The sequence below is a fragment of the Polypterus senegalus genome, chromosome 3 (assembly GCF_016835505.1).
Source record: "Polypterus senegalus isolate Bchr_013 chromosome 3, ASM1683550v1, whole genome shotgun sequence".
NCBI classification, from domain to species: Eukaryota; Metazoa; Chordata; class Cladistia; order Polypteriformes; family Polypteridae; genus Polypterus; species Polypterus senegalus.
Window position 1 is genome coordinate 16,410,266 of NC_053156.1, and position 72,089 is coordinate 16,482,354.

Genomic DNA, 72,089 nt, shown 5'->3' on the forward strand with positions numbered 1-72,089 from the left:
AGGAAGATCATGGTGGAAAACGATATTCTGTTAACACGATCCCGGTCCACGTTAAAAAGCGTTAAAATGCACTTTATAATAGATAGATGCATGTGGAAGGCAGTATAATAAAAGATAGATATTTATGAAATACATATACAGTACTAGAATTTTTAGGTGCTTGTTCTAAAAATAGGACGTTTCGTATATATATATATATATATATATATATATATATATATATATATATATATATATATATATATATATATATATATATATACAGGTATACTGTATATATTTATTCGGTTTGAAATATTAGTTATACAGCTTATGGAAGGCACTACAGTATAGTAATAAAGCTTGCTTAGTAGCAGTTGCGTCCAGTTTTCGTGATTTATCACTTGGATCATCCTAAGGCATTGCTGCGTTTTTTTAGGACACCTCCTCTCCTGTATTTTTTTTTTATTATCTTTGAAGTTACTCGAGCTCGATGTTTTCCGCCTTCTCATTGGTAATTTGAAACGCATTCCTTCTCTGAAGATGAAAGTTTTTTGGAGATCCAGTAAAAGAATAAATGAGTCTCGTGATAAAACAGTTGCCTCTACACGCAGGTGTTTTAAACGATTCGTTATCTGCTTGCAAAAAGTGAGATAACCCAAATATGTATCTGCTCGGGAAGTCATATGATGTAAAATATCCATGGGTAATTTTTTTCAAATTATTATTTTGTTTTGGGTATTACCATTATTAACACATACAGCCATGTAAAGGTCAGACATGTGTTGTGCAGCTCTGGAATGTCTAAACTGCCATCTCTCTCTTTTTCGAGTCTGTTTTTCCATAGCTTCCACTGAGAAATGCACCAAAGTTAAGAGCCGCTAGTTTGGCTTCCTGCATGGCAGCGAAGAGCTCAAGGTGGTCACCTTTTACATTCCCACATTTTCACTTTTGAGTAGCGGACGGTTTTACCTTAAGTGCGTCTTCCACCCTGGGCGGGAAGCCAGTATCCACACTCGGTGGTGCTGACACGCGCTCTCCGCTTCCAAAATGCTACACTGAACCTCATCCTGCTGATGGACTGGCGTCTTGCCTACAGCGATTATTCTTGACTTGCGCTAGATTATTCCTGGATTCAAGAGCGGCATTTGGGGGTGACAAGTGGGGTAACCGGCCGAGGCCCCGCTTTTGAGGTTCCACGTGTCCTGTTCCAGCGGATTTGTCACGTTATATTCTCCAATTACATTTTTATAAAGTCCGCGTGTTAGTTTGCAAAAAAAATTGCTGAATACTGTAATGAGAAAGTCCGGTGTATGTTAACATTAGTTTTATTAAATTCGCGCGCAAGTCTATACAGTCCACACATACCGGTAACAGCGTTTGACTTAACCGGCGCCGCGTGGGGTTCGCCAGCCTCTGCCTGGTTTGGCTCCAGCTTCCCTGCGGTCCTGCCCTGGATATGACTTATAGATCGATGTGAAAGGTACTACTAATGCACCGATTTGATAAGCGCTACCAAACATTTTATCCACAGCTTTATTGAAAGCTACCTGTTGATTAAAAATTTATTTTGACAAGAAAATTACATAAATCGAACTTATACAACCAATGGCATTCATAGTCAAACTAGAAAAAAAAACACAAAGTAAAAAAAAAAAGAAAGCAGGAACAAACAAATAAATAAAAAGGACAAAACCTAACACAACAGAAAGTTTTTACAAATAAGCTACAGTTAGCGTTTTTGCATGTCATTTGATACAAGCATCTGTTATTTGTGGGTTGCGAGATGAAAGTCAACAACACGTTCTGTATACATCTTCTTATATAATACGCTACCGTGCCAGTCCGTTTGTCTGTCCAGGATTTTAAATCACCTGTAGCTCGCAAACCGTTCGACCTGAAATTTAGTACACATATATAACATGACGTCTGCTATCCGCTTTCGGGGTGATGATTGACCTCCAAAGTTATTCCTCTTTTTATTTTTTTATTTTATTGTAGAATCAGGGCGTCACGGTGGCGCAGTTGGTAGCACTGCTGCCTCGCAGTTAGGAGACCCGGGTTCGCTGCATATTCTCCCCGTGTCTGCGTGGGTTTCTTTCGGGTTTCCTCCCACAGTCCAAAGACATGCATGTTAGGTGCATTGGCGATTCTAAAATTTCCCTAGTGTGTGTGCGCTGTGGTGGGCTGGCAGCCTGTCCGGGTTTTTTTTCCTGTGTTGGCTGGGATTGGCTGAAGCGGACGCCCGTGACCCTGTAGTTAGGATATAGCGGGTTGGATGATGCATGGATGGATAATTAATTGTAGAATCAACTTTCGGCACGTTCAGCGCATGCGTACGGGCGCCGTTCTCATTCCCTACCACCTTTGCCGTCATTTCCCATTCCTCTTTATAATTTAAATAATTCTTGAGGCAGAGTGAAGACTTAAGTGCCAGTTTAAGTGAAAAATTAAAGAAAAGTACTAAGTAATTGCAACACAAACATTGGCTTAATCGGTTTTAACGCGAAAAGATGCAGACAAAAGAGGAGCTGCCCAGTGAGGAATGACAAGTCCAACAGGTAAATGTTACGGCCATCCTCGTCTATTCCAAGCAACAGAAAATCCAAACAATCGGACTATGGCGCGGGATTAAAACGAAAAGCGCAATAAATAAATAGCCGATGTAGGCTTAGGGATTACTTTGTTTGCCAAAGTCACAAGATCAGAGCTCCGTCCTGCGATGTTCTCCCATCTCTACACAGGTTCTCTGGAGCTTAGCCGGAGTGACTGTTGGGTTTTTGGGTCACCATGTCTTACTAAGGTCCTTCTTCCACAATTGCTTAGTTGCAGGTGGTCAGATCTAGGAAGAGTCCTGCATGGTTGTTCCAAACTTCATGATTATGGAGGTCGCTGTGCTTTTGGAAACCTTCAACCTTTTAGCCTTCCGCAGATGAGCACTGACACATGTGTTCTGCAGGCAAGTTCATCGTCCTCACGGCTTGGTTTATGCTCCACTGGCGGAACTTCGATGGAGGGCTGTGCGCCTTTCCTAATCAGTCCAGTCAATTGAACCGACCAGAGGGGGACTCTAAACATCTCGAGGACGATCTATAGGTTGGGATGCACCTGAGACAAACGTCAAGTGTCATAGCTAAGACTCTAATTACTTGTGTCAATGGCAAATTTCACTTGTTTAGTTTTAATAATTTTTTAAAATTCTTCTAAACTCCTGTCATTCTGGGGTTATTGAATTTTGCTTTATATGGTAGAAAATGAGTTTAAATATTTTTTGCACAAGACTGCAATGGAGCAAAATGTGAAAATAGTGAAGGGGTGTGAAGATTTTTTAAATGCACTGTCAATATTTTGACTAAAGATTTTCACTGTTGTTTACTTGATTTTGGTATTAACTGTGCTCACTAAGAACGAGGTTACATTGAATGAGAAGACTTCTTGATTGATGACAGTCTTCTTCTTTCATTACTTTAATGTATTTTATCCAAGGGATCATAGTGCAAATATTTTTTGATTTCATTTTAATTATTATTTTTGCAAGTTGAGTAAACTTCCTAAAACATTTTCTTTTACTTTCCCGGGAGAAGTTCAACAAAGTGGGATATTTTATTAGTTCACTTAAGTCATTTTCTAATTGTGTAACCACTTCAATAACAAAGGAAAAATGCCAGATATCTTTCATGTTCATTTTACACGTGGTTTTCAAATAAGTCTGATGAAATCTGTTGTAATCTGTTTCCAGTGAGTTTAAAATAAACCCAAAAAAAAAAAAAAGTTACGCGATTATTATTAATAGTCAATCATTCTCCAACCCTTTAATAGTGTATTGTGTAATATCGTAAAGATTGCATCCCCAGCTCGTTACAATATGTTGAGGTATCGAACGTCGTTCTTTGTGCACTTCTCCGGGATTCTGCCAAGTTTGTTATTATCAGTGCGTACCATATCGAGGAGCCGTTCATGTAAAAGACGCAGGTTGAGTACCAGTTAATAACTGGAGACGCCAAGCGCATGCGTATTACTAGCTGCGACAATGGGCCGACGCTATTTCGGCTTCTGCCCTGCCAAGCTTTGAGAAGTAAAAGCCAAACCAATAGTCTTCTAACGATGATGTGTTTTGTATTACCTTAATCGAACCGGCATTGTTAATTATGACTTTCCCCGTTGCTCTTCTAACCAGCGATGCATTTTCGTTCAGTCTGCTAGAAACATCAATTCCCAGCAACCCATTGGCCTGTGCGCGGTGCCTTGTGGGAGATACGTCATTTGCGCAGTCACTGGCTGCGACCACGTGCGTCAGCGTGTTGCCGGAACAAAGCCAGTCAGTTAGTTGATGAACCTGGTAAGAAAAATTCGTTTACTTTTTTTTATGGCGTAAAAGCGCAGCCGTTACAAAATGCCATTTAAATATAGTAAGTACAGTTTATTTGGGAACACATTCATGCATATATTTCGTTGTCATTTTTATCTTTCATAAAACGACAAACGCACGCACAAACATACCCAATGAGGAAGGCTTGCTTGCTTACTTACTTACTTTTTGTTATCTATAATGCTTTGTACAAAAATGAGAGGGAAAGTAAATAATGTTTTTTTTTTTTTGATGGCTAATTTAACTTTTTCCTTTATTTCTTTATGTATTTAAAGTGAATGAAGGCACGTGCATTACGTAAAGAAAGGAAGAAAAACATCAGGAGAAATCTAAAGTGCCGTTGCCTTGTTTTCTTTTTGTTTCCATAGTGCGCTTATTGGCAAATGAAGGGACTCGTTTAGGTTCATAAAGCTCATCCAGCCTGGGAATGGAAATGTGAGGCTTGTTTTTTACATTCGGGGGCAGTGTAGTCTAGCAGTTAAGTTCAAGGACTGTAAATCACTGTTTAAGATTCAGTGCCCGGCATCGGCCCCCATTTTAACTAGATACTACATGCCGTTAATCACTCGGTCGTTAAATTACTGTATACTCTACACTTGCAGGTACCTGCGATTTATACGTTTTTGAATGAACGCCGTAGCGAAATAGATGTCATTTGAAATGTTTGTTTAAAACTCGACATGCATTGAGGCAAATCCTCGTTTTCATTGCGTCCCATTATTAATACAAAAGTGAGTAACAAATATAACCATAATGGTAAAGTAAATAAAGGACATTAAAGTATTATATCAGCAAAAACAATTACAGCCTAAAGGTAAGTGATTTTAAGTACAAAATGTAAATTGTCCAATTAATGTGAAACAGATGAGCAATAAAGTTATCTTGAAGATTGTTCCAGGTTACCAGTGCAGAAAGATTAATCCGATTATGAGGTCCTTTTTAATACAGTCTTGTTTATTGTGCAGCCGGAAACTTGCAACATGTTGCACTTTATTTGGACACGCGAGTAAGGATGTCACTCCGCGCTGTACATGTGACAGACAATGCAACAACTATAACTTGCCAATAGTAATTCAAAAGGCAGTGACGTCAACTCGATTTAAAATTGGTGGAAAAATGGTCCCAACAATACTCTTCATACTTTTAAACCAAGTCAATATGTTATTTCTCACTTACAGTGGGTATAGAGAAGAATCACCGCTTTGAAATATTACCTGTTTTTTTTTTTTTGCTTAAATGAAAACACACACAAAAATAATTTCTTCCCCGCTTTACTTATTCAATGCCTCCGATAACATCCAAGTGAACGATATCACAGCTACAGTTCACACAAATGATAAATCAAAAACAAGACCTACTGAGATAAATAAAGGATCAGCCTCCCCCCAATGTCATTTTGTTGACCCCCCATTTGCTTTAATGATAGCCTCGAGTCTGTTGAGATTCTTCTCTATCAGCTTTGCACACCTAGATTGAGCCCACTCAATATTTACCCCCAACTGTTCTTTACAGTTTAACTGTTCAAGTTTGGTCACATTGGACGGTGAGTGTTGGTGGTCTGCTATCTTCAGATCTTTCCACAGATTTTCACTGTGATTTAGGTCTGGGCTCTGACTGGCCACACCAAGACATTCACTTTTTTGTCCTTTATTGACTGTGTGGTCCATTTTGCTGTGTGCTGCGGGTCGTTGCTGTGTTGAAAGGTGAACATTCTGCCCATCTTCAACTTTTTGACATAGGGTAGCAGGTTTTCCTCAAGAATTTGACAGGATTTTGCCCCATCCATTTTCCCTTCTACCCTAACGAAAGCCCCAGGCTTCCCACGACAGGATGCTGCACCCTCCATGCTTTACTGTCGGTATGATGTGTTGTGGATGGTGAGCTGCATTGGTGGACCGTTTGGTGTTGAGGCCAAAGAGTTTGATTTTGGTCTCCTCTGACCAGAAGACCTTTTTTTTTTTTTCCACTTGTCATCAGAATCTTCAAGGTGCATTCTGGGAAAGCTCAAACGAGCCTTAATGTGGCCTTTCATGAGAAGTGTGAGCCACCATTGTCACATGCACACAATGACCACTCTTTGCCACAAAATCCTGCAACTCCTTCAAAGTGGCCATTGGCCTCTTGGTAGCCTCTCCTACCAGTTTCCTCCTTGCTCTTTGTTTTGATTTGGGAAAATGGTTCAAGGGATTAGAACATAAGTAGGCAAAGAATCAGAGAGAAGAGGTCCGTTACTTAAATAAAATTTACTTATTCAATTATAACATATAAATACATATGAATGGGTTATAGAAATAAATATATATGCTTAAAGAGACAAACTTATACTTACAATAACATACATACATACAGTAGCATACATCAAAAGACCCAGAGCCATCATCCTAGACCAGTAGACTGAGGGAGCCCGCATGTCAGTCTCGTCAGAGGATCAACCCCGTGTGCCTTTTATCAGATACCGGGCGGTTGCGCCTTTCCCCACGGTTGAGCATCCAAAGAAACTGAGGGCAGAACCTTCCCTTATATACTAATTAGGTGTCTTTGCCCAAAAGCGGCCTACGTGGAAGCAGTGTATGCAGAAGTGATCAGTTTCTCACACCCCCTCCTTCCACGGGACACGGCGCTATGTTTTTCTTCTACTCGGCCTTGAGACTAGTGCTTGATACCAGAAGACACAGTAATATGCTTACATGTGAAAAAAGCTTCTCGAAGTGAAAAACAACTCCTTACATAGCCATGGCTGTATCTTTAGAACATTCCCGGCTGTTTCTCCCAAAACATTAGTAATGCAGCTGGGTTTTGCGCTGAGCGACCAACGCCCATCTGCTCTCTTGATCCCCCCCTCTCTTTAGAAAAATCCTTCCATTACACTCTTCCATCCAGTTTGGAGGGTCCTAGTAGTGCCAAACACCTCTTTATGATGGACTTTACTGGGCTCCTTGGGATTGATAACGCCTTTGAGATTTTTTTGTCTCCATCTCCTGCCTTATGTCTGTCCACAACTCTATCCCTGAGATCTTTTGACAGTGACTTGCCACCCATAGTCAGTTGTGTGCTGTCAGTTGCACCACCAAGCAAGGGAATGAAGGCTCCAGGAACAGCTTCACTAATCACACTCATTACAACTGAGCACAGGTGGGAGGAAGCCAGTAACCGCGATGGAAACCGCAATTTATACCTGATTGAGTTTTTGGTGCGGGGGATCCTTTATTAATCTCAGGATTTCTTGTTTTTTATTTTTTTTTTTAATTCTTCTGAACTGTAGCTGTGATATCTTTCACTTGGATGTTTGCATTGAGTAAGTAAAGCTGGAAAAAAATATTGGTTTGTGTGTTTTCATTTAAGGCTGTAAAGCAAAAAAAAAAAAGGGAATATTTCAAAGTGGGGGGGATTCTTTTCTATACCCACTCTACACACTCACCGTAAAATAAGTACTGTTTCTGTAAGAAAACAACTTTTGCTGTAGTTTGCTTACCAAATGACTCCCATTAGATTTAACAACAACATTTATTTATATAGCACATTTTCATACAAACAGTAGCTCAAAGTGCTTTACATATTAAAGAATAGAAAAATGAAAGACAATTTTAAAATAAAATAAATCAACATTAACATCGAATAAGAGTAAGGTTCAATGGCCAGGGGGGACAGAAAACACAAACAAAAACTCCAGACGGCTGGAGAAAAAAATAAAATCTGCAGGGATTCCAGACCACGAGACCGCCCAGTCCCCTCTGGGCATTCTACCTAACATAAATGAAACAGTCCTCTTTGGATTTAGGATTCTCACGGAAGGGCTTGATGATGATGATGGTCACGTAGACTTCTTCCTTTTAATCTGTCCATCATTGTTTGAGCATCATGAAGCTTTGAGTAGGTGGTGGTGGCGCAGGCACCGGAAAAAGAAACAGAAAAGAGAGTAGGGGTCAGTACTGATTTTAGAGCCACCATGAATAGTTATTTTGAGGAAATTGAACATATAGAGTATCAGGATTAAGTTAAATTACAATTAAAAATGAAGTTATAAAAAGGCCATGTTAAAGTAATGTGTTCTCAGCAGTGTTTTAAAGTGCTCTACTGTATCAGCCTGGTGAATTCCTATTGGCAGGCTATTCCAGATTTTAGGTGCATAACAGCAGAAGGCTGCCCACCTCACCACTTCTTTTAAGTTTAGCTTTTGGAATTCTAAGGAGACACTCATTTGAGGATCTGAGGTTACGATTTGGAATATAAGATGTCAGACACTCCAATATATAAGATGGAGCTGATTATTTAAGGCTTTATAAACCATAAGCAGAATTTTAAAGTCAATCCTGAATGACACAGGTAACCAGTGTAGTGACATTAAAACTGGAGAGATGTGTTGGATTTTCTTTTCCTAGTTAGGATTCTAGCAGCTGAATTCTGCACTCGTTGCAAGTGATTTATGTCTTTTTTGGGTGGTCCTGAGAGGAGTGCGTTACAGTAATCTAGTCGACTGAAAACAAACGCGTGAACTAATTTCTCAGCATCTTTCAGTGATATAAGAGGTCTAACTTTACTTATGTTTCTTAAGTGAAAAATGCTGTCCTAGTGATCTGATTAATATGTGATTTAAAATTCAGATTACAGTCAACAATCACCCTAAGCTTTTTACCTCCGTCTTGACTTTTAATCCTAATGTATCCAGTTTATTTCTAATAGCCTCATTGTATCCATTATTGCTGATCACCAAAATTTCAGTTTTCTCTTTATTTAACTTGAGAAAATTACTATTCATCCATTCTGAGATACTAGTCAGACATTGTGTTAGTGAATCAAGAGAGTCGGGGTCATCAGGTGCTATTGATAAGTACAGCTGTGTATCATCAGCATAGCTGTGGTAGCTCACGTTGTGCCCTGAGATAATCTGACCTAACGGAAGCATGTAGATTGAGAAGAGCAGCGGACCAGGATAGAGTCTTGTGGAACACCATATTGGATATCATGTGTCTTTGAGTTGTAATTCCCACAACTAACAAAAACTTTTCTCCCTGTCAGGTAGGATTCAAACCAATTTAAGACCCTGCCAGAGAGGCCCACCCATTGACTAAGGCGATTTCTAAGAATGTTGTGATTAATGGTGTCAAATGCAGCACTCAGATCTAAGAGGATGAGAACAGATAAATGGCCTCTGTCTGCATTTACCCGCAAGTCATTTACTACTTTAACGAGTGCAGTTTCTGTGCTGTGATTTGTTCTAAAACCAGACTGAAATTTATCAAGAATAGCAGGTTTATTTAGGTGGTCAATAAACTGCATAATGACTGCCTTCTCCAGAACTTTACTTAAGAAAGGCAGGTTAGAGATGGGTCTAAAATTTTCAAGAGCTGAGGGGTCGAGATTATGTTTCTTAAGTAGGGGTTTAACTACCTTAAAGGTGCATTTCCCTTTAAGCCATATACAAAGACTCTTATGCTCTGTCGGAATATTAATGCCGCGCCCATTAACGTTGAAAATATTCAGATTATCATAATTAATAAGTTCAGTCTTGTATCGGCATGGTGGCGCAGTGGGTAGCACTGCTGCCTCGCAGTTAGGAGACCCGGGTTCGCTTCCTGGGTCCTCAATGTGTAGAGTATGCATGTTCTCCCCGTGTCTGCGTGGGTTTCCTCCCACAGTCTGTAGAAGGAAAATTTTTTATTAGCATGAGAGGATAGCAAATTAACATATAGAGCCATAAAAGTAGTTAAAAGCTTCTAAAACATTAGATTAAGCATAAATTAGAATATTAAAGCAAATAAGATAGGTCTAGCAAATGGTTAACTAAAAAATCAGTTATATTGCATTATTTTTTAGGCTTACATTAAAATTTCCAAAGTAAGAAAGGAACAGCAAAATTGATACACCGAGACTAGCTTTGGACAGGATAAGAGTTTGAGAACACCTGTGATTCAAGGCTAGGAAGAGATAAAGATGGCTCTGAAAGGCGTATCAAGAACCAGCTGGGTTGCTGAATCAGCAGAAAGGCTTTTGCTATAAGCAGGGTCACGCTGACCTAATGCGTGAAGAGAAAATCTTAGGCATTAGCAAAAATATTATAAGAATATATTAGCAATTAACTTTAGTGTAGAAATTATGACAAATCAAGCATGCCAAGCAATGATCAAATGAAAGCACATACTATACTTCTTTTTAATTAAAGCTTAAGCTTCAGGTCACTACTGTAAAAAGTTTGGAAGACGTAAGAGAGGAAAACCCATATATGGAATTGAAGCCTTGGCCAGTTAGAGAAAAATGGGAACAGCATAGAAAGATTATAAATTCCATAAGGGGGCCAGTAATAGGAAAAGTAAGGAGATAATAAGGGTTCCCATGGAAACTCAAAATCTGGTTAGACGGAAGTTAAAGGGAGTCAGAGGAGGTGGGCAAACACGCTCATTAGAGCGAGGTCAGAAAAGATAGGAAATTACATAGAAAAGCCCAAAAATGGTGAAGAGGAAGCCTTCCACCCAGTCTTAGACCAATCAAAATAAGCCAAACAGACACCAAGAGGAACAATGGACAGTAAACGAGGTGCAGAATGAGCCAAAATGATAAGAAATTGTTATAAAAACTTCAATTGCTGTAATGATCGGGGCTCAGTCTCATTCGGCCGAATTGGGTTGAGTCCGTGTGGTTGATTTATTGCAATAAAGCCTTAAAACTCTGTCTGTCTATCTCGAGTCCTAATAGCCTTTATTTTTAGGTAAAAAGCCTTCTGATGATGAATTTTTCGCCACGACAAGTCCTAAGACACGCAGGTTAGGTGCATTGGCAAGTCTAAATTGTCCATAGTGTGTGTGTGTGCGCGCCCTGTGGTGGGTTGGCGCCCTGTGCTGGCAGGGATTGGCTCCAGCAGACCCCCGTGACCCTGTGTTCGGATATAGTGGTTTGGATAATGGATGGTCTTGTATCAACATCTAAAATTAACTTTTGAGTTTAAATTGCAACTTGCAGGGCAACAAAATAACATTGTAGGTTGCTGCAACAATTGAGATGACAACAGGCAAATCAGCCCATCATATTCATCAAGGTGTGATGCCTGGGGTTGCACGCAGCTGACGTTTCCTCCTTGAACCCGGGGCATTGATAGTCAAGAACCGAGGCTGGACTGGGGCAAATGAGGACACACAAACAGCAAAGATCGGCGCAGAAGTGCCGAGTGTCCAACAATGAGTAAATAGTGCAATTTCATTTTCTTCCTATATAAAGACTAGGCAAAGCCCCCTGCTTGCTTTGCTCGCCAACCCCTGTGTTTGGTTAATCGGATATACAGTTTTAGTTTTTTTTCTTTGGAATTGTTTCAGTTTCATTATTTGCACTTTTACAACAACAACATTTATTTCTATAGCACATTTTCATACAAGCAGTAGCTCAAAGTGCTTTACATAATAAAGAATCTATACTAATAAAAGGCAAAGCCCTCACTCACTCACTGACTCACTGACTCACTCACTGACTCATCACTAATTCTCCAACTTCCCGTGTGGGTGGAAGGCTGAAATTTGGCAGGTTCATTCCTTACAGCTTCCTTACAAAAGTTGGGCAGGTTTTATATCGAAATTCTACGCGTAATGGTCATAACTGGAAGCAGTTTTTCTCCATTTACTGTAATGGAGATGAGCTTCAACGCCGTGGGGGCGGAGTTTAGTGTGACATCATCACGCCTCCCACGTAATCACGCAGCACATAGAAAATCAGGAAGACCTCCAAAAAGCGCTGAAGAAAACAAGCATTATATAATTGAGAGGGCAGCGAAACAATAAGAAGCGAGCGAGTGACATATACAACCATATTGATGAGTTCTGCTACTTGAAACAAAGCACGATGTAAACCTACACTTTAAATTAAGTTCATAGACAGGCTGCCGCTGGCGTTTGTAATTTAGTGCCTGCCCATATAAGGCCGTCCGTCAGCGGCAATCCAATAGCAAACTGCCACGGGTAAATATTCACGGGTGAAGGACTGTGCTTATGGAGAGGAAGATGAGATGGTCAGGGTGGTGTTTGACACAAACTCAGCGAAACTGCGAGAGAAAGTTTTAAGTGCCAGGACTAAGGTAACATTAAATACAGCCATGGACATAGCACGAGATGGCACCAGCACAGCTGGGAAACTTGATGCATGTACACCGAGTGGCTCACGTGAACTGGCGCAGTGCACAGATAAAAGCAACAGTTCCAAAGAGCTGAACAAAAACCGAATTACACAATTGAAAAGGCAGCAAAAAATATGAAGCATCTGATAAGCATATTCATAAATGCAGCTACTGCGGAAACAAAGCACACGGTGAAAAAGTAAATGTCCCGTAAAGGAAGACAGTGTAAAAAAAAAAACCCGTGCATGCAGTGTGTCAGGTCTCAGATAAAGAAGAAGACGAGCTGTTTATTGATGCAGTAAGAAACGAATCGATGAATGAAACCTGTCATCTTTACAACGATTGACAAACACGGAATGTAACTTGAACACAACACATCCTACAAATACGAACCTGATTGAAAGAAATAATGATAATCAAATCCTTGATGACAGCAACACTCAGTAACACTCACAAAACAAATACTGTATATTGACAGTCATGTTACGTTATTTTTAAAATGTTCCCTTTTCTTTTCTACCTTTTTAACACACTACTTCTCGCTGCGATACGCGGGTATATATATATGTATATATATATATCCCGCTCTACATACTCGAATAATGGATACTTTATTCGCCATCAATGATTGTTTTGGTAAAGCCATACTCAGTGTATTCATTAGATGAACTGTAAAAAAGTAAGAGCGAGGGGAGGATGACTCATTGAGGCATGCAGGCTGTAGTCTTGCGTCAACTCTATCTGAATTGCGATCACATTTGAAAAATATATCTTTTCAAGTTCTATTTAGTCCATATGTGTCAAACTCAAGGGCCGGGCCACATCCGCCCGGCGTGTAATTATATCCGCCCGAGATCATTTTATATACTGTATTATTGTTATTAAAGCCCGGGTATATGAAGCGCTGGTAACACAATAAACTACAGATCCCATAATGCAGCGCTTCAGCTGCCTTGCGTAACTTACGCGTTAATCAAGTCTACCTTATGATGCTGCAAGTTATTGCGAAGCTAGAGTTATTGCGCACTGAGTTTGCACGGCGCTTTGGTGACTTTGAAGAACAAAAAAAGTCCGTCTACATGCGGCTCGAACCTTGTGCATGTTTGGTAGCACATATCTGTGTGAGAAGCTCTTCTCAGTGATAAAGACTAACAAAACAGCACACAGGAGTCGCCTCACTGATGAGCACCTGCAATCCATCCTGAGAATCTCCACAACACAGAACCTCACAGCAAACAGAAACGAACTTGTGGCCAAAAAGATGCCAGGCGTCCAGCTCTAAAATGACATATGAGCAAAGACAACTGAATGATTTGATTTGTTATTGCACGTAAGAGCGGAGTCAACCGTTTAACAAACAGCGTATTGCACTGATACGAAATAGCTGTGTGTGTATGTATGTAGATATGTATGTATATGTATATATATGCTTATATATGTGTGTGTATGTATGTATGTGTGTGTATATATGTAGATATATATATGTATGTATATATGTGTATATGTATAGATATGTATATATATATATGTTTATGTGTGTGTGTGTGTAAATATATATATATATATATATATATATATATGACAACAACACTCAACACTCACAACAGTGACAAAACAATTACATTGACAATCAGGTTACGTTGTTTTCAAAATGTTTCCTTTTCTTTTCATTGCTTCTTTAACACACTACTTCTCACATGAAGCCTGGTATTTTCTATACTATATAAAAGAAAAAGGCAACTTTCCTTTCTTTACACCTTTTTTCCTTTTATCCCAAACCAAAGCCTTTCTCTCTTAACACTGCAGAGGACACAAACCTAATTTTCTTTAAATGCTGGTAAGGCACATTACCAGAGGCACAAATTTGAATGTTCACATAGAAAATGTAATTTCAATGTACCTGTACTTCTTAAAACGTTAATGTTTTACTGTTTAATAACTTATAGACTATAATTTATTATTTTTCCCTTGCACTCAGTGACCAAAGCTATACACACACATATAGACACATACAAACATATACACAAGTATATGTATGTGTATATATATACACACACACACACACACATACATACATACACACATGTATATAATTTGTGTGTGTGTATGTATGTATGTATGTATGTATGTGTGTGTGTGTGTGTGTGTGTGTGTGTGTATATATATGACAGCAGCAATCCAAGCTGTGAGAAAACACTAAAAAGGAGGCGTGTCAGACGTTGTGTTACATTTTCTGATGCAGCTACCGAAAACAACTTCGTGACGCTGCCGCCAAATACACAAAACAATTACTTTGACAATCATGTTACATTATTTTTAAAATGTTTCCTTTTCTTTCTCTTTCCTTCTTTAACACACTACTTCTCCGCTGCCAAGCGCGGGTATATATATATATAGATAGATAGAGAAATATATATATAGATAGATATGAGAACAACACTCATATCAGTGACAAAACAATTACATTAACAATCATGTTACGTTAGTTTTAAAATTTTTCCTTTTCTTTTTGTACCTTCTTTAACACACTACTTCTCCGCTGCGAAGCGCGGGTATTCTGCTATATATATATAGATAGATAGAGATATATATAGATAGATAGAGATATATATATAGATAGATAGATATATATATAGATAGATATGAGTACAACATAGATAGATAGATAGATAGATATGAGAACAACACTCATATCAATGACAAAACAATTACATTAACAATCATGTTACGTTAGTTTTAAAATTTTTCCTTTTCTTTTTCGTACCTTCTTTAAAACACTACTTCTCCGCTGCGAAGCGCGGGTATTCTGCTAGTAGAAAAATAAAAGACACAATAAGAAAACAAAATAAATCAACATTAATTAACATCGAATAAGAGTAAGGTTCAATGGCCAGGGGGGACAGAAAAAACAAAAAAACTCCAGACGGCTGGAGAAAAAATAAAATCTGTAGGGATTCCAGACCACGAGACTGCCCAGTCCCTTCTGTCCACCTTACTTTAAAGCTTCATTAAAAACAATATTTTTTGGAGACACATTGTGACAATGCGCTGTATGACTGCCCTTGAGTGATTATTGCTTCTGTTTCTATAATAAGTAATCCGACTTTTCCTAATGTTTGTCCCTGTAATGTATTGATTGTCATAGCAAAAGCTCTTCTCACAGTAAACTGTTAACATTTTAATACAAATGGCATATCACCATTTCCTTTGGTGTGTAATGTTATTCGCGGAATATATGCATTATCTTTCGTTTTGCCTGTGAAATTTTGCATCGCTTCTCCGTGATCATAAATATACACCTGACCGAATTGTGTGTTCTTTGAAATTCAACTTGTCGTTTCTTTAACTGTTGCGGGACCGCAGATTCTCATAGCGTATGGTCCATTATTGTGTGAATCCACGTTTTGTGCATTGCATGATGCGAATGACTTTGTTGTCTACTCTTTGCCTTTTATTTCTGACCTCGATTTGTCCTGCTCTTTTTGTTTTCCCCAATTACACCTGGTTCTGATGATTAATCACCTTTTGTTTTGCGGTAATGTATCTTTTCTTTGATACTGTAGCAACTGACATGAAGTGCCACAAAAGTTTTACTTGAACAATCGCTGACTTCGTAGCCCCAAACACGGCTTTCTAGCACCCTCTCCAATCCCTCATTCCCCGGTGTCTTGCCCCCCCCTTACCACATCAATCAATACAGTAATCCCTTGCTATATTGCACTTCGACTTTCGCGGCTTCACTCTGTCGCGGGTTTTACATGTAAGCGTATCTAAATATATAACACAGATTTTTCACTGCTTCGTGGGTTCTGCAGACAATGGGTCTTTTTACTTCCTGTACACGCTTCCTCAGTTGGTTTGCCCAGTTGATTTCATACAAGGGGCGCTATTGGCGGATGGCTGAGAAACTACCCAATCGGAGCATGCAGTTAAGTTCCTGTGTGCTGATTGGCTCAACGACGGAGCGGTGAATTTGATTCCGCTGTATTAACCAGGAAGTCTCGTCTCGCTCATTCAGCATCAACGTGTTTCGCTGTGTAAAGAGTTTATCTTTGTGCATAGTCAAGCCTTCGTTATGGCTCCAAAACGATCTGCTCCTGCTACTGTTTCAGGAGCCGCGCCCAGGCACCAACGGAAAATGCTAACGATTGCCGAAAAGGTAAAAGTTTTGGATATGTTGAAAGTAAGGAAATGGTTACATCGCTGCAGGACGCCATTACAGCATCAATGAGTCCACGATTCTTTTTATTTAAAAAGGAGGAAAAGAATATAAGATCTACGGCCGCAGTGTCCTTTAACCAGGGTGGCAAAACGAGTTGTAAGTGGATGTAATAAGGCTGTAGTCTGGATGGAATCTGCTTTAGGGATTTGGATTGAAGACTGTCGGAAGAAGAACAACGGCGGTGCTACTCAGTCGCCTGAAGAGGCTCCTTTAGAAGAGCTGTGACGCTCTCCTTTGTTATGCAGTAAAATTAAACTCATCGTTATCGGACAAGTCGTCGTGTCATTGTTGGTGAGTACCCATAATTAATTTTCTACGTACTTAGTACATGTACGTACATTTATTGTAACTGTACACACATTTTATACAATTTTTCTTGCATTGTAGGTATTTATTGCCGGTGGCCTGTCTATCTTAATGGCTGTTAACATATGTGATATCGGAGACGTATCTTTAAAATAACATTTTGGTTTTATGTACAGCATTTACATGTTTCTAGATTTTTCACTTATTTTTATATTACCTAATCAATTACAATATGTTTAAAGCTGTATTACGTATTAAATAAAACTCCTCAATGATATATGATACGTACTGTATGTTTGTGAGTAATATATAAACAGTGTGTTTACATACATAATTTCAACGAATCTTGCCTAATAAGTAAGAGAATATAAAGGGTTTATGCTGTATAACTGTGCGGGGAATATTTATAAACCGTGTGGGAGAGTTTATAAGGGCTTAAATATATACAAATAACCATACAAACATAAGGTTTCTACTACGCGGATTTTCACCTTTTGCGGGGGGTTCTGGAACGCAACCCCCGCGATCGAGGAGGGATTACTGTACGCCGTTATCAGTCTTCCGTGCTGTACTCCACCCTCCGTCAATCGGACCGAACAGTCACTTAAAACCAAAAAAGGCCGCAACCTGGCTGGGACGCTGCAGTACTTTCTAATTTTACTGGTTTCATAATCTCTTATTTGCCTTTTTTTTTCTTCTCTCCAACGCCTTTGGGTTTCTATTCTCCGTATTGTCCTGATATGCTTTATATGTGTTGAGAGCACAGTATGTGTGTACACTATGTGCTTTTACACGACTGACTCTTTTTTGATGCATGTGCTCTTGCATGATATCATTTGTGACTAAGGTGTGTCTTGCAAGAATCTCATGTTCCACGTCCCCCCCGCGAGACGGCCCTGGCACCGTCTCTTGGCACCATGTCTCATGTTTACAGTCCCCGCAAGACGCTCCGTGGCAAGTCCCTTTTGTCTCGCGGGTCTTTTAAATGTCTTTCGAGAACTTCCGAGAAAATCGCGTATCGTCGCCTTGCTTTTGCATTCCAGGATTTCTTTTTATAGTAGAGAGATATAAATATGTGATAAAAAACTGTGTTGAAGTCGAGGTTAAAGTCCCAATAAATACAATCCATAAACGGGTCAAGAGTTAAACACACTCAGGGTCAGTCCATTAAAAGAATCACGAGCCTCAGTGCATCCTTCTAAAACTAAGTCTCCGCTGCTCACCCTTATGGTCTATGGTCAATCTTCACTGGCTTGTATCCATACCACCATCTCCTGTTGTCCATAGGGGTCTTGTGAGCCCAGCTTACCTCTGCCATTTTCGTCCCTCAGCATCCATGGGACCTCTCGGGAGTGGTTGGCTGATCCTACGCCACCTCGTTGCTCAGCAGGAGCAACCTTTCCTCTTGTAGCAGGGCTTTCTTTCCTGACCGCCACATATCTTCTCTACCATGATCCTGAAATTCTCCTCTTGTCTCTCGTGCGATTTCACCTCAGACATTTTTTTTTCTTCTTCATCCGTTTTCCCCGTTCTTATTCTTTCCCAGGCTCTTTATACTATATAGGTGGGTGCTGGTGCCTTGATGATGACCCACAGAGCGCTAATGAGGAAACCAGCTGAACTGATCACCTTAGAACAATCAAGATGAGAATAGGCCATTCAGCCCAACACAACTTGCCAGTCCTATCCACTTATTTCTTCCTGTTTTTTTCTTGGTAGATAATTAGATAATGGTCATAATTTACTCTACTTCCATCCATCCATCTATTATCCAACCCGGTGAATCCGAACACAGGGTCATGGGGGTCTGCTGGAGCCAATCCCAGCCAACACAGGGCACAAGGCAGGAACCAATCCTGGGCAGGGTGCCAACCCACCGCAGGACACACAAACACACCCACGGGCCAATTTAGAATTGCCAATCCACCTAACCTGCATGTCTTTGGACTGTGGGAGGAAACCGGAGCGCCCGGAGGAAACCCACGCAGACACGGGAGAACATGCAAACTCCACGCAGGGAGGACCCGGGAAGCGAACCCAGGTCTCCTAACTGCGAGGCAGCAGCGCTACCACTGCGCCACTGTGCCGCCCCAATTTACTCTACTTTCCCCTTTTTATATTATTAATAGATAGCCATTGTCAGAATGCCTCAAATCTCACAGACTTACTTACTGTTTATCAGGTATTGTACTCTACAACTTCTCCCCACCTTCCCTTCTACATCTATATCCTCAGGCAATTAGGTGTAGTAAAAGACAAGCAGGAGTTAAGTTATAATTTAAATAATGTATTATTGATAATATTCATAAATAATAACAATAAGCAAAGTACATTTGAAAATTCAGCCACCACACTACCTGAGAAATGCTGATATGTACAGTACAGGCCAAAAGTTTGGACACACCTCCTCATTCAATGTGTTTTCTTTATTTTCATGACCATTTCCAGCACTCCATCACTCTCCTTCTTGGTCAAATAGCCCTTACACAGTCTGGAGGTGTGTTTGGGCTCATTGTCCTGTTGAAAAATAAATGATCGTCCAGCTAACCGGACTTCTGCACAACACAACTGCTGGTCCCAACCCCATTGATAAGGCAAGAAATTCCACTAAATAACCCTAAAACCATTTCAGGTGACTACCTGTTGAAGCTCATCGAGAGAATGCCAAGAGTGTGCAAAGTAGTAATCAGAGCAAAGGGTGGCTATTTTGAAGAAACTAGAATATAAAACATGTTTTCAGTTATTTCACCTTTTTTTGTTAAATACATAACTCCACATGTGTTCATTCATAGTTTTGATGCCTTCAGTGAGAATCTACCAATGTAAATGGTCATGAAAATAAAGAAAACACATTGAATGAGGAGGTGTGGCCAAACTTTTGGCCTGTACTGTAGTTTCAGGCAGCACACATACTTGTCAGTTACTTAAAATGTCTCTAGTTAAGTCATCACTGTTGGTCAGCTTTCTTCAGAACAGGCCGCATGCCCGTCTCAATATGGCTGCCTAGCTGTGCTCTTCACTGTCTTTTCCTTTTCAGTTCATGGTGTGTGTGATGGTCTTTCATCAGTTGATCAGAGAGAGAGGGAGGGTGAGGTAAAGCAAGCAAATGTATAGATGTTCTGTCCAACCCCTACAGCCAATAGGGCGTCTTGGCACTTAAAAGCTACAATTCCAAACAGCCATACTTCAGACCAGTGGGGCACAGAATACCTTCACACCTGCCACCCAATCCATGTGTTAAGGTAAAGCTTTGCAGTTAGGCAGCCTGGCTTTCCTGAGGGGGTTGACTGAGAGACTTCAGTAGAGAAATATTAGCCAAACGTATTTGAGGCACGGCCCCCAACCCTGTCGTAAAATTACAAAGAGACTTATTCCTAAAAGGGGGGAAGCAGTTCTTAAACCATCAAACCATTGCTGTTATTATCAATAATGTAACACTAATATTATATTGCTTTGCCTAAGTTACAAATAAAGACGTACAAAATATTTATCAACTTGTGATGTGAAAATTTGCATACAACACTTCCAAAACAACATCAAGTGGAGTGTTGAAAGTCCCTAAAGTCCTACTGTCCACCACACTACTTGGTCGCTTATTCCAAGTGTCTGTTGTTCTTTGTGTAAAGAAAAACTTCTTAATGTTTGTGTGAAATTTCCCCTTCACAAGTTTCCAGCTGTGTCCCCGTGTTCTTGATGAACTCATTTTAAAGTCACCGTCTGGTCCACTGGACTATTTCCCTTCATCATTTTAAACACGTCAGTCAGGTCTCCTCTTCATCACTGTAAAGGCTCAGCTCTTTTAATCTTTCCTCATAACTCACCCCCTGTAGCCCTCAATCAGCCTTGTCACTCTTCTCTGGACCTTCTCCATTGCTGCAGTGTCTTTATGGAGTCATAAACTGCACACAGGACTCCAGATGAGGCTTCACCAGTATGTTATAAAGGCTGAGCAGAACCTCCTGTGACTTGTACTCCACACGTTAAGGCACTATATAACCTGACATTCTGTGAGCCTTCTTCATGGCTTCTGTACACCATCAGGACATTGATAACTTAGAGTCCACTAGGACCCCTCAATCCTTCTCATAAGGTGGACTCTCGATTTTCAGACCTCCCATTGTGTAATCAGACCTCACATTTTTACTTCCTATGTGTAATTCTTTACATTTACTGACATTAAATTTCATCTGCCACAAATCTGCCCAAGCCTGTCTGCTGCCCAAGTTCTTCTGTGATGATATAACGGATTCCAAATTATCTGCTAATCAACCTATCTTGGTATCATCTGCAAACTTAACCAGCTTGTTACAGTAAAACCTTGAATTGCGAGTAGCTTGGTCTGCAAGTGTTTTGCAAGACGAGCTAAAATTTTGAATACACTTTAACTTGATAAACAAGTGAGGTCTGCCAAGAGTCACATGATCATAACTGAGCCGATGGTGCTTCTCTCTCTCTCTCTCGCTCTCTCTTGCTGCAGGACTGTAGGTAATCATCTCCCATTATCGATCTCAGTCGGCGCACCTCACTCATATAGTCAACATCTGTACAAGCTGTAAAAAGGCTCTGTGTGGGCGCTAACCCGACACAGACTGACACCGTGAGGCACACGTAAAATAAACTTTTTATTTTTCTTCCCCGTGACCCCCACAGGCACAACACTTTCCCAAGTACAGCAAGCAAAACACCAACACGCACAGTCCTCCTCCTTTGCGCCCAACTCCAATTCCCATGGAGCCCTGCGGGAAACCAAGGCACTGCTCCAACCCAGGGGTGCGGTCATCTAGCGTCCAGGGGGAGGTATTGCACCGTCCATGGCTGCTCCCCCTGAACGTGTAATGAAGGGGCATCCCGGCTGGGTCCGCCACAGAATGTATATTGTTTACTATAACATTGTGTCCGTGTGTGTGTGTTGTAACTTGTGAGTCCCTGTTTTGCACCCCAAAACATGTGGCTGAGTCTCAGTACTTTAGCAACAGCAGCTTTATTCAGCTGGAAACAGGAACAGCGCGGTTATTTATTGTAGCAGGGCCTGCCACTCTGCTATACACAGACACATCAGTCAGGCAGGGTCGTGACCAGGTTAGTGGCCAAGTAATACTGTGCCCTGCTTTTATGTTCCTTATATCACCCATCAACGGCAGGCGCTTATAGCATGTCCCATGTCGCTTTTGGAAGTGCTTAAGCGATTGTGTGATGCAGTGTGGAGAAAACAGCCCAAATTGTAGCAATCAGGCACACAGCAACACAGCTTTGAGTGTGTGGCCGTTTCTCATGAAAAACAGGATGATAACGGATTGCCACCAACCAATTTCCAAGAATGACGAGGGACCTTAAAAGGAAAGTGTTTTCAGGATGTAGAGGAAGCACTGAAGGCCATCACCTTTGCAAGAGTTTGAGAATAATTGGGAACAATGGAAAAAGTGGTGGGACCATGGGTATTGTGTCTCAGGGAGAGTATCTTGAGGGTGATTACATTTTGGAAATGTTCTGAGAAATTATCTATCGGGTCCCCCCTCGTGTATGTGCCCTTAACATGTTCCTAAATCATATGCCCGTGTTCTTGTTGCAGATGTTATTTTAAAGTGACAGCTGGAATCTGCTCTTTTAATTTGTTTGATGTTTTTTTTTTTTTCTTTTTTCAAACTCTGGTGCAATCTCCTCAAAAGTCCAGTTCATGTAGGTATACGTGAACATGCCAGTCACCCTCAGGTGCAGACCAAAATTAACCAGACTGCGATACCTTTGGAAAGGTTTTTCTTGGTGTGGCACTATGTGAGCCTTAAAGCGGTATGAATGAGGTATGAATGAGATACGAGACAAGACTGATATGACTACATGAAATACTGTGCCTTATGGGTGAAACGGTACATGCTGTGGCAGTCACACAGAGCGTCGTCTTCTTCTTCTTCTTTCGGCTGCTCCCGTTAGGGTTTGCCACAGCAGATCATCTTTTTCCATATCTTCCTGTCCTCTGCATCTTGCTCTGTTACACCCATCACCTGCATGTCCTCTCTCACCACATCCATAAACCTTCTCTTGGGTCTTCCTCTTCTCCTCTTTCCTGGCAGCTTTTTCCTTAATATCCTTCTCCCAGTATATCCACGGCCACACTTCACACATACTGTTTTTTTTTTTCATTTTTATTACTATTTAATTTAATATTGTTTCTTTGTATCAGTATACTGCTGCTGGATTATGTGAATTTCCCCTTGGGATTAATAAAGTATCTATCTATCTATCTATCTATCTATCTATCTATCTATCTATCTATCTATCTATCTATCTATCTATCTATCTATCTATCTATCTATCTATCTATCTATCTATCTATTATATAGTGCCTTTCATTTCTATCTATCTATCTATCTATCTATCTATCTATCTATCTATCTATCTATCTATTATATAGTGCCTTTCATTTCTATCTATCTATCTATCTATCTATCTATCTATCTATCTATCTATCTATCTATCTATCTATCTATCTATCTATCTATCTATCTATCTATCTATCTATCTATCTATCTATCTATCTATCTATCTATCTATCTATCTATCTATCTACTGACATTTGCCCTGCATTTCTCTTCTTATCCAGTATGTTCTGTTAACCTGTCCGTGTTACACTTTGTATTGTAAATATTCCTTCTGTTGTAAGCGACTATAATAAACATCCCATACTAATCATACTGAGTCCTCTCACAAGTCACTACCATATATACTCACGTTTAAGTTCTCCCGCAGATAAGTCGGGGCTTGATTTAACCGTATAATTTCCGTTATTTGTATATTGTCGGTCATATAAGTTGAATGCGGAAAACACGCGCTATTGGTCCAAGATATTACGATATGCTAACACCCACCTGAGAGAGTAACCACGGAGCACACTGTAATACAGCGACGTTTGCTCTGATTTGTGTTTTTTGTATCTCACACCCTCATCCCTTATCTACGATGGAGCGCTCGATCAGAAAAAAATATGAAGCTGGTTTTAAATTAAAAGTCGTTGAAGTGGCGAAAGGAATTGGTAACTGTGCTGCTGCAACAAAATTCGATGTGTCTGAGAAACTGCTGCGAGATTGGAGAAAGAAAGAAGATGTAAAAAATAAAGAAGTGTAAGTGTCATATTTTTACACGGGTGTATAAGTTGGGGTCTGATTTTTATGATCGATTTTTGAGGTTTCAAGACCCGACTTATACGTGAGTATAGACAGTACTTATTAAAATAATCTCTTTTCTTACTGTAAAGTGTGCCATTCTTCTGTCCCACATCATCATTTCATTAACGCTTTTATTCCTGCAAAATTTTTGCAAGCACGATTTTTTTCTAGATCAACAATAATTCAAGAAGAAATCCTCGCCACTTGATTCCCTGAGATTAATAGTTTGTAATGCCTGTAAATACAAGCAGACAAAAGAAAAAAAGCTTTGGGGACCCCAAAATATATTGTATGAACACGGAGTAGTCCAAAACGGGGCTGGAAAAAAAAATGAAAAAGGGTACAGCCTGGCTTTTATAGGTAGGGGAAAGGAAGAGGCGGGTCCACATGGGAGCAACAGCGGAAGTGATGTCAATAGAGGTGGGCGTGGTCTGGAGAGGAATGAGGAAGTTGGTTAGGGCTTAGCTCGTCTTGCCTTTCAGTGATCTGTAGAGGAAGGAGAAGAGGCGTTAGTACGCAGCGTCCACCCCTGACCCACCGTTCTACGCCCAGTGAAGCCCACTTACTGCCTCCCGAGTGCACGTGTGTGACAAGCAGTAACAACAACAAAAAAACAAGTGACGTATGAAAATGGTCAGTAGCCTTCACTGGAGGATCTTAATGAAACAGGTAACCATGTTTGTAAAGGCTAAGCAAGTCAGTTTTTGGTCAAGTGCAATATATGGTTTAATAGAGGTGGAAACATTATTATTATGATGATGATGATGATGGAATTAACTGCTTTGCAGAGTTTGACCCATTTTGAATAAAAGCTAGACATTATTCATAAATAACAATCAAACATGTTTTTTCTTACTGAACATGTATACTTCCTTCTTACCTCCTTAAAAGTAAGCAAGCGTGTTTGGTGCCCTAGTCTGTCTTTATCAAGAATTGAGGCTTTATATCTTACTGTGGACAAGAGAGGAACGGTCAGCCACACAGCAGTGACTCCATCTGTCCTGTATTCAAAAATTCTTAAAAGGTACATGCAGATTGAGCACGGAAATCAAAGTGTAATAAATATCACTTAGTAGAAGATCATTCACAAGTGACTGTTCAATAAAATTTATACAATTTCTCTTAGCCATCACTCAGATATATTTTTTTCTAACAAGCGTTATTGAGGAGCGATCAATAAAACCAAGGTCAAAGACACTTGAGGCCATTTTTTTCCCCTCTGTTTGGATAAAATGCATCATTCAAGGTTGATTCTGTTGGATAACTTAAGTTGGGCATGGCGTGGTCAGCAATCAGTGGAGAGAAATTAAGATTACCACAGACTTATTTCAAGTAATGAGATATATTACTGATTATCCACCAGATTAGATAAAGTCACCCAACACAAGCCATCTCTGAGTTACTATACTGAGTCTGCAGATCAACCATGTTAATCAACTTTAGAGGGTGAGCTCAGGGCAGCCTGTATATTTCCACCAGCACAATTGGGTTATTTTGCCTTAAATTCACTTTTCAGAGTCAGAAATTCAGGGTATTCTTTCACTGTAATGACATAAAGGATTGTAGAGGATGTGACCCTTAGCTATTAGATGCGGCACTGCCAGCTCTTTAGGTGACACAGTGGCTCTTGTGGTCTCCGTGTGCTTTACTTAGAGGTGAGTGTTGCATTGTTCTTTATTGTAGATTTTTATTTAATGTTCCTCGTATGTCAGATTTTTGATGTGAGCACTTTGTGTATGGCGATGTGAGTCAGGGTTACCAACAGCCAGTGGTAGACACAAAACTGGATAATTACAGTAATACACAGTATTGAACACTTTATTTATTCTTCTGATACTTTTATCCAAATTCAGATATAAATTGCAAGTTGTTTCCATGTTAAGGAAAGTACTTTAAACAGAGTTCAGTGTGTGGCATTGGCTTCTTAGAAAGCTGGCACCGAATTCATCCATTTATCCATCCATCCCATGCTCAAGGTGCTTTACAAAGTCTTAGAAAAAAATAGTAGGGTATATGTAACACTGAATAAAAATGTTTTCCTGAATAGAACAAAAACGGTTAACAAAGCATTAAATAGAATAAAGGACAATAAACCAGAGTAAAATACTAAATTCAATACTAAAAGAAAAACCTAACAAATAGCCTAATTTGTGATATAACAGACACAGAAATTATCCTGAGCACCTGGACAGAGAGGTAAACTGAAATGAAGGGCAGAATGTTAAGTTAAATTAAAAGCCTTCCTACATAGATGAGTTTTAAGTAGTTTTTTTAAAAGGATGAATGAAGTCCATCCATCCATCCATCCATTTTCTAACCCGCTGAATCCGAACACAGGGTCACGGGGGTCTGCTAGAGCCAATCCCAGCCAACACAGGGCACAAGGCAGGAACCAATCCTGGGCAGGGTGCCAACCCACTGCAGGACACACACAAACACACCAAGCACACACTATGGCCAATTTAGAATCGCCAATCCACCTAACCTGCATGTCTTTGGATTGTGGGAGGAAACCGGAGCGCCGGAGGAAACCCACGCAGATACGGGGAGAACATGCAAACTCCATGCAGGGAGGACCCGGGAAGTGAACCTGGGGGTCTCCTAACTGGGAGGCAGCAGCGCTACCACTGCGCCATCGTGCCGCCCCTATGAATGAAGTCAGATTATCTAATTAATTTCGGGAGTTCATTCCAAAGTCTGGGTACTATGGAGCTGAAGGCCCTGTCACCCATGGAGTGCAAGTTAATGAGAGGCTCAACAAGATTACCAGAATCAGAGGACCTTAGTAGGCAAACAGGAGCATAGGGATTTAGAAGGTCACTGATGTAGTCCGGTGCAAGGCCATTTAAAGCTTTGTAGGTTATTGATAGATGGATATGAAAGGCACTATATAATTCTATCTATCCATCACATTATCTATCTGTTTATCTATTCAATTGACCCCGTGCCAACCACTGGCTCAGTGGGTAATTACATTCACTAGAGCCATTACATCTCCCCAATCAGAGCCATTGCAGGGGCTGCTGGGAGTTGAAGTTTTCTCTCCCCAGTAGCGCCGCTACAAGTTTTTCTTTGACAAGTGTGGCTTTTGTTTTTTTGGCTAAATATCAGTGGAGGTGTCTACTGCTTTTCAAGTTAAATTAGCAGAAATAACTGTTTGGAAGACTGGCTGAGAACTCTGTCTACTAAAACTTATACTTTTTGATGGTTTTAGTAGTTTATATAAGTTGTAATATTTTAGAAATGCCTGAATATTATTTTTGTGCCCCGCCCCATCTTTTCATTTCCTCCCACAGAGCCTGAAATCCCGTATTTCGTTATATTTAATGGAAGCACCATCCTCATTTCGAAAAAAGAATTTCAAACCGTGACTACAAGGTTTTTTTTTGCTATCGGATACAGGCCCCTTTCTTATGTGGAACTGAATCCTGTTTCAATTCCGATCTGTATTGTCCGTTCAAGGGTGTGCCTTGATTATGTTAATTTTGTACAACATATAAAGAGATAAAGGAGATGGGTGTGATGACAACACAGATCTTAAAATATTGTTATTTATCACAATCAAATGTTCACCAGCTGTTGGGATTTATCAAAGCATGTTAGGAAGACTGTGCCAGCACTTTGGATTCCTCTTGTGTATCCCTATTATTTTCTGAAATGGAGGTGGAGGGATCCTGTCCGAAAATGCTGAGGCATGTAATGCCGTAGGCCTTCTGTGCTGACTCATATTTAGGAAGCAAGTACAGCGTTTGTAGTATAGAAGAGCTTCAGCCGAAAAGCAAAAAATGTATAGTATGGCCTTACCTGAGTCACTACATTGCAACACATCTGCACAGCGTCCGTGTCACTTTAGCCTGAACGTGTGCCTAACTGTTAATTCTGAAAATACATTTTGATTTAGTTTTAGTCTTATTTTGCTGAGCTAAATTGTATTGTAGTTTTACTCACAATTTAGTCCTTTAATTATTGTTTGTTTTAGTCAACAAAAAAGTAACTGAGTCAAAACAGTCAAAATCAAGTGGATATCTTATATGCAGAGAATATGCTGTACCTCTACGCTATTCGACTAACATGTACACTTATGTACAGAAGCGTATTAGGGCAATGGACAGGAGAAAAAAAAATACAGACTCGGTGAAGAACAAAAAGTGTTTGCTGAGAACATTTCCACTTTATTCTCGACATTTCCCTTTTAATCTCGACATTTATTTAAAGTCGAAATTTCCACTTTAATCTCGACATTTCCTCTTTAATCTTGACAATTCCTCTTTAATCTCGCCATTTATGTCGAGATTCAAGTCGACATTTCCACTTTATTCTCGACATTTCCACATTAATCTCAACCTTTCCAATTTTAATCTTGCAATTTATATCGAGATTAAAGTCGACATTTCCACTTTATTCTCAACATTTCCACTTTAAAACCTTGTTTTTTCTCTCTGTAATTTAACTTTGCCATGTCATAAATTTAAAATTAATGTTTAATTTACTAGATTTTCTCAAACCCCGTCTACACTGAACATACACCTGGGAACAACCCAGCCCAATCCCACCCGCTGCAAGGCAGCAGCACAACCTCCTCATCCCCGTGCCCCCCTGTGTTTAATACACGCTCTAATGCATTTCATCATGAAAGTGATATGAAGTGTTTATCTTAGTATTCTAAATGTTCAGAGAGCAGGAATATCATAAAGTGGAAGAAGAGGAAGTCGGTTTAAGAAGCACATAGTGAGTAACAACTGGGTTGGGGAACACTTACTACGAAGCATTTAATGTGCTACATTAACATTAGTTTTGACGGGATTTGAGAAAATCTTGTAAATTAAACATTGATTTTAAGACGAAGTTTACGATGTTCTACTTTAATGACAAAAATAAACTACAAGAATAAAGTCAACATGTCGACATTATTCTCGACCTAAGCGTCAAGATTAAAGTGGAATTGTCGTGAATAAAGTCAGCATGTTGACTTTAATCTCGACGTACACTTTTTTTCCTTCTCTGTGGCCCTACTGTGCATTCGTACTAATGAGCCAAACAACATGTAGTGATTATTGAACATAAAAGAAATAGGTGTAGAAAGGATTTACTTCAAAAGATCTTGGTCAGATAATGGCACCTCTGGCCTATCATCTCAGTTTTCTGTCCTTCAACATGCCTTAGTTAAGCTGTTATAAGATTTTTATGAAATCTTTATGTTTTTAGACCTCCCTGAGTCTGAAAATAGCATTTATGGAATTGTGTCTGTGTGTATCTGTGTGTGTGTGTAAACACGATAACTTGAGTACACTTTCTCATAGGGAAACTATTGTAATTGTCCAAAAATTTGATTTTGATGAAATCTCGACGTTTAAGACCTCCCTGAGTCCGATTTACTTTCTCGTAGGGAAAGTATTCCAATCATCTAAAAATTCGATTTCGAGATTTTGATGAATCTTGACGTTTTAGACCTTCCTGCCTCCGAAAATACAATTTTTGGAATGATGTCTGTGTGTGTGTGTAAACATGATAACTTCAGTACGCTTTCATTTAGATCAACCAAATTCTGCATACAAGTATTCAGTACAAAACGTTGATTTCTGTCAACTTTAGCGGAAGTGGAACTTTATCTTTTATTCATGCAGCAGCAGAGTCTGATTTATTCAGCTTTACTTTTATAATAATTGTTCAATATATTATTAATTTGACTCTCTAAGAAGACAAAGAAAAACTCCCCCAAAAAAACACTATTGTAGGGAGAAAATGGAAGAAACCTCAGGAAAGGCAGTTCAAAGAGAGACCGCTTTCCAGATGGGTTGGGGGTGCAGTGCTTGTCAAAAAAAATGGGGGTCAATACAACACGATACGCAGAACAGAACACGAGTCATCCTCAATACAATATAATAGTGCAATAGAAATATCACAAATACAGAGCAGAATTCAATGATAGATGATATCCCATAATACGATTTGGATTTGTTCAGAGAGTCCTGGAGACCTCGACCATCAAGCTGCCTCCCCCTATTGACCATTCCACTGCTGAGTCTGTGCTGGGCCAGCCAATCTGATGAAAGAACCCCTCTACCTGACGATTCCTGCGATCCTCCTTTATAGATGACTTTACCTTAGAGAGACAAAATATCTTGACAGGTGGGCAGTGGCATCAAGTGCCACATTTGTGTACCGAGAAGAGAAACAGAATAGGTGAGAAGGGTTAGTAACAAATTATAGCTATGATATTACTTATGTTTTAGTGCTAATGACTAACAACAGAGATGCAGTCTGCACAGTTAATCAGCAGCTCTAGTCAGGGTGTGCTAAACTGAAGTAGTGAGTCTTCAGCTGAGATTTGAAATCTGAGACTGAAGGGGCGTCTCTTATAGTAGCAGGCAGACCAGTCCACTGTTTAGGGGGTCCTGTAACTAAAGGCTCGACCTCCCACTGTTATTTTATTAATCCTCACAATCTTAAGTAGACCGGCATCTTGAGATCTTAATGTGCGCTCTGGTCTGTAAGTCATGATAAGTTCAGACAAGTAAGCCAGACCTCTGCCATTTAACACTAGAATTACCAGAGCCTACGAAAAAACTCGTAAATCCGCCCCACCTTAAATCGGTTCTTAAAACTGTTCTCACCTCTCCGCCAGCGTCTTTTGTTAATCTAAATGTGCTGATAAAAGAAAAGCTGCAAGTAGCCGGCTATTCCATCCCCCCACCGACTTAGAACGTGCACAAACTTCTCCCAGCTCATGCCTTGATTGATTATCTGGGAGTGAAATGGAGTTTTAGAGTGGAAATAATAGATCGTTGTTGAACACACGCATTTCATGTCTGTTCCGTTTCTACAGTAATCTGTGTAAACACATTGTTAAAACAGAAACGTTTTTTATATTCTACTTTGCTGCCTGATTTTTATCAGCACATTTACACTCACCTAAAGGATTATTAGGAACACCTGTTCAATTTCTCATTAATGCAATTATCTAATCAACCAATCACGTGGCAGTTGCTTCAATGCATTTAGGGTTGTGGTCCTGGTCAAGACAATCTCCTGAACTCCAAGCTGAATGTCAGAATGGGAAAGAAAGGTGATTTAAGCAATTTTGAGCGTGGCATGGATGTTGGTGCCAGACGGGCCGGTCTGAGTATTTCACAATCTGCTCAGTTACTGGGATTTTCACGCACAACCATTTCTAGGGTTTACAAAGAATGGTGTGAAAAGGGAAAAACATCCAGTATGCGGCAGTCCTGTGGGCGAAAATGTCTTGTTGATGCTAGAGGTCAGAGGAGAATGGGCGACTGATTCAAGCTGATAGAAGAGCAACTTTGACTGAAATAACCACTCGTTACAACCGAGGTATGCAGCAAAGCATTTGTGAAGCCACAACACGCACAACCTTGAGGCGGATGGGCTACAACAGCAGAAGACCCCACCGGGTACCACTCATCTCCACTACAAATAGGAAAAAGAGGCTACAATTTGCACAAGCTCACCAAAATTGGACAGTTGAAGACTGGAAAAATGTTGCCTGGTCTGATGAGTCTCGATTTCTGTTGAGACATTCAAATGGTAGAATTAGTCAGAATTTGGCGTAAACAGAATGAGAACATGGATCCATCATGCCTTGTTACCACTGTGCAGGCTGGTGGTGGTGGTGTAATGGTGTGGGGGATGTTTTCTTGGCACACTTTAGGCCCCTTAGTGCCAATTGGGCATCGTTTAAATGCCACGAGCTACCTGAGCATTGTTTCTGACCATGTCCATCCCTTCATGACCACCATGTACCCATCCTCTGATGGCTACTTCCAGCAGGATAATGCACCATGTCACAAAGCTCGAATCATTTCAAATTGGTTTCTTGAACATGGCAATGAGTTCACTGTGCTAAAATGGCCCCCACAGTCACCAGATCTCAACCCAATATAGCATCTTTGGGATGTGGTGGAACGGGAGCTTCGTGCCCTGGATGTGCATCCCACAAATCTCCATCAACTGCAAGATGCTATCCTATCAATATGGGCCAACATTTGTAAAGAATGCTTTCAGCACCTTGTTGAATCAATGCCACGTAGAATGAAGGCAGTTCTGAAGGCGAAAGGGGGTCAAACACCGTATTAGTATGGTGCTCCTAATAATCCTTTAGGTGAGTGTAGATGACAAAAGACGCTGGTGGAGAGCTGTGATCAATTTTAAGAAGCGATTTAAGGTGGGACGGATTTACAAGTTTTTTCGTAGGCTCTGGTAATTCTAGTGTTAAGGCTTTATATGATAAAAGGAGGATTTTGAAAACTTCCCTAAACTTAACCGAGAGTGAGTGTAAGGATTTAAGAACTGGAGTTATGTGTTCATATTTTCTTGTTCTTGTAATAATTCTTGCAGCAGCATTTTGGATTTACTGGCAGCTCTTTAAAGAACAGTTTGAACATCCAGTGAACACCGCATTGCAGTAGTCAGTCCTACTAGAATTAAATGCATGGATTAATTTCTCTGAATCCTGCTTATTTAGAAATATGCTATTTGAAATTGGAAAACATCAAATTTTCACTTATAGGATCTGTTCCAAACTTTTTAAAATCCTGGTAGGATCTAATCAATAACATTTTAGATTAAGCGTTTATATTGGGGAGAACGACTCCTTTCTCTCTTTACTACTCTCAAACGTTTTACTCTGGCTGTTGGCCTTCCTCTATTTGTAACTGGTGGAGGTTAATTTGTATTTAGTTTTGTTAAGTTTGACCTGATTATATGCTTTAAATAAATTCAATTAAACATCCATTAAATAAATAAATTGTCACCTTCTTTACGCCCATTGTTTAGCCAAACCTTTTTTGATTATGAACGACGTGAAATGCACGCTGAAGAGTGGCTCATGATATCTGTCCTGCACGGGATGTGGCGTCTGCAATGTACTTTTATTTTTTGACTTTGCTGTCCCTTCAACTTAAAGGGAAAAACCTGGGGGTTGGTGACAGAATTGGCACTCCAGCCACCATAATAAAACCTGACACTGGTTCCATTCCATCTGAACTAGTGTGGTGCTGAGGTGTCACCTGTTGCTTGGCTGCACTCAGGTCCTAATGTGGGATCCTGAGTTGGTTTGTCATGTGGTGGATGCGACAATGCGCTGTATCAGTACCTGCTTCTAACCTTTCTCTCTCTCTCTCTCTCTCTTGTCTCTTTGCAGATAAATGTTGAATAGGGCAATGGAGGCTGCTGAGGAAGCAGAGCTGTGGCCCACCGATGGCTTAACCAGAACGAACTTGCAACTGCCCCCTGAAGCTGATGCACTTCTGCAAGGCAAAAGTCCAGCTGCCCGCTTCCTTCAAGCGGAGTTGGGCCTAAATAGGCGGCTGCAGGAAATGACGTTTTGTGACCCAGTGAAGTACATTTATAACCCGTTGGTATACGCCTGGGACCTCCACCTGTGCTACGTTAACAAGTATTGCCAGGCGCACAAGACTGTGCTTTTCCTGGGGATGAATCCTGGACCTTTTGGAATGGCACAAACCGGGGTGAGTGGCATTGGAAACATTCCCTGTTCTTTTTCTTTACCTCATAATGAGTTCTGTTATCTCTTTCTACAGGGAGATTCACTCTAGAGAGGCCCCAAATATTCTGTAGTAATTCTCGTTAGGATTAAGCAGTCTGAACCCAAAAAATCCGCCTTCTACCTTAAGTGTAATCGATTGCATTACATGCAAGGCTAGAAGTGGTTTCCGTTTCCTGCCAGACATATTTTGACACGGTGCTCCACGTTCCTGAACATGCTTGCAAGCGTCTCGGTTGGGGGAATAGCAGCAGTTTCACATTGGATGTTTTCCTTCAGATCTTCCACAGTGCGAGGTTTGCTCCGATAAGACTTCTCCTTTGAGCAGACCCCAAATGAAGAACTCTAGTGGTGTCAGATCTGGCGACTGTGGTGGCCAAAGCCTCTGTTGCCGAAGAAGGACTCAGTTTCTGCCATGCTCCTTGCCCATGTGTGACATGTTGCTCCATCCTGCTGGAAGTCACCTTCCGTTAACTCACGATCACCCCGTTGATTCTGACATCACTTAAATGAATTGGTGACCTGATAAGTTGGCCTCAGGTGTACTGTACACCTTCATACTGATGAGGTGACTGAGTAAAGGGGTACGGGCAGTTGGTTACCCAGAAGTTGCAAACGGAGGTTAAAGGTCACAGCGGCTGTCTAGCGCCTACCTCATCACTCTGATGGCCTGTTGGAAGCTCCATATACTAAGCACATTGCACGTTATTTCATTCAGATTGTTTTGTCCTAGCGAGAGTTACTACAGAATATTCGGGGTCTGTTTTGAGTGAATCTCCTACTGAGGAGTCGTCTTTTGCCCAAAGCTGGTTCTGTCCTTCTGAGCTGCCCGCCAGCACCCACCTCCCTGACCATCAAGTGAGGTCAGAGGTCAAAAGATCAGCTAAACAAATGAGTCAATAAATGGGGCTTTAATTTGTCCCCAGCGTTGCATTCATCTGGTGTCTAATTGGCAGATCTGTCGATGGCTCGAGGTGAACTATTAATGTGACATTTGGAGGGGAGTTCAAAGCGCGAGTTTGTTTTGTGAGAGGTTATGGCTACCGATCACGGAAGCCAAGGCTGAACATTATTTTTTTCTTCCTTGAAAATGAATAATGCAGCTAGCAACGGAGGGTTTTATTCAATTAAGTTGTGCTTAGAACACCACCTTTGCAAGAAGCTTGTAATTATATGCATTTGGAGGGAGAACACATTGAGGAAAAAGAAATGCCAGTAAATGAATAAAACGAACGTTCACCTCTGTGCGTTTATTATTTCTTTTCACTTTCACTTTGCCTTCAAAAATTAATAAGAGTTTATTTCCTTCACATACAAATACAGTGCTACCAGTCAATTCAAAATATTAATAAACATGAAACCTGAATGTTTTGCAAAAGAAATGTGAGTGTGAACATCATCAGGGGAATACATATGTGTGCACAATTATTAGGCAACTACTTGTGTGCAGAATTATTATGCAACTAAAGGAAAAATGAAAAATTTCCCATCTCACTTGTTTGTTTTCATCTGTTACAGTGAGAATAATAAACAACTCAAAATTTACAAATAAACATTTAAAAAAAAAAAAACCTGACCAATATAGCCACCTTCTTTTCAGTAACAATCATAAGCCTTCCATTCATGGAGTCTGACAGTTTCTTGATCTTGACTATCAACTTTTTGTGGAGCAGTGACTACAGCCTCCCAGACAGTTCAGAGAGATGTATTGTTTTCCTTCCCTGTAAATCTCCTGTTTAAGAAGGGCCCACAAGTTCTCAATGGGGTTTAGGCAAAATCAACCAGAATGTTCAAGCAAATTATAGAAAAAAAGCCGATCTAAATCAGTTTAGTAGTTCTCTCGTGAAAAGCAGAGAGACATCCAGCCAAAAATATATTGGATTTTTTTATATATTCAACTACAAAGACGCATCTAACATGAACTTCCTAGGTGTCTTGGAACACATCCTATTAACCGAAAAAGTACCAACAGAAAATGCACAAGAAATAAGGTGCAACATCGCCAGCCAGCTACGCACAGGACAACCGACCAAAGATATTTTGACAAGTCAACTAAAAACTCTACGATTGCTATAGAATGACAACAGCATCATCATCACACCAGCCGACAAAGGAGGCGCAACTGTCGTCTTAGACAAAGAACAATATACCACAGCAATGGAATGCTTTCTGACACTAACACTTATCAACAGCTGAGTAATGACCCAACGAAAACTACACTTAATAGAATAAACACTACTCAGCCCAAACTTCGGTATAACAACCACCTGGATGCACAGAATTATTACAAAATTAAAATCCAACGATGCTATCTGCTAATTCGCCACAGTGTACAAAGCACCCTTTCCTCCACTATACTCATTAAATAATCACAAATAACAATAATAAACAATCCTCCACTCCCAGACGCGTTGCCACCCTTCCACCCAGCTCAGCTCACCGTCTGGGAGCTCCCATAGTCCTTTTATCCTTCCTGACCCGGAAGTGTTCCCAATCCCCAGTCCACGTGATTCTCTATCACTTCCGGGCCAGGTACGAGTCCTTCTTCTCACCCCGGAAGCACGTCGCACTTCCGGGTTATAGGGCACAAATAAGTCTTTGGTCCTCCCTGCAGCTCCCTCTTGCGGTCCCTGTGGTATCCAGCAGGGTCTTGTATAAAAACTACATAGTCCATGACTCCCTGCTGGTCTTCGGGGCACCTCCATACTGCAGGAAGGGCTCCATCTGGTGGCCTGGGGGTATTGGCCGGGATGACAAGCCGGCCATATACCACAATATACAGTGTATATATATATATATATATATATATATATATATATATATATATATATATATATATATATATATATATGATATGATATCTATACTAATAAAAGGCAAAGCCCTCACTCACTCACTCACTCATTCACTCACTCATTCACTCACTCACTCACTCACTGACTCATCACTAATTCTCCAACTTCCCGTGTAGGTAGAAGGCTGAAATTTGGCAGGCTCATTCCTTACAGCTTACTTACAAAAGTTGGACAGGTTTCATTTCGAAATTCTACGCCTAATGGTCATAACTGGAAGGTATTTTTCTCCATTAACTGTAATGGAGTAGAGCTGCAAAGACGTAGGGGGCGGAGTTTCGTGTGACATCATCACGCCTCCCACGTAATCACGTGAACTGACTGTCAACGCAGTACATAGAAAACCAGGAAGACCTACAAAAAGCGCTTAAGAAAACATGCATTATATAATTGAGAAGGCAGCGAAACAATAAGAAGCGAGCGAGTGGCATATACTACCATATTCATGAGTGCTGCTACCTCGGAAAGAAAGCAAGGTGTAAACCTAAACTTTAAATTAAGTTCATAGACAGGCTACGCTGGCGTTTCACATGCCCACAGGTAATGCGGGATACAAGTTTAATGAGAGGACGAGGATATAAACGAGAGTTTTGATCACTTTGTAACTAAGTTAAAATTGTAGGTGAAGGGGTGTGCTTATGCAAATTCAGAGACTGTGTTTGTGGGGATTGACAGTTAAGGGTGGGGAGTCACGTCATCATCTCCCTCCCATTTACCTCAAGTTAATACACACGCTGTCTCTAGAGTTTCAACACACTGAATCCTCCAGGCACTACTTACAAAAGGTCACATTGACAAGCGTGTTACGCTATTTTTAAAATCTTTCCTTTTCTTAGCACAAGCACAGCTGAGAAGCTTCGATGCATGTGCTCCATAACGTTAAAAATAATGCATTTAATCACACTTTGCATTACAAGCAAAGGGGAGCTTTTGTCAATGCATGATTTCCTGGTACACGGATTACATTGATCAGTGCATCCCGATTCATTTTACCCTCGCACCACCTTAGTTTGAGAAGAAGTATGAAAAATATGAGGTTAACACAGAAAAACAGATCACCAATTCAAGCTTTATGAATAATCGATTCGCCATCAATAATTGTTTTGGTAAAGCCATCCTCCTTCCATTTTATAATTTTTCCGCCACTAGCCATGATTAAATGAACGGTAAAAAGTAAGAGCGCGAGGGTGACTTATTTAGGCAGGAATATATATGACAGCAACACTCATGACAATGTCAATCATGTTACGTTATTATTAAAATGTTTCCTTTTCTTTTCATTACTTCTTTAACACACTACTTCTCCGCTGCGCAGGCGGGTATTTTGCTATATATATAATATATGAATTACCTCCAAAGAGCGCTGAGACTTTTGATATCATGAACGTGTGTAAAAGGGGTCTCCTGCCCAGCAAAGTCGAGCAGCCAGCGCTGCATAGCTGTGCCGGCCTTTGAGACGCTGACTGCGCTTCTGCCTTAAGTCAAAGTGAGCACTTTTAATTTTTTTCATCCGCCCCATGAGCTATAGCCCAGACAAGTGCAAACACGGACCCTTTTCTACACCACGGCAAAATAATATTAAGGCGATTCACACTTTCTTTTGCACGATATCGATTATCAGGTCCTCAGCTCGGATTATGAACACACGCATACGAGTGGAGGACTCACAGTGCCATCACAGCCGATTAATGGCGGGACGTCTCACCAGTCTACACAAGACCCACGCGACTGTCGCCAAAAGGCGATCATAACGCCAGCGAACACATCTCTCTATACTATATAAAAGAAAAAGGCAACTTTCCTTTCTTTACACCTTTTTCCTTTTATCCCAAACCAAAGCCTTTCTCTCTTAACACGCAGAGGACACAAAAATAATTTTCTTTAATTGCCGGTAAGGCACATTACCAGAGGCACAAATTTGAACGCTCACATAGAAAATGTAATTTCTATACCACAGCCGTCGTGTAGCGCCTTTCAAAAGGGATCTACTACCGAGAGATGATCCATATACATTTTAGCTGCTGTTAGTAAAATTACTTACCTGTTGTGTTACACAGTCTTTAAAATGTAGTTTACCCAAACCACTCCAGTAGTGCTCAATGTACCTGTACTTCTTAAAACGTTAATGTTTTACTGTTTAATAACTTATAGACTATATTTCATTATTTTTCCCTTGCACTCAGTGACCAAAGCTATACACACACATATAGACACATACAAACATACACACAAGTATATGTATGTGTATATATATGTATGTATATATATATATATATATATATATATATATATATATATATATATATATATATATATATATATATATACACACACACACCTATCTAGATTATATATATATATACACACACACACACACACACACACACACACACACATACATACATACATACATACACATACACACATATATATAATTTGTGTGTGTAGATATGTATATTGATATGTAGATATGAAGATATGTATGTATATATATATGTATATTATATATATATGTGTGTGTGTGTGTATGTATGTATGTATGTATGTATGTGTGTGTGTGTGTGTGTGTGTGTGTGTGTGTGTGTGTGTGTATATATATGACAGCAGCAATACAAGCTGTGAGAAAACAGTAAAAGGAGGCGTGTCAGACGTCGTGGTACATTTTCTGATGCAGCTACGAAAACAACTTTGTGACGCTGCCACCAAATACACAAAACAATTACTTTGACAATCATGTTACATTATTTTTAAAATGTTTCCTTTTCTTTTCATAACTTCTTTAACACATGCCATCGCTGCAAGCTGGTATTTTGCTATATATATATATATATATATATATATATATATATATATATCACGGGCGCACGGTGGCGCAGTGGTAGCGCTGCTGCCTCGCAGTTAGAGACCCGGTTCGCTTCCGGGTCCTCCCTGCGTGGAGTTTGCATGTTCTCCCCGTGTCTGCGTGGGTTTCCTCCGGGCGCTCCGGTTTCCTCCCACAGTCCAACGACATGCCGGTTAGGTGGATTGGTGATTCTACATTGGCCCTAGTGTGTGCTTGGTGTGTGGGTGTGTTTGTGTGTGTCCTGTGGTGGGTTGGCACCCTGCCCAGGATTGGTTCCTGCCTTGTGCCCTGTGTTGGCTGGGATTGGCTCCAGCAGACCCCCGTGACCCTGTGTTCGGATTCAGCGGGTTAGAAAATGGATGGATGGATGGATATATATATCACAGCGACACTCATAACAGTGACAAAACAATTACATTGACAATCATGTTACGTTATTTTCAAAATGTTTCCTTTTCTTTCTCTTTCCTTCTTTAACACACTACTTCTCCGCTGCCAAGCGCGGGTATTTTGCTATATATATATATAAATATATAGATAGATAGATATATAGATAGATAGATAGATATGAGAACAACACTCATATCAATGACAAAACAATTACATTAACAATCATGTTACGTTATTTTTAAAATTTTTCCTTTTCTTTTTCGTACCTTCTTTAAAACACTACTTCTCCGCTGCGAATCGCGGGTATTCTGCTAGTACTCTATATTAGAGAGAGATGGAAATGGGAATTTTTCTTAACTTCTTCTCCTGTTTATTTATTTATTGACTTCTTTAACAGGTGCCCTTTGGAGAGGTGCAGTTTGTGCGAGACTGGCTGCAAATCACCGGAGAGGTGACTCGTCCTGAAGTGGAACACCCAAAGCGACCGATCCAAGGGCTAAATTGTCAAAGAAGTGAGGTGAGCGGTGCAAGATTTTGGGGATTTTTCCAGAAACTGTGTGTCACACCAGCAGTGTTTTTTCGCAACTGCTTTGTGCACAATCTTTGCCCTCTTGTCTTCATGAACGAATCGGGCAAGAACCTGACTCCCTCTGACCTGCCGGCAGCACAGCGAGAGAAGCTCCTGCAGATGTGTGACGAAGCTCTCTGCCAGGTGGTGCAAGCACTGGGGGTCTCCACCGTCATAGGTATCGGCAAGTTGGCCGAAACGCGGGCCCGCAAGGCTCTGTGCACCGCCGGGATGGAGACTCGTGTGGTTGGAATCATGCATCCATCTCCTCGAAATCCACAAGCGAATAAGGGCTGGGAGGAAATTACTAGGAACAGACTTGAGGAGCTCGAAATCTTGCCTTTGTTAACCTAGAGACATGAATTGACTTCATTGTTTTGTTTTTTTTCAAATGTGTTTAAGCAGATGGACTGAAATGGAACAGAGAACAATCCTGACTAAACAATGAAGATGTTCGGAAAAATGTCTCTAAATTATCTTCCTCTATGAACTGCTTGAGGTCGATAAAACAGATAAGCTATTTAGTCCAATTTTCCTCAGTACAGCGTCTAGCTGGTCAGGTTAGTACACGTGTCTTCAAATGCTTGCCCCTTCACACTGCTGCTACCCATGCAAATTTTTTACTGTCTTTTTTCTCACACGTGTTCAGTAACATCCAATTGGGACTCTTTGTGCAATTTTACTGATATATGATGAGGAACATTGAAGCTGTAAGCATATAACATTACTGGGCATTTGAAAGGTACCTTGAGGTTATGAATGGCATCTAGTAAGGGGCAACACAAAACAGAAAAGGTCTCCATTAGTCAGATCTTGTATAATAAAGTCTAAGTTTACCAAGGCCTCTTTTCCATATACTGGGTGAGCCAAAATGAAGTATTAGATTTTTCAAGGCTATTGTGTGAGGTAGAGGCAGCCAAGTGGACTAGGGGCCCTTTGATAGACGATCCCTTGTAGTTTTCAGTCAGCCACATGCCTTGGTCCGGTGCACACCGTTGCTTTCTTTGTCAAAGTGTTCTTCAGAAACAACGAATCCATCATCACTACGCAACGCGCCATCTGAACGCACTTCAGCATTCTGTCCCAAATTGGAAAACAATTCTGAATTTAGACAGACGGGTACAACATTGAACAGAAAATCTCCAGGCCGTCCTCGGACTGTATGAACAAACGCCTGAAAACATCCAAGCTGTAAGGGCATCCATTTTGCAGTCTGCTAGAGGTTCAGCGTACTTCTGCCTTTGGCATTTCCAACACATCTTTGATTTTGCATGATGACCTTAATTTCTATCCATACAAATTATGGGAGTGCAGGAACTCGCTGAAAGAGACCGGGAGAGATACGTGATCCGCGGAGATCCATGCAAGTTTTGCGTGAGAGGCTGATCTCCGTGTGTGGCGATGTCAGGTGGCCCTGACATTCGCCTGTTCTTACTCAGTGCAATTTCTTCTCAGGTCGAAGGTCTACACACGCCAACCTCAAAATCTTGAAGTCCCTCAAGAACGCCATTTGCCACGAAATTACTGCTATTCCCCTTGAAATGGCCAAATGAGTCATACGGGCGTTCAGAAATTGTCTCGAAAAGAGTGTATCACTAATGATGGCCACCACCTTGAAGACTTCATTTTTAAAACACAGTGACAAAAAGTCTATTCTGTATACCCTTTCTTGTGTCGTCATGAAACTTATTTTTATCTTGTAGCGTTTTTGTAGCATAAACGTTTGAAATGTGGTACTTCTTTTTGGCTCACCCTGCATATGTTATACAAGGAATTTACTGGTTAACTGTCAGGTTAACAAATTCAACCCAACAATTTCCCAGGTCAACCTTATTATGACTCCTTGGAATTTAGTGACGTAGTTAATGAACGAGTGAAGCTGTAAACTTTCAGCATTTACCACGCAAACCTTCATGGCAGCCTTGTATAGGGTGGTCCAGATCAAATTATGCAATTTTCATTATGCTATAACTTAAGTTTATTACATAGAACAACACGCGAAAAATACCTGACCAACGAGAAGTGTGCGAACTAACGACATAAAGAATTGTCTTTGCGCCGAACTGGAATGGTCCCTGCATAAATCAAAGTCATCCAGACGATCTGGATCTGCATAATTAGATCTGGACCACCCTGTATACAATGCACATAACATTAATGTGCATGGAAAAATAAAAACGAATCATCACAGACCTTTAACTCGATAGTTTCCAAAAATGATCACGTGAAGTTTGCTTTGCATTTTTTTTTTTTTTTAGCTGTTTGGAAACTAAATAGGGCAGAATCTGAAATAAAAGTGAGCCAAGGTGAGCAGGAAACCATTTAGCCTGGTTACCACCAGACATGGGCATGTGCTGTCTGGCTCACAGCTGGTTCCGTCTTGTTAAATTGAAAGCATTTTTCATCTGTGAAAGGAGCTGTGCACTCAGACAGCAGTGAAACAGAATTAAAACAAATGGAGCGTAGGGCACATGAGGTGGAGAGGGAGCTTTGTGCTTCTCAAATGTGGTAGCCCCACGTCCTCCGGAGCTTTGCTGCTTCATATTTTGTACAACCGTTGTTTTTTTTTTTCTGGTTCCAAAAATTCTGGCAATGTCTTGAATGCATTAGGAACAAGTGTGCAAGAATATGGAAAGAAAATGCTAGAAGCCGAAACATATACAACATTTGGCCATGGCTGGTGTTTCCTGCCTTGCACCCTATGTTGACTGGGATTGGCTCCAGCAGACCCCCGTGGCCCTGTAGTTAGGATCTAGCGGGTTGGATAATGGATGGATGGATGGTATTTCCTTTTAGACAAATTCAAAACCACTTGTTATGTATGGTGGCTATTAACCCTTTACACGAGAACCAGATTTCCAGTTGGCTTGCCTGGAGCTGTCTTGTGAACGACTATCCAGCCTTTGCCATCCGTACGTACACAGAAGAGCAAATTGCATGAAACTCAAGAAGTTTCTGGGATTCAGGCATCAATTGTTAGTGAATAGTTAAAAACAGTTTAGTCACCCTTCACGGAATTGAACCCTAATCCAGTATAGCGGACATAGAGGAGTTGCTTTTCATGGCATTTACCTTTATGCATCTACATTACGACCCTAACGTGCGTCTGCCTGCCGCTATAGTTTTGTGGTAAACCCTGCGGCTGGTGGCGTTACCATCCCTTTGGGAATTTTTCTGGCGATGCGCACGTGCCCAGTGTAGGCAAACATCTATGTATCTGCATCGTTGGCTGTTTCAGTGTAAATAGTTAGTAACAGTTAATAGTGAATTATTAGTAAATTTCCCCTTGTGGTAAATAATCAAGCCTTGACAATACAATACAAAGTCAAAGCGAACTTTATTGTCATCTCAAAGCATATATAAGTATACAGATAGACGCAATTGCGAAGCTCAGGGTCCACAGTGTAACAACATGAAGTGCAAATAATAAATTAAATTAAAAATAGAATTAAACTTAAAACACAAGCAAGACAAGACACTGTGCAAAGACAAGACAAAGAAGTAGCAGCAATATTGACGTGTAGTAAGCAATATGAACATCAATGCAATCTAGATACATAAATATAGTCAATTAAATATGTATTATAATAAATAAATAATAGATATAGATAATACAGAAATTATCAGTGTGTGATAATAGTTGTTTAAGATACGTGTAAACAATGACAGGTCAGAATACAATACAATGGACACAATACAATGCGCACAAGGAGGGCCGCAATGGGCTTTAACAGACCCTGCCTTTCTTGACTGTCTAAGATGGCAAGGAGAAACTCCATCCATCAATCCATTTTCTAACCCGCTGAATCCGAATAGGGTCACGGGGGTCTGCTGGAGCCAATCCCAGCCAACACAGGGCACAAGGCAGGAACCAATCCTGGGCAGGGTGCCAACCCACCGCAGGACACACACCCAAAAAAAAAAAAAAAAACATGTAGGGAAACAAAAGTGGAAGAAACCTCAGGAGAAGCAGTACAAAGAGAGAAAAAATTAAAAGGAAAACGTGCAATGCTTGTTTAGTGGCCTCATACAGGTTCTCCTATGACACTGAACGGCTTACTTACCTTGTCATTAAAATGGTCGTCTCGCTCATATGTGCAGCACGTTCCTAATAAGCTTTACTTTATTCTCAGTTATTGTCCTTCATAATAAGCTCAAATTTTTTTCAGTCCTGAAATGTACCGTTACTCCTTGGACTCTGGGGTCTTAAAATATAATTTTGTTCTACAGGTTTGTACTCATAAAGCAGGATGACATTTTAGTTGACCTCAGAATTTAGACTGGAGTTTACAAAACTGTAAGTGATGCCTCTTCTTCATACTCTCATTATCTCAGGTAAAATAGATAATGCGCAACCTGCAGTGTTATTGCGTGTGTTCGTAATGAGAGGAATTGTACCAGATCAATGAAAAACACGTCCGTAAGTGACATTCTTATTTCTGCCTCATCCAGTTCAGGGTCACAAGAGGCCAGAGCCAAACTCGGCAGCATCAGGCACAAGGCAGAACCCAACCTTGTAGCACCGGTCCATTACACAGGGCTAGCTCGGGCTACGTCCACAATACTACATTTTGGTCTAAAAGGTCGCACATTTGTCTCCAATTTTTATTTTGTCCTAACAATGGAGACTTTTGAAAACACTCTCCAGAAATGTATACGTCTGAAAATGCTGGCTCAGCATTGCGATGTAGTTGGGTAAAAACACAGATTCTATATCTATTACCTAGTCATTCCCTGATTGGTAACGTCTCGTGCTGTGATTGGTCACCATTCACGGAAGTAAACCCTAATCCAGTATAGCGGACATGGAGGAGTTGCTTTTCATGGCACTTACCTGTATGCATGTACATTACGTCCCTAACGTGCGTCTGCCTGCCGCTATAGTTTTGTGATAAACCCTGCGGCTGGTGGCGTTACCATCCCTTTGGGGACTTTACTGGCGATTGTGCACGTGCCCGGTGTAGGCAAACATCTGTATATCTGCGTTGTTGGTTGTTTCAGTGTATTTAGAGTAGACCAGTGCTTCCCAAACTCTGTCCTGGGGACCGACCCCCTGTGGCTGCAGGTTTTTCTTCCCACCAGCTTCTCTTTTTAATTGGACTCCTGGGCTAATTAAGTGAACTGTTATTTCCCAGATTCTGTGTTTTGGGAATAATAGAGAAATTAACTCATTGAGGGCTAAATATTTTTTTGTCTGTATTTGTGCAGATGCCAGCCACCGGAACTTGATGGCGGATCTGACAAGAGCGCGAAACGAATGTGCAAAGCAAAATACTCTGTAGACAACATGTTGCATATAATTGCTGAATCGGGCTCAGACGTATCGCACTGAGATTTTGATGCAAGGGACCTAACGAATGTACCAGCATCAGCTGATTGGCACACAGCCGACTGTGGGCTGAATACTACTGTACGTCATTTTAAATTGACACCCGCCTCGAAACAGTTAAAATGTACCAAGCAGTTATATAGGAATAGTGTTTTTTTTTTTCTCTTTAAAAATATTTTCACCTTGATTTTCATTCTACCTTTCTAAGTGTTCTAATTGTTTAATTAATCCATTATTTAGTAATTAGTGGGGCTGACGCGAAAGCAGTTGCAGCCTTTCACGATTTAGTGTTTTAATTGTCATTAATAAGATACAACGAAGGGGAAAAACTGCACAGGGAAAGGGCAAAATAGAATGAAATCAACAAAAGGGAGTGAAATATTTCAATCTATAGCAAAAGCAGAAATACTTCTAAATGTCTTATAAATGTAAAAATCATGCTAGATAGATAGATAGATAGATACTTTATTAATCCCAAGGGGAAATTCACAAAATGCTGCTGTGCTTCTCTAATTGTGGAATAAGAGAAAAAAAATACCAGCTAACTCAATGAGATGAGTGCTATCAGGTCTTGTCACTGATTAGGAATCGGGTTGGAACAAAAACCTGCAGCCACAGGGGGGTCTCCCACCCCAGGACGAAGTTTGGAAAGCACTGGCGTAGACAATATGAAAACGCTAGTGTGGACAGAGATCACTCTCATTTAAAAGTGCTGTTTTTAAAGGAAAATGTAGTAGTGTGGACATCACCTCACAGACACACACAGGGTTCATTTAAAATAAGCTGTTATCCTTACATTTGGGATATTGTAGGAAAACTATGGAAACCCCTTCTGCAGAATTAGTAACTGTAATGGCAGCTTTATACATCTTGAAACTATAGACAATGAGGTTTCACTGTTTTTGAATTTGTGTACCGGTAACACTAACTTCTCTCCTCATCTCTAGTAAATGTAATTTTATTGTTATTATTTTTTTTTTTACTTTTTTCGTATCCAAAGTATAGTGAAAGTTTTGTAATCCAAAGTTGCCATGTCAAGATTTTGATGAGTCTCCACATTTTAGCCCTCCCTGAGTTTCTCATATACAAAGTATAGATGAAGGTATTGAAATCGTCCTGAAATTCCTTTTTGGGATTTTGATGAATCTGGGCGTTGTAGACCGCACCAAGTCCGATTTACTTTCTCTTAGGGAAAGTATTGTAATCGTCCTAAAAATTCCATTTCGGGATTTTGAAAAATCTCGACGTTTTTGACCTCTCTGAATCTTAAAATATAAATTTTTGGAATTGTGTCTGTGTGTAAGGATGATAACTTGATTACGCTTTACACTTCAGTCAGCTAAATTTTGCATACATGTATTAGGTAAAAAAATGTTGATTTCTATCAAATTTCAGGCTATTTCCACTAACCGGAGGTGGTACTTTACCTTTTAGTCATGCAGCTGCTGTCGGATTTATTCACCTTTACTTTTAAAATAATTGTTCAATGTATTATTAATTTGATTTGATTTGTTGTTGATGGTTCTTTATTGCGCATAATATAAAAATACAAGGTGAGTCAAAATTATGTTAACACTAATGGTGCTGCTGTGTATATACTTCGTGGCAGACGACAGGGGACATTGCCCCACTGGGACACCTTTAGAGTGGAAGGACCGGGAGAGAAGGCATTACCTCCCCCAGGGCCAAGAGATGGCAGCCCCCATCCCCCAAATTGGTTTGCATCGGAGCCACAGGACTGGAGCCTGGAAGCTCAATCCTGTTGGGGACCATGGCCACCGCCAAGGGGCTCCTGGACAATCCTGGAGCCACGGCAGGAAGTTCTGTGGGAAGTGTGTCAGGGAGCACCTGGAGTATATCCTGGTACATTATAACAGGGGGAGCCGGAGTCGGGAGATAGAAGACAGAGCTTGCGAAGGGAGAGAAATGGAGGCGGCTAAAGGAGAGAAGAAGGGAAAAGGAAAGAAAGGACTGGGAGCCATTTGTGCTGGGTGGTGCATTGTGTGGTACTGTGTGCAGAAGAAAGCAATAAACGTGTGTGTGTTTGAGATGTTTGTCTCGTGGTCTGTTTGTGTCCAGGCTGAATCTTCACAACTTATATCCAATTATTGTGGACAATGTATGTGCCACATATGGTACATGATGGTGAACAGGTTGAGACAATCCTGTAAATCATCTTGCACATATGAAGTATGATTTGTGAATAAATTGTTTCTGCCATTCAAATGCTAACATAATTTTGACTCACCCTGTATCATCATTGCTTTGCTGTTTACTCCTCAAATATCCATCCCCATATCTGAGTATACGAGAAAGTCGAGGGGAAACCACTCCTGATTGTTTTATTTTTTTTTAAATCTCGTAAGTTTCCTGACTGGAGTGTGTCATTTTTCTGCCTTCATTATGAACACTAAACTTTTATGTGTACCAGACTGCTCTTTAAAGTTCTCAGCTGTATTATCTTTGACTTTCTGTGTCCACACTCCAGACCTTTCCCCGCTAACAAAAGCATTAATGTACTTTTTAACACTTGTTCATTTGGCTAAAATATTGATTTGATGTGTCAATTATACTTGGCAACAAAGGTTTTGCTTCCTGAATACTTTTTTGGTGCATCTTATGGAGTTTAACCCGATGATCACAGAACTCCGCTTTACATTTTGCTATCAAGGGCTGTTTTATTGTTTGTCTGTTCTCATTGTTTTTTAGCGTAATCGCCCCTATTTGTCATTTCCTCTCATATTTTAAGTATGCAGCGCAACAACTACAGCTGGAACATCCGTGTTGATCTCAAACTAGTGGCGGAATGAGGCTCAGATATACCAAGAGCTGCAAATGGATCGGCCACGCCAAGGGGTCTCGTTACTTTAAAGAAGTAAGAAAAGCGTGGCACATAAAACACTTGTCGACTCAACAAAGCTAACTTCTGCTTTGTCTTCGCATAAAACTTGGAGTAATGAAAGGTTTTGTGAAAGCAGTGAATGAAGAAGGTTAAGGATTTCCGTATTTGAAGCTGGTGCCGAGGTTCAGGGAGGCGTTTTTGTTGGTCCGCAAATCAGAGACGTCCTCAATGAAATAGCGGTTTTGAGGATAAGTTTTGTCTCTAAAATAAAATCAATTTGCTTGGATTTAAATTCTGTACAGTTCTCGTCCGCTAATAAAAGTGGGTTAAGACGCCAGTTGGGAGATGAGTATGTGGGGCTTGGCGATTTAATTTCTGTAATCAAAGGGGCCTAGTCGGAGATAACAATGGTGTCGTACTTAACAAGATTTAATCGTAGGCAAGGAAGAAATAATCAGTTCTTGAGTTAACCTTTGATGCACTGGTGAGAAAAAGGAATATGCTCTTGAGTTTGGGTTTCGAAATCTCCAGGGGTGTGATAAGTTGTGATTAGAAATAGCGGTTTTAATATCTGCTGGCGGGACTGGAGGAAATCCCATTAACGGCAGCGCCAGAGCACCAAACTCCAGCCAGCTGGGGGACAGCGTGCTTCAGGTGTATAAAAACCATAAGGTGCAACGTGACGCTAAAGATTGATCTGGACTTCTTCCCTGCTGATACAATACAGTACAATTTATTTTTGTGTAGCCCAAAGTCACACAAGAAGTGTCGCAATGGGCTTTAACTGCCTCTTGACAGCCCCCACATCCTTGAATCTCTAAGAAGTCAAGGAAACAGTAGGGAAAAAAATGGAAGAAACCTCGGGAAAGGCGGTTCAAAGAGAGACCCCTTTCCAGGTAGGCTGAGCGTGCAGTATGTGTCAAAAAAAAAAAATACACAGAACACAAGTCATCCTCAATATAATATAAATGCAATAGAAATATTACAAGTACAGAGCAGAATTCAACAGTAGATGATATCACATAATAGGATTTGGATTTGTTCAGAGTCCTGGACACCGCGGCCATCAAGCTGCCTCCCCCTATTGGCTGTTCCACAGCTGTGTTAGCGCTGGGCTAGCCAATCCGATGAAAGGACCCCTCTACCCGACGATTCTTGCGATCCTCCATCAGAGATGGCAGGAAGAACAACTTGGCAGGTGGGCACCGGACACCAAGTGCCATGTTTGAGTAATGAGAAGAGAAACCGAACAGGTGAGGAGGGTTAGTAACAAATGCTAACTGTCATATTCCTTGTTTTAGTTCAGTTCAATTTGATGGCCAGCCTGCTTCAAATCATCCCATAGATTTTCGATGATATTCAAGTCAGGGGACTGTGATGGCCATTCCAGAACATTGTACTTCTCCCTCTGCATGAATGTCTTTGTAGATTTCCAACTGTGTTTTGGGTCCTTGTCTTGTTGGAACATCCAACCCCTGCGTAACTTCAACTTTGTGACTGATGCTTGAAAATTATCCTGAAGAATATGTTGATATTGGGTTGAATTTATCTGAAACCTCAACTTTAACAAGGGCCCCAATCCCTGAACTGGCCACACAGCCCCACAGCATGATGGGACCTCCACCAAATTTGACAGTAGGTAGCAGGTGTTTGTCTTGGAATGCAGTGTTCTTCTTCTGCCATGCAAAGAGCTTTTTGTTCTGACCAAATAACTCCATCTTTGTCTCATCAGTTTAAAGCAGTTTATCCCAAAATGCATCTCACTTGTCTAAATGAGCATTGGCATACAACAAGTGACTCTGTTGGTGGCGTGAGTGCAGAAAGGGCTTCTCTCTCATCACCCTGCCATACAGATGTTCTTTGTGCAAATTGTGCTGAATTGAAGAACGATGTACAGATACACCATCTGCAGCGAGATGTTCTTGCAGGTCTTTGGAGGTGATCTGTAGGTTGTCTGTAACCATTCTCACAATCCTGCTCATATGCCGCTCCTGTATTTTTCTTGGCCTGCCAGACCTGCTGGGCTTAACAGCAACTGTGCCTGTGGCCTTCCATTTCCTGTTTCCATTCCTGACAGTTTAAACCTCTGAGATGGCTTTTTGTAGTCTTCCCCTAAACCAGGAGACTCAACAATCTTTGTTTTCAGATCTTTTGAGAGTTGCTTTGAGGATCCCATGCTGTCTGTCACTCTTCAGATGAGAGTCAAAGGGAAGCACAACTTGCGATTGACCAACTTAAATACCTTTTACCAGTCGTGATTGGACACACCGGTCTATGAAGTTCAAGGCTTCACAAGCCAATCCAACCAATTTGGTGTTACAAGTAATCAACATTGAGCAGTGACAGGCATTCAAATCAGCACAATGACGAGGGGACCCACATTTGTGCACAGCCAGTTTTTCACATTTGATTTCATTTCATACAACTAAATACTGCGTCACTAACAATCTTTGTTTGGAAAACACCCCAGTACTCCGATGTTCCTAGGAAATGAAAGACCATACCACTGTTATCTTTATTGTTGAAAGGAGAGTCAATTATTATGCAGGCTGTGAGGGGTTCCCAAACTTTTTCATGTGACTTGTAGATAGATAGATATTGTAAAAGTAGTTCAGGTCAGAAAGACGAGCAGTCCTTCCTATATGTATCCATTGTTCCCTTTACGCTGGTGTATCTAAAATGTGTGTTTTTTTTTTCCTCCTTCAGGGACACCAGAGCTATTCCTGAGTTTTTCAACACCAACTGCTCTTAAGTCCACCCTTTTAAGAGTGGTCAATATCGCAGATGGATTACATGCTTAATTACAAATGCACCGGGATGTAACCATGACCCCACTTGCTCGCCCTGCCCCCCCGTAGTACACACTCGCCTTCTCTCGGCGGTCCTAAAGCTGTCAGTCCCTGTTGGTCAGTATGTTTAACCCCTTGTGGTTTGAGTTCCTCAGAGTCTTACACTTTTTATACTCGCATGAGTATATTGTAAGATTAAAACATCTTTCATTTTAAAGTCGTCCTTTCAGTTTAGTGGTAGTCCAAGTAAGCAAAGAGAGCTGCAGGTGGAGTGGCAGCTCAGAGTAAGAAGAAGGGGTCTGACTGGGCGAGATACCACTGGCAGCCTCACCGTACTCTGAAATTAAAGCATAGAACAAATACAATAAACCAGGTGGGCTGAACTCCAATCCTGGTGGGCCACAGCGGCTGCAGGTTTTCATTCTAACCATCTTCTAAATTAGTGACCAGTTTTTGCTGCTAATTAACTTCTTTTCCCTTCATTTTAATTAATGTGACTCAGACCCCTGAGTTGTTTATTTTTTTTCCCTTCATTAGCAGCCACGCAATAATGAGACACAAAAAGAGCCGAGCAACTCACCTGTGCCCATCACGCAATATCTGAAAATAAAGAAAGGTGTTGGTCTCAGTAAGGTTGATCTCTTGGGTCACCAAAATATTCTGATGAACTTCTTAGTAAAAACAGAAAAATCAAACGTTTTTGGAAATGTCTGCTGTGGCAGAATGAGAGCAGCAACAAGCTGTGGAATTAAATAAGAGCAAGAATCAGCTTCTTAAGGAACTGGTTGGAATGAAAGTGGTTGGAGTTTGAATGAATGCCTTTTATTGTCACTATACACATGTACAACGAGGTTAAAAAGCAGCTCCTGCAGTGCAGACATACAGTGGGTACGGAAAGTATTCCGACCCCCTTCAATTTTTCACTCTTTGTTATATTGCAGCCATTTGCTAAAATCATTTAAATTAATTTTTTTCCTCATTAATGTACACACAGCATCCCATATTGACAGACAAAAAAAAAAGAATTTTTGAAATTGTTGCAGATTTATTAAAAAAGAAAAACTGAAATATCACCTGGTCCTAAGTATTCAGACCCTTTGCTGTGACACTCATATATACTGCTCAAAAGAATTAAAGGAACACTTTTTAATTAGAGTATAGCATAAAGTCAATGAAACTTATGGGATGTTAATCTGGTCAGTTAAGTAGCAGAGGGGGTTGTTAGTCAGTTTCAGCTGCTGTGGTGTTCATGAAATTAACAACAGATGCACCAGAGGGGCAACAATGAGATGACCCCCAAAACAGGAATGGTTTAACAGGTAGAGGCCACTGACATTTTTCCCTCCTCATCTTTTCTGACTGTTTCTTCACTAGTTTTGCATTTGGCTACAGTCAGTGTCACTACTGGTAGCATGAGGCGATACCTGGACCCTACAGAGGTTGCACAGGTAGTCCAACTTCTCCAGGATGGCACATCAATACGTGTCATTGCCAGAAGGTTTGCTGTGTCTCCCTGCACAGTCTCAAGGGCATGGAGGAGATTCTAGGAGACAAGCAGTTACTCTAGGAGAGCTGGAGAGGGCCATAGAAGGTCCATAACCCATCAGCAGGACCAGTATCTGCTCCTTTGGGCAAGGAGGAACAGGATGAGCACTGCCAGAGCCCTACAAAATGACCTCCAGCAGGCCACTGGTGTGAATGTCTCTGACCAAACAACCAGAAAGACTTCATGAGGGTGACCCAAGGGCCCCATGTCCTCTAATGGGCCCTGAACTCACTGCCCAGCAGCATGCAGCTCGATTGGCATTCGCCATAGAATACCAGAATTGGCAGATGCACCACTGGTGCCCTGTGCTTTTACAGATGAGAGCAGGTTCACCCTGAGCACGTGACAGAAGTGAAAGGGTCTGAGAAGCCATGGAGAACATTATGCTGCCTGTAACATCATTCAGCATGAGCAGTTTGGTGGTGGGTTAATGATTGTCTGGGGAGGCATATCCATGAAGGGTCACACAGACCGCTACAGGCTTGACAAAGGCACCTTGGCTGCCATTAGGTATCAGGATGAAATCCTTGGACCCATTGTCAGACCCTATGCTGGTACAGTGGCTCCTGGTGCACGACAATTCCTGGCCTCATGTGGTGAGAGTATGCAGGCAGTTCCTGGAGGATGAAGGAATTGATACCATTGACTGGCCACCACACTTTCCTGACCTAAATCCAATAGAACACCTCTGGGACATTCTGTTTTGGTCCATCCAATGCCACCAGGTTGCACCTCAGACTGTCCAGGAGCTCAGTGATGCCCTGGTCCAGATCTGGGAGGAGATCCCCCACAACACCATCTGTCATCTCATTAGAAGCATGCACCGATGTTGTCAGGCATGTATACAAGAACACAGGGGCCATACAAAGTGCTGCGTACAATTTGGAGTTGCTGCAATTCAATTTTGGCAAAATGGACTAGCCTGCCACATCATTTTTTCACTCTGATTTTTGGGGCGTCTTTGAATTCAGGGCTCTGTAGGTTGATCATTTTCATTTCCATCAAACGATGTGGCATCCTTTCGTTCCTAACACATTACCCAGTCTATATCAGTATAGATATCCAGGAGGATTTCTTTTTCCCATTGAGATCTGATGTGTTTTCAAAGTGCTCCTTTAATTTTTTTGAGCAGTTTATTTAACTCGGGTGCTTTCCATTTCTTCTGATCATCCTTGAGATCACCTTCATTTGAGTCCAGCTGTGTTTGATTCTACTGATTGGACTTTATTAGGAAAGCCACACACCTGTCTATATAAGGCCTTACAGCTCACAATACACGTCAGAGCAAATGAGAATCATGAGGTCAAAGGAACTGGCTGAAGAGCTCAGAGACAGAATTGTGGCAAGGCACAGATCTGGCCAAGGTTACAAAACAATTTCTGCTGCACTTAAGGCTTCCAAGAGAACAGTGGCCTCCATAATCCTTAAATGGAAAACGTTTGGGACGACCAGAACCCTTCCTAGAGCTGGCCGTCCAGCCAAGCTGAGCTACCGGGGGAGAAGAGCCTTGGTGAGAGAGGTAAAGAAGAACCCAAAGATCACTTTGGCTGAGCTCCAGAGATGTAGTCAGGAGATGGGAGAAAGTTGTAGAAAGTCAACCATCACTGCAGCCCTCCACCAGTCAGGGCTTTATGACAGAGTGGCCTGTCAGAAGTCTCTCCTCAGTGCAAGACACATGACAGCCCGCATGGAGTTTGCTAAAAGACACCTGAAGGACTCTGAGATGGTGAGAAATAAGATTCTCTGGTCTGATGAGACCAAGATAGAACTTTTTGGCCTTAATTCTAAGCAGTATATGTGAAGACAACCAGGCACTGCTCATCACTTGTCCAATACAGTCCCCACAGTGAAGCATGGCGGTGGCAGCATCATGCTGTGGGGGTGTTTTTCAGCTGCAGGGACAGGACGACTGGTTGCAATCGAGGGAAAGATGAATGCGCCAAGTACAGGGATATCCTGGACAAAAACCTTCTCCAGAGTGCTACGGACCTCAGACTGGGCCGAAGGTTTACCTTCCAACAAGACAATGACCCTAAGCACACAGCTAAAATAACGAAGCAGTGGCTTCACAACAACTCTGTGACTGTTCTTGAATGGCCCAGCCAGAGCCCTGACTTAAACACAATTGAGCATCTCTGGAGAGACCTAAAAATGGCCGTCCACCAACGTTTACCATCCAACCTGACAGAACTGGAGAGGATCTGCAAGGAGGAATGGCAGAGGATCCCCAAATCCAGGTGTGAAAAACTTGTTGCATCTTTCCCAAGAAGACTCCTGGCTGTATGAGCTCAAAAGGGGGCTTCTACTAAAAACTGAGCAAAGGGTCTGAATACTTAGGACCAAGTGATATTTCAGTTTTTCTTTCTTAATAAATCTGCAACAATTTCAAAAATTCTTTTTTTTTGTCAGTCAATATGGGGTGCTGTGTGTACATTAATGAGGGAAAAAATTAATTGAAATGATTTTAGCAAATGGCTGCAATATAACAAAGAGTGAAAAATTGAAGGGGGTCTGAATACTTTCCGTACCCACTGTATATGTAGAACACAACAAATAAATAAACAGATGGTGCAAAAAGTTGCAAAAAAAGTTTTGCGATGCTATATACATATGAAAAGAATAAATAACTATTGCACTATTGGGTTATTGCACATTATGTAAATATTTCACAATGACGATGATCATATGCAGTGAGTAGTGGATGTTGGAACCTGAGAGTAATGATATTGTACAGTATACCGACATTGCACAGTTATTATCAATACCATTTAGATATTAGATATTGCAAAGTTAATGGATAAAAGGAAGTTCAGCGGTTGGGGGGTTAGACTGTGTAGTCCAAGGGTGGGCAAAGTCATTCCTGGAGGGCCTCAGTGGCTGCAGGTTTTTGTTCCAACCCAGTTGCTTAATAAAGAGCACTTATCGCTCAAGTAACTCTTCTGCTTCACTTTAGTTGTCTCACCTGTTAAGATTTTGAACCCTTACTGCTTATTTTAGTCTTAAACAGCTGTATTCTCATTTTTTAATTGCCCCTTTGTTAGCAATAAGATGCCAATGACAAAAGAAACCAGCATTTCTCCATTCAGCTTGTTTCCATTTACTCCGGTGTGTATTTATCATGCACTATTTGGTTTGTGGTTGGTGGACACCGGCGGTGAGGGATACCGTCAAGCTGAAGAAGTCCTATAGGACCTTTTTGTCCTGTGGGTCTCTGGAGGCAGCTGATAGGTACCGGCAGGCCAAGCGGACGCGGCCGGTTGTTGCTGAGGCAAAACTCGGGCATGGGAGGAGTTTGGAGAGGCCATGGAGAACGACTTTCGGACGGCTTCGAAGAGATTCTGGTCCACCGTCCGGCGTCTCAGGAGGGAAGCAGTGCAGTGTCAACACCGTATATGGTGGGGATGGTGCGCTGCTGACCTCGACTTCGGGACGTTGTGGGTCGGTGGGAGGAGTACTTCGAAGACCTCCTCAATCCCACTAACATGCCTTCCAATGAGGAAGCAGAGCCTGGGGACTCTGAGGTGGGCTCTCCCATCTCTGGGACTGAAGTCACCGAGGTGGTCAAAAAACTCCTTGGTGGCAGGGCCCCGGGGGTGGATGAGATACGCCCGGAGTTCCTTAAGGCTCTGGATGTTGTAGGACTGTCTTGGTTGACACGTCTCTGCAACATCGCATGGACATCGGGGACAGTGCCTCTGGATTGGCAGACCGGGGTGGTGGTCCCCCTCTTTAAAAAGGGGGACCGGAGGGTGTGTTCCAACTATAGAGGGATCACACTCCTCAGCCTCCCTGGAAAAGTCTATTCGGGGTTCTGGAGAGGAGGGTCCGTCGGATAGTGAACCTCGGATTCAGGAGGAACAGTGTGGGTTTCGGTCCTGGTCGCGGAACAGTGGACCAGCTCTTCACCCTTAGCAGAGTCCTGGAGGGTGCATGGGAGTTTGCCCGACCGGTCTACATGTGTTTTGTGGACTTGGAAAAGGCATTCGACCGTGTCCCTCGGGAATCCTGTGGGGGTGCTCCGGGAGTATGGGGTACGGACCCCTGATAAGAGCTGTTCGGTCTCTGTACAACCGGTGTCAGAGCTTGGTCCGCATTGCCGGCAGTAAGTCGAGCCCGTTTCCAGTGAGAGTTGGACTCCGCCAGGGCTGCCCTTTGTCACCGATTCTGTTCATAACTTTTATGGACAGAATTTCTAGGCGCAGCCAGGGTGTTGAAGGGTCCGGTTTGGTGGACTCAGGATTGGGTCACTGCTTTTGCAGATGATGTTGTCCTGTTTGCTTCATCAGGCCGTGATCTTCAGCTCTCTCTGGATCGGTATGCAGCTGAGTGTGAAGCGGCTGGGATGAGAATCAGCACCTCCAAATCCGAGAGCATGGTCCTCAGCCGGAAAAGGGTGGAGTGCCCTCTCAGGGTTGGGGGAGAGATCCTGCCCCAAGTGGAGGAGTTCAAGTATCTCGGGGTCTTGTTCACGAGTGAGGGAAGAATGGAGCGTGAGATTGACAGGCGGATCGGTGCGGCATCCGCAGTGATGCGGCTCTGCATCGGTCTGTCGTGGTGAAAAAGGAGCTGAGCCGTAAGGCAAAGCTCTCAATTTACCAGTCGATCTACGCTCCTACCCTCACCTATGGTCATGAGCTATGGGTAGTGACCGAAAGAACGAGATCGCGAATACAAGCGGCTGAAATGAGTTTCCTCCGCAGGGTGTCTGGGCTTTCCCTTAAAGAAAGGGTGAGAAGCTCAGTCATCCGGGAGGGCTCAGAGTAGAGCCGCTGCTCCTCCGCATCGAGAGGAGTCAGATGAGGTGGCTCGGGCATCTGATCAGGATGCCTCCTGGACGCCTCCCTGGTGAGGTGTTCCGGGCACGTCCAACCGGGAGGAGGCCCCGGGGAAGACCCAGGACACGCTGGAGGGACTATGTCTCCCGGCTGGGCTGGGAACGCCTTGGGATTCTCCCGGAAGAGCTGGAAGAAGTGGCCGGGAGAGGGAAGTCTGGGCCTCTGCTTAAGCTGCTGCCCCCGCGACCCGACCTCGGATAAGCGGAAGAGGATGGATGGATGGATGGATATTTGGTTTAATTAAATACTTGGAAGGAAAGTGAAGAGAAAAAAGTGAAGATCAGAATTACTCATCTGTTTTAGACTTCAAATTATTTGGATGATATCCTTTGAAAGGAAAAACAAAATCTAGCATATGAGAATGACCTGACAATGGCAGAGCACTAACAAGCCATGAAATGAACATATTGGCAAGGATTGTTTTTTAATTAAGCAACTGGGTTGGAACAAAAACCTGCAACCACTGCGGCCCTCCAGGACTGACATTGCCCACCACTGGTGTAGTCAGTGCATGTGTGAGTTTAGAATGGTTATGGCTTTGGGAAAGAAAACTGTTCCTGAGCCTGTTTAGCCTTGTTGTGATGCTCCTGTAGCGCCTCCCTGAGGGCAACAGGTCAAACAGATCAGAGCCAGGTTGGGAGCCGTCCTTGATGATGTTTTTCATCAAGGTGTAAATGTCCATCAGGGAGGGCAGCCTTTCCCTGTCTGCCATGGTACCATACTGTGATACAATACGTCAGCAGGCTCTCGATGGACGAGCGGTAGAAGGTCAGTCGCAGGTTGGAGTCCAGGTTGTGCTTTCTGAGGACCCTCAGGAAGTGTAACCACTGCTGAGCCTTCTTGATGACTTCTGTGATGTTGTCTGTCCAGGAGATGTCAGTGGAGATAAGGACGCTGAGAGACAGGAAGGTATGGACCCTCTCCATGTAAAGGGGGGCTAAATCGGCGCTGTGCCTCCTGAAGTCGACAATGATCTCCTTGGTTTTCCTGGTGTTCAGAGCCAGACCGTTCTTTGAACACCAGGCTGCCAACTTCAGGACCTCCTCTCTGTAAGCTGCCTCGTCTCCCTTTGAGATACAACAACAACAACATTTATTTATATAGCACATTTTCATACAAACAGTAGCTCAAAGTGCTTAACATATTAAAGAATAGAAAAATGAAAGACACAATTATAAAACAAAATAAATCAACATTAATTAACATCGAATAAGAGTAAGGTTCAATGGCCAGGGGGGACAGAAAAACAAAAAAACTCCAGACGGCTGGAGAAAAAATAAAATCTGTAGGGATTCCAGACCATGAGACCGCCCAGTCCCCTCTGGGCATTCTACCAAACATAAATGAAACAGTCCTCTTTGGATGTAGGGTTCTCATGGAAGGACCTGATGATGATGATGGTCACGTAGACTTCTGCCTTTTAATCCGTCCATCATTGTTGGAGCAAGTTGGAGATGAGTCTGACCACTGTGGTGTCGTCAGAAAACTTGACGATGAGGTTGTTGTTGTGGACCGGACTGCAGTCGTGGGTGTAGAGACAGTACAGGAGGGGGCTCGGCACACAGTCTTGTGGGGTACCGGTGTTCAGTGGGCGAATGGAGGAGTGGTGGGGGCCGAGTCTCACTGTCTGGAGCCGGTTGGTAAGAAAGTCTTTTATCCAGACACATGTGAGAGGGGGGAGGCCATGAGTGGCCAGTTTGGTGATGAGAATGTCAGGAATGATTGTATTCAAAGCTGAGCTGTAATCCACAATCCGGACGTAGCTCTGCTGCTGCTCTAGATGGCTCAGCATAGAGTGGAGAGCTACGGCGATGGCGTCTTCTGTGGATCTGTTCGCGCGATATGAAATCCCCGATTTTAAATGGCGGCTTGTGTCATGTCTCATTTCTGATTGGCTGCCGTTTAATGAACGAAAGAATCAAATCCTTAAAAACAGGGCTTTGAAAATGAAGGGTAAAGAAGTTAATTAGCAGCAAAGACAGATCACTAATTAAGAAAAGGGTTAGAATGAAAACCTGCAGCCAATGCGGCCCTCCAGGACCCCCGGAGTTGGACACCACTGGAGGCATGGATCTTGTCCGGTGAGGACAGCAATTGACTTTTAGAAACTTGTACTCTGATTCTGTGTGGGGGGCTGTCAGAGTCCCCTCCAGTTCCTTTTGACGGTGTGAGGACTCGGTGCTCCCTGACACCTTTTTAAAGGAAACGCCGGCCCTTTTAAAGGTTGTAATGGCCGGTCTGTCTTCCTTTGTTCATTGCCTTTCAATTCGCCATTATGACAGCACTAAACCAGGCAATATTCTTACAGTCTGTGCACAATTATTAGGCAAGTTGTATTTTTGGGATTAATATTAATTATGAAACAAATACAGTACCATCAGTCAATATTAAGAATATTAATAAACCTGAATGTTATACAAAGGAAATGTGAGTGTGAACATCATCAAGGGAATACACGCGTGTGCACAATTATTAGGCAACTAAATCAAAAACTTACATTTTCCCCAATCTCCCTTGTTTATTTTCATTTGTTAAAATGAGAATAATAAACAAACAACACATAATTTCCAAATAAAAAAAAATCACTGACCAATATAGCCACCTTCTTTTCAGTAACAATCATAAGCCTTCCATTCGTGGAGTCTCACAGTTTCTTGATCTGTTGACGATCAACTTTTTGCGGAGTGAGCAGTGACCACAGCCTCCCAGACAGTTCAGAGAGGTCGACTGTTTTCCTTCCCCGTAAATCTCACGTTTAAGGAGGGCCCACAAGTTCTCAGTGGGGTTTAGGTCAGATGAGGAAAGGGGGGCCATGTCATTATTCTGTCATCTTTAAGGGCTTTACGGGCTAGCCACGCGGTGGAGTACTTTGATGCATGTGATGAAGCATTGTCCTGCATAAAAATCATGGTCCTCTTGAAAGATGCTGACTTTTTCCTGTACCGCTGCTTGAAGAAAGTGTCTTCTAAAAACGGGCAGTAGGTTTGGGAGTTGAATTTGAGTCCATCTTCAACCCGAAAAGGTCCAACTGGCTCATGTTTAAAAATACCAGCCCATACCAGTACCCCACCTCCACCTTGCGGGCGTCTGAGTCGAAGTGGAGCTCTGTGCCCATTACTGATCCAGCCACGGGCCCATCCATCTGCTCCGTCGAGTCCCTCTCATCTCATCAGTCCATAAAACCTTTGAAAAAAAATCTGTCTTCAGATACTCTCTGGCCCAGTCTTGACGTTTCAACTTATGTTTCTTGTTCAGTGGTGGTCGGGTTTCAGCCCTCCTTACCTCGGCCGTGGCTCTGAGCACTGAAACACCTTGTACTTCTGGCCACTCTTAAGTTGCAGTTCTGGAATATGACAGCACTGGAGGATAACGGGTTCCAGGTTGCTTCACGTTTGATTCTTCTCAAATCTATGGCAGCTAATTTGCATCTTTTTTTCTCAACACGTTTCTTGCGACCCTGTTGACTATTTGCAACAAAACGTTTGATGGTTCTGTGATCACGCCCCAATATCTTAGCATCCCTCGTGAATGACTTTTGACTTTTCAGAGTCAGTTAAATCTCTTTTTTGGCCCATTTTGCCCGAAGAAAACTAGCTGCCTAATAATTCTGCACACCTTTGATATGGGGTGTTGGTCTCCTTAGGCCACACCCTCCCTCATTAAACAAATACACATCACCTGACGTGCTTAAATCCAATAAGCATTCAAGTTTATACAGCTTGGATATGCTTGGAATTTACAGTGGTGTGAAAAACTATTTGCCCCCTTCCTGATTTCTTATTCTTTTGCATGTTTGTCACACAAAATGTTTCTGATCATGAAACACATTTAACCATTAGTCAAATATAACACAAGTAAACACAAAATGCAGTTTTTAAATGATGGTTTTATTATTTAGGGAGAAAAAATCCAAACCTACATGGCCCTGTGTGAAAAAGTAATTGCCCCTTGTTAAAAATAACCTAACTGTGGTGTATCACACCTGAGTTCAATTTCCGTAGCCACCCCCAGGCCTGATTACTGCCACACCTGTTTCAATCAAGAAATCACTTCAATAGGAGCTGCCTGACACAGAGAAGTAGACCAAAAGCACCTCAAAAGTTAGACATCATGCCAAGATCCAAAGAAATTCAGGAACAAATGAGAACAGAAGTAATTGAGATCTATCAGTCTGGTAAAGGTTATAAAGCCATTTCTAAAGTTTTGGGACTCCAGCAAACCACAGTGAGAGCCATTATCCACAAATGGCAAAAACATGGAACAGTGGTGAACCTTCCCAGGAGTGGCCGGCTGACCAAAATTACCCCAAGAGTGCAGAGACGACTCATCCGAGAGGTCACAACAGACCCCAGGACAACGTCTAATGAACTGCAGGCCTCACTTGCCTCAATTAAGGTCAGTGTTCACGACTCCACTATAAGAAAGAGACTGGGCAAAATGGCCTGCATGGCAGATTTCCAAGACGCAAACCACTGTTAAGCAAAAAGAACATTAGGGCTTGTCTCAATTTTGCTAAGAAACATCTCAATGATTGCCAAGACTTTTGGGAAAATACCTTGTGGACTGATGAGACAAAAGTTGAACTTTTGGAAGGCAAATGTCCCATTACATCTGGCGTCAAAGGAATACAGCATTTCAGAAAAGAACATCATACCAACAGTAAAATATGGTTGTGGTAGTGTGATGGTCTGGGGTTGTTTTGCTGCTTCAGGACCTGGAAGGCTTGCTGTGATAGATGGAACCATGAATTCTACTGTCTACCAAAAATCCTGAAGGAGAATGTCCGCCATCTGTTCGTCAACTCAAGCTGAAGCGATCTTGAGTGCTGCAACAGGACAATGACCCAAAACACACCAGCAAATCCACCTCTGAATGGCTGAAGAAAAACAAAATGAAGACTTTGGAGTGGCCTAGTCAAAGTCCTGACCTGAATCCAATTGAGATGCTATGGCATGACCTTAAAAAGGCGGTTCATGCTAGAAAACCCTCAAAAAAGCTGAATTACAACAATTCTGCAAAGATGAGTGGGCCAAAATTCCTCCAGAGCTGTAAAAGACTCATTGCAAGTTATCGCAAACGCTTGATTGCAATGGGCCCCGTTGTAGACGGCTCTTAGTGACGCAGGCAGGCGATGGCGGGTCCTGCATTGCGGGTGACCGACACAACGAGGCAGGGCTACTTGGGGAGGACTCGAGCCTATCTGTCACACACACACACACACACATGCGGGGCTGGGCGATTTTTTGGCAGGCGAGATGTTGCACCTGTAAATCTCCTTGACAGCTGGGCACTGAAGTTGATGAAGATTGAGGAGGTGCCAGGCCTGTGAATAGCCTGACAGCTGGACCACGTGCCAGATCCCCGCACTTCACGCCTGCATCCTCAGTGCCTCCCACAGATTTGGGGGGGGAGTGATGAGAAATGTCGCAGGGTCGATGTGACGGAAAGACCCGAAGGGGTCCATTTTGGGGTAACAGACAGCGAGACCCTCAGCGGTGAAATGACATTCCTGTGAGGGGCAAACGGAACAATTTGGAGCTTCTGAGAGGGGCTTTGGCCTGCCGATTTTACCCAGCGTTTCTCCTACCATTGAAATTGGTGTCCAGTAATCGATAGCCCCCCCGTTATACAACATACACCGAAACACTGTAAATGTTTGAAGGGGGTCCAGCAGTGATTTACGAGGGGCTTGTCGCTTGTGCACAAATTGACCTGAAGTGCCGCTAAAATATATTACTAATCAAGATTTTGTTACAAGAAATGGTCATTTTAATCCCATCAGCTTTTGTAATAATGTTTCAGTGCAAAACGAAACTGACAAAAAGTATTCTAATATTCACCGCTTGGTAAAGCCCATTGAGTCAGTTTTTGACAAGACAGAAGTGTTGTCGCCTTGTCCTATGAGCTTCACATGTGACTAATAATGGATCAGTTAGGTCTCAGGTGTGTATAACAAGAACCCCAGTACACTAGACCTTCACATCAACTGCAACGAGAGCTCTGCAAACAGGCCTAAGATTCACCCTGAGACTAAAGTGTTGATTATCAAGAGGCTGAAGACCAAATCCACTGCTGATGTGGCAAACACCTTCAATGTGTCTCAGCGTGAAGTTCAGAGGATAAAAAAAAAAAAATCTGAAGGGACTGGAGATGTTTTTGACAAGCCCAGGTCAGGAAGACCCCGCAAGACAACTGCTCGAGAGGACCGTTTGTTGGCTCGAAAATCCAAGGCCAGCCCGTTTTCCACTGCAGCAGAGCTCCACGAGACCTGGTCACCTGAAGTCCCTGTGTCAACCAGAACAGTTTGTCGGATTCTGTCACGAAATGGCCTCCATGTTCGAATCAGTGCCCATAAGCCAGCACTAAACAAAAGACAATCGAAAAACTGTGTGGCATTTGCCAAGGCCCACAGCCTGCTAAAAGGATGGATGCTGGAAAAGTGGCAGAAGGTCGATTTTTCAGATGAATCTTCTGTTGAATTACACCACAGTCACCGCAAATATTGCAGGAGACCTACTGGAACCCGCATGGAGCCGAGATTTACCCGGAAAACAGTGAAGTTTGGTGGAGGCAAAATCATGGTCTGGGGTTACATCCTGTATGGGGGTATGCGAGGGATCTGCAGGGTGGAAGGCAACATCAGTAGTCTAAAACAGTGTTTCCCAACCTTTTTTGAGCCATGGCACATATTTTACATTAGAAAAATCCCACGGCACACCACCAAACAAAAATGTCACAAAAAGTATATGTAATGAAATACAATTATCTTCTAGTTTCAATTTACTCACAATTTACTTACTTAGTGTGAAACCTGGGCCTGTTTAGTTGAACACGATGCTGATATACACGCAGGAATTGAAGAAAGACATACACGGTTTTCCTCGCCTGTTTCTTAGTCTGTTCACAAAGCTGAGCTTTCTTCTGACCACTACTCATACGAGGGCCTTCATTTGGGTCACAATTTTCTCCAGGACCCAGTTCGGATTGTGTACTTTTTCTTTTGAGATATTTATCCATTGCTATCACTGCTGTCACAGCCGAAGCATCACTAATTCTACTGTTTGAATGGCAACAGGTAGATACACAGATTAAGAGTATTTAATTGTTCTGCCTATCACTGTCCCATAGACGAACAAAGACAAATTATTTGCAGTAAATAAATAATCATTTTCATACCAATTAAGTGAAATTGAACAATTTTCCACGGTACACTTGATGATCTCTCACGGCACACTAATGTGCCACGGCACAGTGGTTGGGAATCACTGGTCTAAAATACCAAGAAATCTTAGCTGCCTCTTATATTCCCAACCATACAAAAGGCAAATTCTGCAGCAGGATGGTGCTCCATCGCACACTTCCATCTCCACATCAAGCGAAGAAGATCAAGATGCTCCAGGATTGGCCAGCCCAGTCACCAGACATGAACATCATTGAGCATATGTGGGGTAGGATGAAAGAGGAAGCCAAAGAATATTGATGAACTCTGGGAGGCATGCAAGACTGTTTTCTTTGCTATTCCTGATGACTTCATCAATAAATTGTATGAATCCTTGCCAAACCGCATGGATGCTGTCCTTCAAGTCCATCCATCCATCCATCCATTTTCCAACCCGCTGAATCCAACCACTGGGGTCTGCCGGAGCCAATCCCAGCCAACACAGGGCACAAGGCAGGAACCAATCCTGGGCAGGGTGCCAACCCACCACAGGACACACACAAACACACCAAGCACACACACGGGCCAATGTAGAATCGCCAATCCGCCTAACCTGCATGTCTTTGGACTGTGGGAGGAAACCCACGCAGACACGGGGAGAACATGCAAACTCCACGCAGGGAGGACCCGGGAAGCGAACCACAGGTCTCCTAACTGCGAGGCAGCAGCGCTACCCACTGCGCCACCGTGCCGCCCCTCATGGAAGTCATACAAGATAATTACATTTGGATCTCACAGCACCACTACTTCATTTGCTGACATATTTTTGGATTTGCAGTAAAGTTGTTCATGTTCTGTATAGGCGACAAAACTTTAGTCTTGCCCAAATTTGACCTTTCTGTCTTGATTAAATGATAAATCTTTTTTCAGTGAAACTAATTTATTTCAGTGCATTAAACATCATTTGGGAGGGCTTTAGCTTTTCATATGAGCCATTTCTAACACCAGTTGATTAATTAAAAGTCTGGTTAATAGCAGGAGTTTCTACAAAATAGAGAAGCGACAAGACTTTTGTCAGGGACTGTACAACGAAACACAGTAAATGTTTGAAGGGAGTCCATCAGTGATTTACAAGGGGCTTGTTTGGCCAAAAATAAAAGTAAAAGTTGGTAGATAACAGATAGTCAACCCTTAACTAGGTTACTGTTAGGGACTTTGTCGTCTGCCCATTGCACGCTGTTAGCCTGCACAGTTACAGCGCCCTTTGTAATGTTCAGGACCACTGGTTTAAAATTACAAATCTAACAATTAAGACATCGCGATTAAAGGACACATTGTAGACTTTCATTTAAGGGGATTTGCAGACATTTCAGTCAAACAACACTTCTTCAGCCCCCCCGTCATTTCAGGGCACCACCATAATGTTTACGTGACACTTGGTGTCCCAGGTGTTTGCGATTCATCAGGTTCACCAGACCCCTCGGTTTGCTTCTCCCCTTTGGAGTCTGCAGCTGCCATTGTTCAATGTGAGGACAGCAACTGTGCCAATGAAAGTGAAAGAAGCCATCATGAGGCTGAAATATAAGAATAAAACCACTGGAGACATCGGTAAGATGTTAGGATGAGCGAAATCTACTGTCAGGAATATCATGAAGAAGAAAGAACACACTGGTGGGCTCAGTCATCACAAAGGGTCTGGTGGGCCAAGGAAAGCCTCCACTGCAGAATCCTCACTATGGTCAAGACAAAGCCCCCAGTGCCTGTCTGACAGACCATACACAGTCTTCAGGGGGCCGGTGTGTGTGTGTCAGAGACAACTATCAGCAGAAGACTTCATGAACAGAAACACAGAGGAGGACACACTGCAAGATGAAGACCACAAACACAGGACGGCAGGTTGCAGTTTGTAATTGAGGACTTCAAAGAGCCTGCAGAATTCTGAACAGAAGAAACGAAGATGAACCTGATCAGAGTGATGGCGACAGCAAAGTGTGGAGACGACAAGAAGGAGCCACCCAAGGCAGACCGCCTCATCTGTTTAACATGGCGGTGCTAAGGGTGTTCAGCATGTATGGCTGGCACAGGTCCTGGCACACTTCTCTTGACTGATTATGGAGCTGCTGACAGGGCAATGGATTCTGAGGTGTGTAGAAACCTCTGATCTCCTCAAGTTCAGTAAGTGAGCTCCAAACTTAGTGGATGGCACTTCATCCTACAACAAGATAAGGAGCCACACAGATTGCTGAGGACACACAGGAGATTATCAAAGTTAAAAGAGGCCACGACAGTCACCTGATTTCAGTTTAACTGAGCAGGCCTTCCATCTGCTGAAGAGAAAACTGAAGGGGTCAAGCCCCCCAAAACAAGCAGGAACTGAAGATGGCTGCATGAGAGACTCAGCGGAGCAACACCGGAGAAGACCCTAGGCATCTGGTGATGTCTGTGAATCACTAACTTCAAGGGACACACGACAAAGAACTAAAAATGACAACGGTTTTAATGGACATGCCATTGCTGTGTGACTGACATTATGGTGCCCTTAAATGGAGGAAAGGGATGAGGATGGGCGTGAAGAGAAAGTGTGACTGAAATGTGTGCAAATCCCAGTCAATGAAATTCATCCATGTGCAATTTAATCACAACGTCTGAATTGTTTGAATAAAGATTTTAAACTGAGGGGCAGAGCAGTAAATAAAGGAAAAAAATGTGGCATTGTCACAAACGTTATGGAGGGCTTTGTGTTTCCTTTGCACCCACTTTCAGCAGCCACAGGGAGAAACACCCAGAGACCAACGTGTGGCCAGTCACATCACTACAGGTCTCCTGAGTGACATCATCAGAATAATCACAAGAAACTGAGTGTACAGTGATAAGCTATATTTAATATACTGTATATACCGTGTGCTATGTATACTATATATGTGTAGTTTTGAAAATCTTATGGATTTATCATTTATATAGCCTATCTATCTATCTATCTATCTATTAGGCCTTTCATATCTATCTATCTATCTATCTATCTATCTATCTATCTATCTATCTATTATATAGTGCCATATGTATCTATCTATCTATCTATCTATCTATCTATCTATTATATAGTGCCTTTTCTTTCTATCTATCTATCTATCTATCTATCTATATAGCACCTTTCATTTCTATCTATCTATCTATCTATCTATCTATCTATATATCTATCTATCTATCTATCTATTATATAGTGCCTTTTCTTTCTATCTATCTATCTATCTATCTATCTATCTATCTATCTATCTATCTATCTATCTATAGTGCCTTTTCTATCTATCTATCTATCTATCTATCTATCTATCTATCTATCTATCTATCTATCTATCTATTGCCTTTCACTCATTCTATCCATCTATCTATGTAATCATTAAGATGTGCTGATGCCATCTCCTACTAAACATGATGAACTGACTGATCTTCATAAAGATAAGTAAGACCACCCATACAATAATCTGAACGGCATATTCACGTTATACGAGTACATCGCCATTTTATGGCCGAGTTTATTTTTATTTATTTATTTTATGTGTCGCGGTGCCAAGTCTGCTCCTGATATGGCGCTCCGTTGGTTTGAATGTACCAAAGAGTGGAAGTTGAAGGTGGCGCTGAATGTGGAGGGCCCACTTGTACTAACGTGTTGCGTGGAGGTCCTCATGCGGGGGTCTACAGCGGGTCAGCCCAGTGGACGGGCAGATGTGGTGGGTTTGCCTTCAGGTCCCAGTGTGAGACAGACACCTGCTGGTCAAGAGCGATTTGTTCCATCAAGCTTGTCTTCTTCCTCATCTTCTTGCTCGTCTTCCTTGGGGCTGCAGAACTGAGGGATTCCGATGGCAATGCAGCCAGCAGACTGTTTTGGGGGAAGACAGACACGAGAAGCCTCAGCTCACCTTGATGGCAGCTCTGAAGAGAGCTGATCGCTTAGCTTCCCCCTCGCACGTCAGCCACGGGTCGTTGAGCTAATTAATAATCCATCTCGTAGAGAAATGGCTGTCATTAGCGCGCTGCAATGGGCCCCGTTGTAGACGGCTCTTAGTGACGCAGGCAGGCGATGGCGGGTCCTGCATTGCGGATGACAGACAGCTTTGTCGTCTTTGCGCACACAACGAGGCAGGGCTACTTGGGGAGGACTCGAGCCTATCTGTCGCACACACACATGTGGCGCCGGGCGATTTTTCGGCAGACGAGATGTTGCACCTGTAAATCTCCTTGACAGCTGGGCACTGAAGTTGATGAAGATTGAGGAGGTGCCAGGCCTGTGAATAGCCTGACAGCTGGACCACGCGCCAGACCCCCGCACTTCACGCCAGCGTCCTCAGTGTCCCCTGAAGATTTGGGTGGGGAGGAAGTGATGAGAAATGTTGGTGGGTCGATGTGACGGAAAGACCTGAAGGGGTCCATTTTGGGGTAACATACAGCGAAACCCTCAGCGGTGAAATGACATTCAAAAGTCGCAGCCTTTGAGGGGCAAACGGAACAATTTGGAGCGTCTGAGGGGGGGTTTTGCCTGCCTATTTTACCCAGTGTTTCTCCTACCTTTGAAATTGGTGTCCAGTAATCGATAGCCCCCCCGTCATACAACATACACCGAAACACTGTAAATGTTTGAAGGGGGTCCAGCAGTGATTTACAAGGGGCTTGTATGGCCAAAAATAAAAGTAAAAGTTGGTAGACAGCAGCACAGTGCAAACGGGACACAAACAACGATAAGGATATGGAGACCCCCCCACTCGGTGACCCCAAATAATAATTGGAAAGTTAAAAGCAATGACAACTACAGGAGTGTCGTCGCGAGGTAATCCTGGAAAGGCTTCAAGATGGCTGCTTTCTAGGTTACAGGGGTCACGAGGCAGGAAGGGGCGGGTCCAGGTGGACGGACGCGGAAGTGACATCACAGGTGGAGTGGCTGTCAATCTTCCACTCTGAAGAAGGGACGGCGTCAGTCCACAGCGCCATCCCCTGGTCGGGTGGGCTCATTACCGTCACCCAAAGCCCTTTAAGCTGAAAGTGCATATTATAAAAGCTAATCTCTGCTTTTCACGTCTCGTCCACCCTAAAACAACTCTGCACGGGGGGTTAGGGGTGAGATTTATAAAATGCGGAAAGAGGCCTGAAATGTGCGTTGCGCAACTTTTCCCCTCAAACATCAGGATTTATGAAAAGAAAGCGAGACGAAAAAGAATCCAAACTGGACGGCTCCCCCCATACACAACATTTTGGAGAAACTGGGAAACGCCAGTGTGGTGTAGGAGATTAGTGGCCAATTTTAAATCAATAATTACAGGAGCCAATCGGGTGCCAGTATGTGGGTGGGTGTGTTTGATTGGAGCACTGGCTGACTGCGCCACATATACGCGTGGGGTGGGCGGTCGGGCGGACCAATCAAGCACCTCAATGATGCCACGGAGGGAGTGGCTTCTCACACCCCTACCCAACCAGAGGATATAGGAGCCCGCAGGGGGCGGGCAAAGGCAGAAGAATGAAAGAGCAGAAGGAGAGCATCATGGGAGAGATGGGACCAGCCAGTCAGTGGGGGAGGGGGGAGGCAGCACTGTAGTTGGCACCGCGAAAGAGCAAAGGATTGGTGCCTTGGGGGGGGCAGATCATCCCCGTTGAGTTTTCTAGAGGTGCGAGTGCAATCGAGGTGGCGTCCCGTCCCAGGGATCTGAGGGGTGCAAGTAGGATGACAGGAGGACAAGCGACCCCCTGAGGTCCGGCTGACCCCACTCAAGGTGGAACCACAGCCACTGGCAGAGCCGGGGAGATGAAACTGGAGTTGTCTGACAGACCACGACAGACCCCTGATGGCTGCTAGTTTCACTCTCATTTTTAATTCTGATTTTTTAACTCTCCGTTTTTATGGATTCATTGATTTCTGCAATGGATTGTTTGTAATAAAATCGCGTCATCGCTTTATGTGCCCACCCTGGTTATCAAGGGGATCCAGGAAGGACCCAGTAGTGTGAGGCCAACCCGCACCGTCACATGAACCTGCTACACGGCGACTCGGGCGCACAATAACATGAGTCACCGGGCCGTCATCAGAACATGCGTAGATGTGACAAACATGTGACACCTCATAAACGATGAATATGACGTACAGGCTGAACTTTAGCTCCCTTTCTTAAGCGGGACATTTTGCTCGCCTTGTGCTTATCGGTGAGCTGTTAGGATACCCAATGTCACCGTGTGAAGATCCACTGCTGGTATCCACATGTGCAGCAACAGCGGACCACGTAATCCGCCGGTCTTTTCTGATGAAAGTATTTGTGGGGCTTGTGTGCACGATGTCGATGGTCGAGCAGCTCGAGTGTCATCAGTTACGCTTCCTCTTTAGAACTATAGAACAATCAAGATGAGAACAGGTCACTCAGCCCACCACAGCCCACCAGTCCTGTCCACTTCATTCTTTTAAAATAACATCAAGTTCCTTGTTGAAGGCCCCTGACGTCCTCCTGTCCACCACGCTACTTGGTCACTCACTCCACATGTCTGTTGGTTCTCTGTGTGAAGAAACTTTCCTAATATTTGTGTGAATTTCCCCTTCACAAATTTCCAACCGTGTCCGAGTTCTTGTGGCAGAATTTATTTTAAAGTCACCGTCTGATCCACTGCACTAATTCCCTTCATCATTTTAAACTCTTCAGTCAGGTCTCCTCTTCATCACTGTGACAGCTCAGCTCTTTTCATCTTCGTAACTCATCCCCTGTAACCCTCAATCAGCCTCGTCGCTCTTCCCTGGACTTTCTCCAGTGCTGCTGTGTCTTTATGGAGTCATAAACTTCACCACAGGATGCCAGATGAGGCCTCACCAGTGTGTTATAAAGTCTGAGCAGAACCTCCTGTGACTTGTACTCCACACATCAAGGCGCTATATAACGTGACACTCTGTTAGCCTTCTTCGTGGCTTCTGAACACTGACTGGCAGTTGATAGCTTAGACTCCTAAATCCTTCTCATAAGGTGGACTCTTGATTTTCAGACCTCCCTTTGTGTATTCAAACCTCACATTTTAACTTCCTATGTGTGATTGTTTACATTTGCTGCCATTAAATTTCATCGTCCACAAATCTGCCCAAGCCTGTCTGCTGTCCAAGCCCCTCTGTGATGATATAACGGATTCCAAATGATCTGCTAATCTGCCTCTTCTTCCCATTCTAAACCTCCCTAGGCAGTCCTGCTGCTTTCACTTCCATACCAAGTCAACTTCATTCTTTTAATTTTGGCCAAAGAACTCTCACCACTACTAGAAAT

General features: G+C 42.2%; 1 protein-coding gene across 1 annotated transcript; it reads left to right on the forward strand.

Annotated features, from left to right (window-relative positions):
* Positions 1–4,234: 4,234 nt before the first annotated feature.
* On the forward strand, positions 4,235–41,409 carry smug1 (single-strand-selective monofunctional uracil-DNA glycosylase 1). Its single transcript, XM_039746702.1, has 3 exons — positions 4,235–4,318; positions 33,295–33,622; positions 40,139–41,409. The coding sequence occupies exons 2-3, from the start codon at positions 33,299–33,301 to the stop codon at positions 40,661–40,663; spliced, it is 849 nt and encodes a 282-aa protein (XP_039602636.1). The 5' UTR covers positions 4,235–4,318; positions 33,295–33,298; the 3' UTR covers positions 40,664–41,409.
* The last annotated feature ends 30,680 nt before the right edge of the window (positions 41,410–72,089 follow it).

Excerpts from the sequence above, each read along its gene's own strand:
- smug1 (XM_039746702.1), top strand. The coding sequence starts at position 33,299 with ATGTTGAATAGGGCAATGGAGGCTGCTGAGGAAGCAGAGCTGTGGCCC. Across the intron at positions 33,623-40,138 it reads TTGGAATGGCACAAACCGGG|GTGCCCTTTGGAGAGGTGCA; the intron begins GTGAGTGGCATT and ends CTTCTTTAACAG.